The sequence below is a fragment of the Miniopterus schreibersii genome (assembly GCF_964146895.1).
Source record: "Miniopterus schreibersii genome assembly, chromosome: 6".
Classification (NCBI taxonomy): Eukaryota; Metazoa; Chordata; class Mammalia; order Chiroptera; family Miniopteridae; genus Miniopterus; species Miniopterus schreibersii.
In genome coordinates this window covers 46,459,226-46,531,314 of record NC_138107.1, presented here as the reverse complement: position 1 = coordinate 46,531,314, position 72,089 = coordinate 46,459,226, and the positions used below count along the sequence as shown (strand labels likewise).

At 37.5% G+C, this 72,089-nt stretch overlaps 1 protein-coding gene across 4 annotated transcripts; it reads right to left on the bottom strand.

Moving 5' to 3' along the window:
- Positions 1-32,724: 32,724 nt before the first annotated feature.
- On the bottom strand, positions 32,725-60,012 carry MANEA (mannosidase endo-alpha). 4 transcript variants are annotated; one of them, XM_081141087.1, is made up of 5 exons: positions 59,869-60,012; positions 54,312-54,896; positions 47,296-47,405; positions 34,545-34,621; positions 32,725-33,818 (listed from the first exon to the last, which is right to left on the bottom strand). In XM_081141087.1, exons 2-5 carry the CDS (start codon positions 54,856-54,858, stop codon positions 33,176-33,178), a joined length of 1,377 nt encoding a protein of 458 aa, XP_080997213.1. In that variant the 5' UTR covers positions 54,859-54,896; positions 59,869-60,012; the 3' UTR covers positions 32,725-33,175. The 4 variants fall into 4 exon arrangements, with proteins under 4 accessions (XP_080997213.1, XP_080997214.1, XP_080997215.1 ...); XM_081141088.1 differs by lacking the exon at positions 54,312-54,896 and having other exon boundaries at positions 32,752-33,818; positions 59,869-60,003; XM_081141089.1 differs by lacking the exons at positions 47,296-47,405; positions 59,869-60,012 and having other exon boundaries at positions 32,752-33,818; positions 54,312-54,400.
- Positions 60,013-72,089: the final 12,077 nt, after the last annotated feature.

The window sequence follows — 72,089 nt, the reverse complement described above, 5'->3', positions numbered from 1 at the left end:
TGGAATAAAAATTATGTCTATGCAATTCTATTTCTGGTTTTGATAGAGTAACTGGTACCAGACTTTTCTACCTATGTAAAGAACTAGATAAAAATATACCCTTTGGGACAGCATGGATGGACCTGGAGAATATTATGCTAAGGAAAATAAGCCAGTCAGAGAAAGACAAATATCACATGATCTCACGTACATGTGGAATCTAAAGAACAAAATAAACTGATGAACAAAATAGATCCAGTGACATAGAAGCATGGAACAGACTGACGAATCTCAGAGGAAAGGCAGGGGTGGGTAGGTGGGAGGGGAAGATTAACCAAATAATTTATATGCATAAATGCATAACCCATGGACACAGACAATAGTGAGGTGAAGGCCTGGGGCAGGGTGTGGGTGCGGGGTAGAAGGGGTCAGTGGGGGAAAAAAGGGGACATCTGTAATTCTTTCAACAATAATGATAAATTAAACACACATGTGTGTGTATATATATATATACTATTTCATAGTGCAACCTATATGAAACAGCTTTCAGGTATTATGCAACAGCCAAGCAGGACTGTTTGCTTTTAGGGAAAACATATGCTGAGATCTACAATTGTTTCAACTTTCTGCCTCAATGCTTCTTCTAGACTGTGGAACAGGGAAAGGGATCCATGTAAGGGTGGCATTTTTGCTCAGTTGAGGGGTCAGCAAGCATAGGTCAGGGAAGCTAAGGTAGCTGGGATTTTCAGGGTGGAACAATGGGAGAGGGAGCTACACAAGGAAAGGGAACCAGCATTTACATAGGGGTTCCAAGGAGTTTCTAATTATGAAACTGTCTCATGTGATAAGACTCCATGAAGCCGTGCAAAGGGCAATTACTAGGATAGGACAACTTCTGGAAGCTATTCCGTGGAAAATAAGCAGATGAAATTTTACAGGAATGGAATATATTGAGTTCTGACCAGGCAAAGTAGAGATATCTTATTGAACATCCATGTTATTTAGCAGACAATCTATTTAGTAGATAGACTTCACGCATTCTAGTGCATATTCCTTCTCCCCAAGGAGGAGCCCTTCTTGTTCCTGTATTGTTTTCTAAAGTTTGATCTGGGGATAAAGGTAAACTTTACCAAAAGAAATGTGGGAATGTTACCCTCTTTTTATGGAAAGTAAACAAAAATATAACACACACACACACACACACACACACAAATTCAAAGGAAAAAGAACCCAAGAACCTGAGCTCTGAATATGTACATATGCACTACAAAAGCTCTTACCCCTCAGCACCGTGGCCTAATAATGTTCTTCACTGTACCCTACCCCTATCAGTGCTTCTTTTCTTTGGGGTTAGACTATAGAGGGCTTGAATTCAGCTAGAGATATCAAAGTTATCCATTAATAACCATGACCTGAACTCAAGTGCTGGCAACATGGATAATGAAGAAAACAGACTGAGAGATGCTGCAAAAAAATAAATTAAAGACTGGAATTTCAAGGATTAAAAAGAAAGAAGGTGCACCTTTAATAGGACATAGGAGAGGTATACAGAAAGTATGTGTTGACTTGAATGTGTGGAGATAAGTATGCTTTTGGATATGCTGAATTGGAAGTGCTGGTGTAGCGGAGAGGTGGAGTCATGCAGCTGATAACAGAAAAAAAAGAGGCATGTTATGTGAGCTGTTGGAATTGAGTATACAGACTTTAAAGTGATCTGCTTCAAGGGGACTATAGACCCTATAGAAAGTAATTAATGAAGCGGTCAACATTAAGGAACAGAAAAGAAAGGTTAGGATGAAGTTTAGAGGTAAATCTGACATTCAGATGAGTGAAATAGATGAGGCAACATACAGGGTGTCCCAAAAACATGTACACACACTTTAACAGCTGATAGCTAAGTTTTCAAAGTGAAATGTATTTTAATAAACACTGCCTTTATAATTATTCAAAGTGTGTACATACATTTTTGGGGACAGCCTATAGATGAAGGGTGGCAAGGAAGAAGTGAGATTGTGTGTTCAGTGGGTATGCTAGCTTGCTGGGGCTATATGATTTTGTGACTTACAGTAAGAAATATATATTTGGTCTTTGACCTGTTCTTGGCATAGAGCTCCATTCACCCTTGAAATTTTCTAAGTGGTGATAGAGATAAATGTGCCTTTTTAAATGTTAATTAGGTGACTATTGGAACCACCTAAGAACCAACTACGTGATTAGAGGGTTGGAAATTTTGGAGGGGTGAGGGCTGAAAATTAGGTCCAATCACCAGTGGCCAATGATTTAATCAATCATGTCTATGTAATGAATTCTACAAAAAACCCCCAAAAGGATAGATTGTGGAAAACTCCTGGGTTGAAAAACCCTTGGAGATTCTAGGAGAGTGGTGCCCTCAGAGAGCATGGAAGCTCTGTGCCCTTTCCCCACACCCTTCCTATGAATCTCCTCCATCTGGCTGTTCCTGAGTTATATAGCCTTTTGTAATAAACAAATGATCTGTGAGTAAAATCTTTCTCTGAGTCTTGTGAGCTATTCTAGCAAATTAATTGAACAGCAGGAGGAGGTCCTGGGAATCGGCAATCTAGGAGGGGCAGAAGCACTGGTGACAACGTGGGCTTGCAATTGGTGTCTGAAGTGAGGATAAGGCAACAGTCTTACAGGACTGAGCCCTTAACCTGTGATGCTGTCTCTGAGTGGATAGTGTCACAGTTGAGTTAAGTATGAAAGCTGGCTGTTGTTGGAAAATTGTTGATGGTGTGGGAACCCCCCCCCATTGTAATTGGGTACAGAACAGTCAGGCTGCCAAAACAAAATATCATAGGCTGTGTGGCTTAAACAACAGAATATATTGTCTAACCATTCTGGAGGCTGGAAGTCCAAGTTCAAAGTGTCAGCAGGTTTGGATTCTTTTGAGGCCTGCCTCCGTGGTTTGCAGGTAGCTGCCTTCTCATTATATCATTCAGCCCTTTCTTTGTGCACCAGGATTCCTGGGGTCTTTCTGTGTATCCTAATATTCTCTTCTTATAGGGAATCAGTCTGATTGGATCACTGCCACCCCATAGCCTCATTTTAAGTTAGTTACCTCTTTAAAGGCACCTATCTCCAAATATCTACACATTCTAAGGAACTGAGGTTCTGGGTATTAGGACTCAGCATATGAATTTTTGAGGGGACATATTTTGGTCCTTTAACCATGGGAGAGGAAGAAAAGAATTTCAAGAAAGTCATAATGAAGGTTATCTGTAATTAATTATAGCCAGGCCAAGGAAAAAGGCATTAAAAAACATAAGCTAGGGAATTTATAAGCAAAATGGTTTATTAGTGTGACAAGGATAGAAGACAGACTGTGAAGGGCTTAGGATTGAGAGTTTGAATGGGAGATGAAGACACATATGTAGTAATATGAGAGTGTAGTTGGATTGAAAGGACTGTTTTATTCTTTTTGAGTGAAAAGAGCTGATTGTTTTCAGATGAGTAGGAGAAGTTAATAATGCAAGACAAAATAGATATGGCTGAGGGAATAATCTGTAAAGGATATTGGAAGGAAATGAATTAGGAAGAAAAGGGGATAGAAGGACTTAGTTTGTAGGATTTTTTTAAGTAATGGAAGGGAGAAATTGAATAAGCTCATGCCAGTTGGTCTCAATCTTCATTAAAGTAGGCTGCTAGGCCATGGGGAGTTGTTGCTGTTCAATTGGGTATAAAATTTCTGTTCTATGAGATGATTAAGTTCTAGAGATCTGCTGTACAAAATTTTGCCTATAGGTTCAGTACTGTATTGTACACTTCAAATATTCATTAAGGGGCGTAGATCTTGTGTTAAGTGTTCTTACCACAAGCAAAAAAAGAAGGTGTTGCAGCTCCAGCTTAGTGGTCAAACAAATGAATGAGGAGTGATAGGAAGGGCAGAATAGAAGTAAAAGTAACTATGGTGTTGAGTAGATTTAATAGGAGTAACTAAATGGGAGTTTGAAACTAGGAAAATTGTATTCAGAGCAGTGTTCAATGGAATGCTGGAGAAAGGGCAGGAATGGGATGTACTTTTGCTGCAGAAGGAAGGATGGGCTTCCTGTGGGCTTCCAGGGTTTGGTAAATAAAGAAAAGCAGTTCAATGTCACTGAAGGATGGGTGGGAGAGGCACTGAAATCAGGCAACTGGAATTAACAAAAATAATCATCTGTGTTTTTTTCTGTCTCTCTTAGTGCCCCTTGGTGTTACTTTAATTATGTGACAATGACTCATCTTTGAATTATCTGAGTGGTGTTCATTATAAACTTTGGATGCAAATTTAATAGGTTGATTATACACAGTCTTAGGAAAGTTAATTTGTTTCTAAGGAATTCTTTAATAACTATTACAAAAAAATTTTTTTAAAAAGACCTAAAAAAAGGATTAAAGTTGGTTTATCTATGTCTCTGAAAATGAAGCTAACTGAAAATACAAAATGCCTCAGTGCAAGGAAATTGTTGTCATAGAAATAAATTATCTCCTTGGATATAATTTAGAAAATGGTAAAGAATGCTGTTCACCCATGAGAACACATTTTAAAATGGAAAATTTACAGACATCGCCTCTTAAGAAATCCTCTTATGTTCCTGTAATATAGATACACTAAGTGGTATAAAATCACAACTCAGCACGAAAGTCTGAAAACTCACAAAGTCACATCTTCATAGGGAAAGTAGTAGGATCCAAGTTCAAAAATTATATTGTGCCCATGTTGCCTATTCTTATTCTTTCACAAAATAATGTAACTAAAACAGATAAACAGATTTTACCTGTGTCTTCCTAGAATCAGAAAAATGTGGAACCTAATCACTCACAAGGAGATAAACTCAGCAGGGTCACATACTCAGTTCCACTGCCAGTCAAAGGAACAAAGAGTGCAGGGACCCTTCATTCTCTCCATCTGATCTGTTCAGCATCCTTTCTGTACTTGTTATCAATATTTGTGTAACAAATTACCCCAAGTTTAGTGCTTAAAAAGTATTTATTGTCACACTACTTCTTTGTGTCAAGAATTGGGGAGTGGGTCACTGAATGATTCTGGCTCAGAGTTCCTCATAAAATTGCAATCAAGATTTCAGCCCAGGCTGCAGTCAGCTGAAGGCTTTGATGGGGCTGACGGGTCAGCTTCCAAGCTCACTCACATGGCTGTTGGCAAGAAGCCTCAGTTCCTTTCTGGCTGTTGACCAGAGGTCTCAATTCCTCACCATAAGGGCCTCTCCATATGAGCCATAGGAAAGCTTTAGTGTTTTCTGACATGGAAGAGAGAGAGAGAGGAGAGAGAGAGAGAAGGGGCAAGGGAGGGAGGGAGGGAGGGAGAGAGGGAAGGAGGAAGAGAGAGAGAGAGAGAGAGAGAGAGAGAGGACAAGAACATGGAGAGAGCCGCACACCTTTTATAACCTCGTCTCAGAGCTGAGAATAGCTGTGACTGTCACTTCCACCATATTCTATTTGGCAGAAGCAAGTTATTAAATCTAACCCATCCTTAAGGGAAAGGGATTTAAGCTCCACTTTTCAAAGGGAGGAATATCAATGAATTTGTGGATATATATACTGTGGTGCATATAAAAGATAATACAAGAATAAACTCTGTTTCGCATACTCACAACTGTAAACCTACCTTTGCCCCATCCCGTATTTTAAGCACAAGACTTTCCTATGGGGAATGACGCTTCAGCCATAATAATGCATCTGACTTTCATAGTGCTATCCTGGACCCAGGGGTTAGCATGTGAGCAGACCTGACCAATGACTTCCATCCACTACTGAAAGATGTTCACTCTTTAACCCTAGAGATATACCCACTCTTATCTGTCATAATATCCTTACATTCTGTGCTCTCCCAAATCCATAGATTTGTTTACCAGATTTTCTCTGCCTGGAATACATTTCTAAAAAAATTTCTCCACCTTATTATATATTCTTATTCTTTATGTATAAAATCCTGGTACATCTCTGAGCTCTGGCTCAAATGCTACCTCATGTTAGAGTTTTCTGTATTAAGAATATCTTGTCTCCACCCCTTCTGCCTCTTACATCTCTCAGCCTACCCTTCCCTTCAGCTGTCGCTATAGCACCAGCTTCTCACAGATGCAACCCGACGGCACCTCCTCTTAGCTGCACCAGCTATCTTCCACTTTCTGTTCCAAGCTTCTCTGACACAGGACACCTATCAGAATGAATGTGGCTGCTTATGTGCAATGTGGAAGTATAAGGGAGTTAATGCCCCAATGGACTACTGTTGGTCAATGGAAAGAGAATCACTGTTGATAGGTTCTGATGTCTTTCGTCCCTCAGACAGGCAGATCTGGGACACAGCCTTTATGGCTTCACAGAAGGTTCAGGCAGAGCCAAGCGAAGTTGTCCCCACTGGTGACCAATCCTAGAATGTACTCTGGAGTTGGCTTTCCCTCCTTACCTGTTTCACTCTGCCTGGTCTGCTGCTCCCTTTCCCTGGGATCATTTCTGAAAGTAAACAACCTGCCTGTTAGCAACAGTCTCAGCCTCTGCTTCCAGGTGGGTGCCTTCTGTTTGACATTCTCTTAATGATTAATGGAAAGCAATCACTTCTTCTCTCTCAGGGTAGGTCTTTTATGTTGCTCTAATTGTGCCTCCTTGTACTTGGCTGTAAAATTATTTAAAGTAGAAACTCAGTGCAATTCATCTTTATAGCCATGATGCCTACCCTAGTGTTTTCCACATCATAGGTTTTCAAACACTTCTTGAAGACATAACTCTTAAATTCCATAAAATTAGATGGCATTGCAAATACATATGCATGTTGCCTGCAAAACCAGATAAGTGCCTTCCTTGTGAAATGTGAACCATAAACATTTGGTCGATGATACAAATCAAATTCAGGCTGTTTAAAACGAAATTCTCAAAAGAGGTGCAAACACTGCCAACCTGAGTTTTTAAAGGAATCTCTTCTGGGAAATTATAGCCATAGCTTTATGGGGAAAGTTCAGGCATTTTATGGTTTTATGAAGCCCAGGCATCTTGGGGGAATCATCTGAGGCTGTGTCTATATGACATCAGGAAAAAGAAAATAACAGATTAATAGAAAAACAAAAAGCATTACATTAACAAAGATACCAGCACCCTCATTTCCCTTTGCCTTTAGTTCATAATGTTCTGCAGTAATGAGGAAGACTTCCTAGCAAAAAATCCTACTTATCTCTTGATCAGTTTTGCAAATCTCCACACCATCAACAGCTCTCATGTTAAAGAATTATAAGGCATAACCGTTGTTCCTATTCCCATTTGATTTTTTTAGTTAATTTCCCACACAGCAGCCAAAATATTTTTTAATGCATGTCAGGTCATGTCATCACCCTGCTTAAAACAGGAGATGTTAGAACAGACCCACCTCCTTGTCCTGAATGACACAGCCCTGCATGACCTGGCTCTGACTTGCTTATGCCCCTTTCATACACCCACACTGATTACTGTCCCAGCCACACAGACCTGTGCTCTCTCACATCCCAACCCTTGCTCACTTCGGGTCTTCACCCTACTGCCCTCTGTCTGGAGTGCTGTTCTCTCATTTGCTTGTCTGATTCTTATTATCTTTCAGTATGAGCTCGATGTTGCCTCCTTAAGATATTCCTTCCGTGACAGCCACATCTAATGATACCATTCTCAATCATTTCTTTCACAGTGCTTTTGCATTCTGACATTAAATGTCATGTTTATTTGTCTAGCAGCTTCCCTTGTCTTGCTCTGCCCCACCAGATCCATGGGAGCAGGGACCCTGTCTTCTGCGTGCATTGCTGTATCCCTCGTGATATGCCCATAGCAAGTGGTATTCAAGGAATCTCTGGATTAAATGAATGAGAAACAGTACAGCATGGTAGGAAGTGCATGGGGTTTTAGAGTCAGGCTGACTGGTTCTGAATATTAGCCCCACTGCTCATTAGTTATATTACCATGGGCAACTTGCTTGACCTCACTGTGCCTCAGTCAAATGGAAGTGATAAAAGGATCAATCTCATAACATTGTTGTGACGATTAAATGCCTGTGTGTAGAAAGGAAAATGTTAAAACTTCTCCTTCAGTATGGTTTCTGATAAAACTAGCTATGGTCATGTGGTGACTGAGAAATGGGTAAGGAGCATGTCCGGGAGGCAGTGATTAAGCTTCACAGAGTACCACACATAATGACATGGCAAATTCTCAGAAAGGAAGGGCAGGGTGGATAGATGCCAGAATTTCCTAAGGTTAACTTATGAAACGATTGGCTAAGTCTCCAAAGGAGGCTTCATGTAAGTGAAAAACACAATTTTAAACAAGAAGCAATGGATAAACTAAATTTAATTTTGAGGCATTTTTTTTCCAGTCTTTCAAAATTGGGGATGAGTAGCAAAATTAAACTCATTAACAGAAAATAAGTATAGATTTTATGAGTCTGAATGATAGTGTATACATTTTTAAATTACCCCCCCACACACATACTCATACACACTCATTTAAAATGGTTTTCAATGGTATTTTATGAAGCCAGTATCAAGAAAATTCACCAATGATCCATGTCTACCATCAAGGAACAGGCCCTGGAACTTGGGTGGGTAAACGAATACCATGTTACTTTATACAATTGCAAATGTGTGGTCCTGGTCATCAAAGAATCTGACTCAGTGGGGTTGGGTAGGCCTGGAAATCTGCATTTTAAACCCACGTTAGCTGACCAGTTATATGGCAGGCTGTGAGGACTAAACTAGAATAAAACTCCATGTCCCAAAGATTTGTCAGATGTGGTTAGGACAAATCAAGAAGGAACTTTCACAGGGCCATTACACAGGAGCGTGAAATGCCTAGGTTTTAGACCATGTGAAAAGAGGGAAGTCAACTGTTGAAAATACAAATGCCATTTGCTTATGATCTGAAAACCTAACAAGCAATAGTTGTATTAACTGTTAACCAGAAAAAGTTGAAATACAATAGAGAATGCAAACTGTATAATTAAAAAATTTAGGGAAAAGGAATCTTACAAAAAAAAGGAGACAAAATTCCATATATATAATTCTTCTACTCTCCCTAATTGTTTCATTTCCAAATATTATACCTGGAGTCAAATATAAGGCTTTGCAACTGTTAACAAGCACCTTAACTGTATACCTTTGCACATCAGCAAGGGCAAATGTATTCCCACAGGAACCTCAAGTGACTCGCACCAATTTGTCACTTAAAAAAGAATTTCTTCCCACTGCATGATTCTATCTATATATTAACTTCAGTGACAAGCAGAACGAATCTATGTTGTTAGAGGTTTAGGACTGTGTCTTCCCTTGGGGAAGTGGCAGTCATGCCTGAGGACTTGGGTCTGGGGAGTGAGGCGGTGATGCTGGTACTGGGCCCTAGATGTACAAGTTTGTTTTTTTTTTAATGCTTTTATTGGTTTCAGAGAGAGGAAGGGAGAGGGAGACAGAGAAACATCTCTGATGAGAGTCATTGATCAGCTCCTCCTGTACGCCCCCTACTGGGAATGGAGCTGCAGCCTGGGCATGTGCCCTGACTGGGAATCGAAACACAACCTCCTGGATCATAGGTCAATGCTCAACCGCTGAGCCACACCAGCAGGGCTAGATGTACAGTTTTAAATACATTGAGTTAACTATATACTTACACCATGTACTTTCTTAAATAATGTTTTAAATTTTAGCATACTTTTAGATTTATAGAATGATTGTGAAGATAGTACAGAGAATTCCCACAAACCTCACAACCAGTTTCCCTTGTTATTAACATTTCACCTTTGCCATAATTAATTTATTCAGATTTTGTTAGTTTTTACCTATTATATTTTTTTCTGTTCCCGTATTCCATCCAGGATTCCACACTGTATTTAGACATGCCTCCTTAGCTGGACAGTATCTCAGAGTTTTCTTAGTTTTGGTCACCTTGACAGTTTGTAAAAATACTGGTCAGGTATTTTGCAGAACGTTGCCTCTCGGTATCCATGGAGTGTTGGTTCCAGGGCCACCCAGCCCCTGCCATACACAAATCCTCAAATGCTTGAGTCCCTGTATAAAACGGTATAGTATTTGCATTTAATCTGTATTTGCACAGAGGCTACAGCAGGGCATGCCTGCACTTTATCGCATGGAGTCAGCACAGTGCAAATTCAAGTTTTGCTTTTGAACATTTCTGGGATTTTTTCCAAGATACAGAGGGCCCACTGTACATGTAAAAATATTATCAGAATTGTTAACCAGCTCTGCATTGTGAAACGATCTTATCAACTCGGGTCGAGTGCTTATATGCAGTTCCTTTTGCCCTTAGAGATTCCACGTGCTCCCCAAATTCCTTCAGTCAGCAACTGTCTCATCCCTTCAGTGCGGCTGTTTCATACATTTAGGTCATTGTCCCATACTCTGCATTCTACCTTGTGGTGGCCTTTAAAATCTTTTAAATGATTTCTTAAAATTTGCATATATAAAGCTTCACTCTTTGTGCTGTAAGTTCTATAGGTTCTGAGAAAGGGTTCGTTCCATTTATCCATCACCACAATATCCTACTGAACAGCTTTGTCTCCTCCAGATCTCCATCCCCTGTATTTTATTTTATTTTATTTTATTTTATTTTATTTTATTATTTTATTTTATTTTATATTTTATTTTATTATTTTATTTTATTTTCAAGAATTTTTTTTTTAATATATATTTATTGATTTCAGAGAGAGGAAAGGAGAAGGAGAGAGAGAGATAGAAACATCAATGATGAGAGAGTCACTGATCGAACCCTCAACCCAGGCATGTGCCCTGACTGGAAATTGAACCCCGATCGCCTGGATCCCAGGTCGACACTCAACCGCTGAGCCATGACCGGCTGGCCCATCCCCTATATTTTAGTGATTCGTGTCTCCCTCTCCACCACCAAACCCCTGGGAGCCACTGATCTGCTTATTGTTTCCATAGTTTTGCCATTTACAGACTGTCATATAACCGGAAGAATATGTGTGTAGCCTTTTCAGACTGGCTTCTTTCCTTTAGGAACATGTATTTAAGAGCCATCTGTGTGTTTGTGTGACTTGACTCTTCATTCCTTTTTATTGCTAAGTAGTATTTCAAGGCCTTGATACAAAACAGCTTGTTTATCCATTCGGACATCTCGGTTGTTTCCAGTTTTAGGTGATTAGGAATGAAGCTGGTATAAAAATGTGTGCGTGGGTTTTTGTGTAGACATATGTTTTTAAATAATTAGGGTAAATATCTAATAGCATGATTTCTGAATTCCGTGTTAAGATTATATTCAGCGTTGTAGGAAACTGACAAACTGTCTCTCAAAGTGGCTGTGACATTCTGCATTCCTTCTGTAATGAATGGGGGTTTCTGCTGCTTCAGATCCTCAGCAGCATTTGGAAATATCAGCTGTTTGGATTTTAGCCATTCTAATATGTATATAATGGTATCTCATTACAGATTTAATTTGTGTTTCCCTGGTGACATACAATGGTGAGCATATTTTTATATGCTCATTTGCTGTTACTATATATTATTTGATGAGGTATTTGTTCAGCTCTGTGCCCATTATTTAGTAATTTAACTTACTCTGTGATTTTAACTTACTTTGTGATTTAAGGGTTCTTTGTATATTTTTGGTGTCCTTTATCATATATGTTTGCAAATTTTTTCTCTCAGTTGCTTTTCTTTCATTTTCTTAATAGTATCTTTTGCAGAAAAGTTTTTACTTTTATTAAAGACAAACATTGATGTTTTTCTGTTATAGATTGTGTTTAGTGTTGCATCAAAAATAATCACCAAGCCCACCTGGCGTGGCTCAGCGGTTGAGCATCGACCTATGATCCAGGAGATCATGGTTCGATTCCCAGTCAGGGCACATGCCTGGGTTGCAGGTTCAATCCCCAGTTGGGGGCGTGCAGGAGGCACCCAATCAATGACTCTCATCATTGACGTTTCTCTCTCTCTTCCTTCCTCTCTCTCTGAAATCAATAAAGACATTAAAAAAAAAATCACTAAACTCAAAGTTACTTGAGTTTTATGCTAAACAAAAAGACAAAGTAAGTCGATTATATAAACTAAAGTTACATTGTTGTGCAAATGTCACTTCAGCAGTTGACACCAGGAGGCCAGATTAATAGACAGCTCCTTGGAAACTGCAGCACAGTTATCAGAAATGCAGGTGGGTGGGCAAGGCTGACATTTTAAAAACTAGATAAATTATACAGCTAACTCTAAGGTTGACGTACTCTCCCTTGGGTTGGAACTCAGTTTTTGTTAATTAAAAACCCATTTATCTAAATTGTATTCAGTTCTCCACAAATCTGAAATGTGAACACCTGCAAGTGATACTGACATTCTGAAGCCCAGGCTGGTTAGGAATTGGCGAGGTTTATTTTTTTCTGTTTTTCTCTTCTTTTTGTTAAAAATAGCCTTGATCCAGGTCTCTCTATGAGGAAAATAAGAATGCAATAGAGAAAAATAAAAGTCCGACGTTATCTTCTGGAAGATGGGTACTTTTTAGAGGGGATTTCGCTGTATTAGAAAATCCTTACCCTGATTATTTTGCACTGGACATTCAGGAGTAAGAAAACCAAGCACACACGTGAAAGCCCTGATGCCAGACGACATGGGCTTGTATCCCAGCTCCAAAAGTGGCCGGATAGTTGGCCTTTCACAAGTTACCTAATCTCAGGGTCCTGACATATATGTAATCATAGGGGGTTTATGTTGCCTGCTGTCACAGGGAAATACCCCACTGGTTTAATTTAGTGCTGTTTTGGTCAGGGGAGAGGTTCTTTCATTAGCCCCATTATCATCAGGATGCTCAAATTTCCTGCTCTCTTCAACGGGGAGCTTACAAGCTTCAAGCTATGGAAGATCAGGTTGTTCACCACTGATAGGTTAATGGGATGGAGGGATTTCATGACTCACCACAGTTTCATCTTGGAGGTCTCTCCAAAAAATCCAGTTATTCCCTGTTCCCCTCTCATTTCCACAGTCTTGTTTTATCTAAGGAAAAGTCTGTCTCTGAAAAGAGAAGTATTTTCCCCCTTAGGTTGGCAGGTGTTTTTTGGTTTGTTTTTTAATCTTTCTTTTCCCTTTAATGTAAGACAGAGGGAAAATGCCGCTTGGGTTACAAGCGTGAGAGAAGAGGGATATGGAATTAGAGAAAATAATTATATTAATAGTTCAAGATATAATCCCACCATACATATAATACCCAAAGCCCAGTGACTGGCACTATTCAGAGCCTCTAGTAACAAACTTATATGTTACTATCTAATCATAACCACCTCAATTATGATGACTGTCTTAGTTCAGGCTAGTATAACAAAAGAGCAGAGATTGGGTAGCTGATATACAACAGAAATTTTTTCCCAGAGTTCTGGAGACCGGAAGTATGAGATCAGAGGGCCAGCATGGTTAGGTGAGGGCCCTCTTCCAGGTCACAGGCATATTGTGTCCTCACATGGTGCAAGGGGCAAGGGAGCTCTCTGAGGACTCTCATAAGAACACCATCCCATTCACAAGGCCTCCACCTGCACGACCTAAGAATCTCCTAAATGTCTCACCTCCTAATACCATCATCTTTGGGTATTAGGTTTTGAACATACAAATTTGGGGTGGAGGGATAGGATACAAACATTCAGACCATAGGAATGACCCAGACAGTTTCACTAATTTAGAGTTTGGAAAAGATTATAAATAATAATTCCTGCCCTGGCCGGTGTGGCTCAGTAGGTTGGAGGATTTCCTGCTCAAGAAAGGTTGCTGGTTCGATTCCCAGTCAGGGTACATGCCCAGGTTTCAGGCTCAGTCCCCCAGTAGGGGGCATGCAGGGGGCAGCCAGTTGATGTTTCATTCTCACATCCATGTTTCTCTCCCTCTCTTTCCCTTCTCTCTGAAAATCAATTTAAAAAAGAGGGAACTCATGAACATGGACAGCAGTGTGGTGATTGTGGGGATGGAGGGGGTGGGTAGAGTGGTATAGGGCATACGGGGATAGAAGGTGATAGAAAATAAATCAATAAAAAAATCTTTAAAAAAATAAGAAGAATCCTGACTGGAGAGATAAAATAGAAAGAGAGAGGGAGAGACATGGAGAGAGAGGGAGAGGAAATCATCCTGACCACTTGAAATAGCAACCAATAATATAGACCCCCAAAAAAGAGTAAACCAGGGCTGAAGGAAAGGAATCAGTATTTTCCTGAATGTTTTCTTTGACTAGCTTGTATTTCACTTTAAATAGTGAACTTGACCTCAGATCCAGGAAAGACAACACCAGCCCTGCTCAAGAACCCACATATTTTAGCAAGTGCCAACAGAAAGCGTTTTAATGAACAGCCAGATAAGTAAAACACATCTCCCTCATGTCAGTCTTGACTGTGGGTGTTGGTTTTAATGCTCCAGATGGTGCCAAGACAAGGGCTTGCTGCAGAAACCAGGCTGGGTGGCCTCTCATGGGTTTGCTTTTCTCTTCAGCACCAAAGATTTACAAGTCACTTGGGGTAAAGCAAATTTAATTAAGAGGTGGGAAACACTCTCACACTATTAGCTGATGTTTATTAACCAGAAAAATGATTTAGGTAAAAGATTGATCTCAACTTAAGGATTTAATCCATTTGAGAAGTCATTTCCTATTTTTTAAGCCATACTTTCATTAGCTTTGCATGTTATATGCAGAAACTAGACATTCCTTTTCCTAAAGCAGGTCATCAGGCCCACTCCCTCGCCTTTCATGTCCTGACCCTCTAGGATATTCTTGGAAGCTGCTCTGAGGCAGTGGGGTGAATTAGTCATAATTTTTTATTTGTTTTCACTAAACATGCAGATTGTTAGCACTGAACCTCAGCTTGAATTTTCACATAAAAGTCTATTTGCATAGACTTTACATTTTAATTATTATACTGCTATTCTCTTTGCTGTAATTAAAGCTAGAACTTTATTATAAAATCCTATTTTCTAAGTTTTATAGCAAGGCAATAAATAGTCCCTGAAACTAACATTAACCTACCCAATTATTTGCATTTTATTTTTATAAATTGAGATGTATATATGCGTGTGTATTATGTGTTTTCCCCAAGTGTAGGGATGGTTCAAAGATAGAAACTTTTGCATTTTTGCTTTGTTTTTATTTCTTAGCCTTGAGTTGATGTATTCTAGTATTATAGTGATTGGACATTTTCATCAACAGTTATTTTATCATTGCTACAAGTAGTTGGAGTTGCATATACCTGAATCAACACTTACTATATGAAAACCTTTCATGTTAAGTCATCCCTGGCATCTTATGATTTGTTGGGTTCTGAATAGTCCAACTATCTCTGAGTGGTCTTCTCGCAATGGAACTAAATGGGACCAGAACCTTGCTAAGGGCAGTATTGGCTCAGTATTGACACCAGAATCGCCTCAGCCAGTCTTACTAAGTATAGAGGCTCAAGGAGAACTGCCAAACACAGATGCCTCTTACTTTTCATTTACTTTCCAAATCATAGACCATGTGGACTCTCTTCTAAATCCACCTTTGCTAACTTAGAAGAAAATATTCTAAAAAGCATTTGTGACAATATGGATTGGTTATCAAAAGACCTAATTTCCACCTGGCAGTCTGACCAGGCAGAACTATTTTAATTCCCTGGTATTTGGTTTATAGTATGAGGGTTTTGATGAGATCATTTCTAAGGCCTAGTATTGCTTTAAAATTCTGAGATGGTGAGAGCTGAAATTTCAATGTCAAGAGGTCTGTGTTCAAACCCCAAATCTACTCTGATACATTATCGATTTGCCAGTTAACCTCCTTGAGGTTAGGTTTCTCATCTGTGAAACGAGAGAGTATATGATCTCTACAGGCTTTTCCAGGCATAACATTAAGGATTTCAGATTACTAGGTTCAGTCAACCAAGTTTCAATCAACCGATGCCCAGAAAGAAAACTGTGTAAGTTATTGATGAGCTCATTTCTGTTTAATATGAATAAATCTAGAAACAAAATAACCAGGCAGGTAAACTTCAGACTTTAGGAATATTCAAAGAAACTCCTAGAGTAACAATTTATGATGAACTTGTATTTTTAAAAGCCTCTTTGGTCATGTTTGTTTGGATTCATGGCCTCAAATTTCTTTTCTACTTTCTAGCAGAATTCTGGCTGCAGTGACACGAAGGTGCTGAATTCTTTCTTCTTTCCCTGTTTTGGGACTGACCCAGAGGAAAGCCCCAAACAACCCTTTTGTATCTTTAGAGGTCCTCGTAGGGACCTGCAGGAGCAATCTGGAGACTAGAGACGCAAGAGCATTGGGGGACCCGCTCACTCCCTGCCATTTCCAGGACACTGGTGAGGGTGTGGTAAAGGTGTGAACTAGCAAGGACTGCAGCAGATTTGTTTAGACGACAGTCCCATCAGCAGATGGAGAAGAGAGACTCACTTCATGGTCCCGACCCCAGTGGGGAGCATCTGCTGTGTTCATGAAAGGAAATCCACGTGTCCATGGGTCCATGTGTTTGATCTTCCCTGTGGCATTGTCTGGGGGAAAGCAGGAGCCCAGGCCCAGCCCATCACTTACCATCCTTCCTGCTACACAGGGGCCTGCTCAGTGTCTGCAACCTGCAGGCCTAGCTGTCCATTTTTCTTTCTACTTTGTCAATGCCAAATGTCCACATTTTAACCCAGTGCTGGTGCAGGCCCAGGAGCCCCCACCTGGGGAGGAGGCTTCTCTGTGTGAAGTAGCTCCTCTGCCTTGTGAAGTAGATTTGAGAGCAGTGGAAGAGGTGGGACACAGCTACTAGTCTAATATATTTTGTGGAAAAGAAAATCAGTGTTTCCTGGGTTTGTTTCTCTGCCACTGCTTTTTGATTCGTATGCAGGAGGGGAACTATTCTTTCTTAACAAACCGATTTTTAATTGATGGGTCTTTAGCTCATATTTTTAGGTGTGGAAATGATATCTAACTGGATAGTGTGTCCCTGATGATTCCTTCTTGCTCCAGTACTCCCTACTTACCTCAGAGGTGGAAGAGATTTTCATACTTCTATAGAGGATCCTCCCTAAACTGCAAGTGCTGGTTTGAGAAGCTGACGCTTGAGAAGCCATGCTGTGTTTCCATGGAAACTACTTGCAGTTTTAAGGAAAACTCTTAGAGCCAGATTTTAATCTCGAATGCAAGAAGCATAGAGCTAGCATTCTAAATGGAGGCTGGGAATGAAGTAATGGGAGAAATGCTAATTTTAAGGCACAGAGGATTGTTTTCTGCACATTTAAAGCCCCATCCTAAAGTTGTTCTTGAATGTATAGAGTTTACCAATAGTACCATCAAGTTTGATTTTTGTCAGAGGTGCAAGCACATTGAAAATGAAGCAATTTTAGGAGGAGACTCTCATTTTCATTTTTAGCGAGAATGTGAGGAAGCTGTTTAAAAGGAAAAGCACTGAGAAGAAATGTTGTTGTTGTGATTATACTCAGTGGGTTTGTGGAAGTTTGTCATTGACTCATCTCTACAGAAGCTTAGCACCATTGTTAGGCACTAAATGCAAACTGGCTGCAAGTTAGAAACCGAGGGTGAGCAGGGGTGTGAGAGTACGTGAAAGGAAATAAGACTCAGAATGAGTGAGCAGGGTTCTTTTGAAATATTTATAAAGAAAAAGAAAAGAGAGCACAAGGAAAGTTTTGTGATAGGGTCAAAAACGTTCCTGTACCCTGCACATTTAAAGAGTAAGTTGGAAGGAGGGAAAACGTATCGCTAGTTAGGATAAAGAAAAAGTTTTAAAGGCTCTTTTTAATGTTTTCACCATCTGGAAAAGATCAAAGCTAACTACAGGATTACTGATTAGATAATGAATCTTACAAAATGTCCTATTTCATTATTTTTCTCAGTGAAAATGTTGGAGCAGAAAATGATCCGTGGATGAAAATTTCTTAAAAGCCTAGATAACTACCACTATGACAGTTGACTGAGCTAAAACTTAGGGTTATTTAAATGTGAATCATGGCAGTCAGGGATGAGGGTAACGGAGACAAGGTTCCCTGTTCCCCAGAAGAAAAAAATGAGACTATCAGACATGGAACAAGATCATCCAAAGTACATAAACAGCTACAAATAAATTCTAGTCCAGAGGCCATGGATCAATAGTCTAACAGCAAATTCTTCATTAATATATAAAAGATTTAGTGGAAAACTGCCTTTCCTATAACTCAACAAGCGGTGCTGTTTTGCTATTTCTCTTTTCGTGATTTGCTGCCCTGACCCGTGAACTCGTCTGCATTCTGACATAGCAGTGATTGGACCAAGGGCCCACCAGGACCTGGAGCTTACGTTCCAGAAGGGACGACAGACTGTAAAAACAGCTATAATATTGTCTTCTGGTCAAAGAGCCTTGAAGAAACGTGAAGAAGCCAAAGCAATAGAGAGTCATATGGTTGCTATTTAAATGCTGGGGAAGGAGCTCTGAGACTTTTGGCCGGAGTCCTGCATGAACTGAGGGTAGCAGCGAGCTTGCCAGTGGCTTGGGGAAGATCATTCTGGGGAAGGAGCAGGGAAGGGAAGGAGGGGCCCGAGAAATGCGCCTGCAGAGAGCTGCAGACAGCAGAGGCCTGGGGGGGGGGGGGGTGAGCGAGGAAACACGAAGGAAGCCCAGGCGGGGCGGGAGCCAGGGCTGCCTCATGCATCATGCGGGCTTCCACGGGCACTGCAAGCGCTTTGAATTTTATTCTTCGTGTTGAGGGGACTCGGATGGTTTTAGAAAATGAAACTTATGTAGCTTATGTAAAGTCACCATGATGTAACTTATCTCACTCAGCCACTAACAAGGGGATAGACCGTAAGTTCCCAAAAATAGAAACCAGGTGAGAAGCGCAGCCTGGGAAGGAGCAGAGCCGCCCGGCGATGGGCTGAGAGGCTGATACTGAGAACACAGTGTGAAGGTAGAACTGGTGGTTTCTCGACGAAGGAATGGATGTGGGATCTGAAACAAAGACAGGAGTCAAAACCGAGTCCGAGGATGTGGGCATGAGGAACAGAAAGGGTGCGGACGCCACTTTATCGGAAAGCAAATGTTTGTGAAATGAAAGAAATGAAGAGCTCGGTTTTGAAAAAGTTAAATTTTAGTTCCCTATTAGAAATCTGAGTGCCAGTTAGGTCCGAGCCTGGAGCTCAGATGCAGTCAGGGCTGTAGACACAGTTTGGAAGTGACCTGCTGCAGATGTGGTTCGGGAACCGACGTGCACCCCTGTGGAGTGGAGGCCCTGTCTGCAGGGCTGCCTGGGGAGGGGAGGGGAGGGAAGGGGAGGGGAGGGGAGGGGAGGGGAGGGGAGGGGAGGGGAGGGGAGGGGAGGGGAGGGGAGGGGAGGGGAGGGATGGGAGAGGAGGGATGGGAGAGGAGGGAGGGGGTACAGCGGAGCCCAGGGCACTGGACCCTCCGGCGCTTAAAGCTCGAGGGAGATAAGCCAGGGGGGCTGAAGAGGAGCTGTCGGTGCTCCAAAGGGAACCAGGAGTTTGGGCCAAGTCACTGAAACTAAGGGACAGAAAAGAGTCCTTCACAGAGGAGAAAGTGGTAAACTTGTCACTGCTGAGAGTTTGGATAAGATGGAGACTGAGGATTACCCTTTAAACTGTCACCTTGGAGGTCATTGGGGACCCTAATAAGAGCCCTTTTAGTGGAGTGGAAGGAGAGACTAACTGGACACAGAATAGCCGGGGGAAGTAAGAGAGTAAAAAGAACTGCTCTGCGATGTTGGCTGTACAAGGGCCAGAGGGCGGTACTGGGGGAGATGGGGTCAGGGAAGGTTCTGGTGATGTTTGATGATGGGATATTATACGTGCCTCCATGCTGATGAGAGCTATCCAATAGACAGGGGAAATTTCATGGTGGTGAAGGAATAAGTAATTCTAGGAGTGAAGACTCTGAGATGGAGAGAGGAAGTTGGTTGGGTTCAAATGCACAGCTCAGAAGATGGCCTTAGGAGTGTGTAAAGTTCACACCGTGCAACAGGAGAGAGTTGGATAACCAAGAAAAACCATGCAGGCAGGTTGGAGCACTTGCCGACGAATGTAGAAATTCTCTTCTGACAGCCCCTGTTTCCTCAGTAAATTCCAGAGGGCGGAGAGTTTTGGGAGTTCAGGGGTAGACTAGCTGCATATTGCTGGGTAACAACAATGTCACAAATTTAGCAGCGTAAAACAATGAAGTTGTCATCTCCAGACTTTTTGGGTCAGGAGTCTCAGCATTGTTTATTTGGTTCTCAAGACTTGACTGGGGAAGGATTTCCTTCCAACTCGCAGTCCTTGGCAGGATTCAGGTCCTTGCAGACTGATGGACTGAGGGCCCTAGTTTCTTGCTGGCTGCTGGCTGGTCGCCTTCAGTTCTCTGCCAGGCAAACCTTTCAAATAAGGTGTTTGCTTCATCAAAACCAGCAAGGAATAGAGCCTTCCAGCCAGACATTGCCATCAGAGAGGTGACAGTGGGTCACCGTTGCAGTATACTATTGCTTAGAAGCAAATCACATTAAAGAAAATCCGTATTTTCTCAGCTATCTTAATAATACTTGATGCCATAATGCTGACTAACAAAATGAAGTTGTCAATTAGTGAAAGATACTAATTTAAAGAAATGTTTGGGTTGTTTCATTTATGATAAAGAGATGACAGATAGATCTACAAGGTATTAAAGTCATATCTGCAAAAATATCATATATTATTCGAATAAAATGAATGGTTGTTTTCATAAGAGAAATATTTATGAGAGGAAAAGTTTAAGAAGGGGCAGCACACAGGAAAAATCTATGCTAATTGGTGTTAGATGTTACTAGATTTTGTGAGCAAATAAATCTAGAGTTCTCGTAAAACTGTCAGTTGATAGATCCTCAAAAATAGTTGCCTCTTTTTCTCATAGAAGTTAACATTATTTTCCAAAAATATCCTGTTACTACCCAGAAATAAAGTGCTTGAAAAGCATCACACTAAAGCATCTCCAACATTTTTTTTCTTTGTGTGACAAGTTGCACTCCTGGAAAGAAGTCCCCCTAACCCATCCAAGCAGCTGTCGCCAGCTCTGCCTGACTCAGTGTTTAACCCACCCTAGGGCACGTGCTTGACTCCTATAAGAAATTGTTCGTAATTGTATGTACTCAGCAATAACTGCTCCATTCAGGGGCCAGTAGCCCATGGGTGGTAGGCCACTGGTTGGTATTTTTCTCTTTTTAACTTAAGCCACATTACTGTTTTATCCATTGGTCTTTAGTATATTGTGCACCTCAGCTAAATAAAACTGAGATGGTTTCAGGCCTCAGATTATAACCCTTTATAGGAAACCCAGTCCACAATAAAGTTCTTGTGTATTTAATGAGTTCCCAGAACACGGTGAGCATTTGAAAAATTATATATAATAAAACCTGTTTTTTAAAAAGAGAATATTGTGGAATTCAGCTGATGAAGATTCAATGGTCAGATATAAACATGGGCAAGTTATTAATTGCTGTTTCCTTCAATTAGGAAACTAATGGAATCTATTTCAAAATGCATGTAATGTATTTAAGACAGGGCTTGGCACATACTAAGAATTCAGAAATACAGTAAAATATTCCCCTTGTTTGCCCATAGGTTGGGTACTTAGACTTTAAGAACGAGTCCTCTGTGAATGTCTCTTTAGCCCTTCAGAGAGGACTGTCCCCTCCTAATGCCTTCTCCATACCTGCCTCTATTTTGAGACTTATAACTCTGTACACACTTGTATTAATCAAGACCTTTTCAGTTCCATAACAAGAACCTAACTAAATTAGCTTAATGAAAAAAAAAAGGCTTACTGGCTAGTGGAATGGAACGACAGGCATAGTTCAGGGTAGAATCTTTGCTTTTCCTTCCCTCTGTGTGTGGGCTTTTCCCCTCAGACAGCAGCTTTCCACGTGGGACAAAATGTATCTATGGAGTGCTCCAAGCTTATGTTTTTAGAGCTCAGCTGAGCTTGGTTCACATGCTTAGCCCCGGAGCAGGGAGTCTATACAATACGTCCAATCCCAAAATACAGGGGTTAATGGTACCACCAGGGCCATGTAGAGCAGGGAAGGGTGGTTCCCCAAATACAAAGGACAGAATTTTTATCAGAAAGAGATAAGGGACACTGGGCAGGCAGAAAAAAAATGATGTCATGTACAGAAATGATTCTTGTGTTTCTAAATTGTGAACTCTGTGGGCATGGAGATAGTGCATTCATTCTCTCTCATAATCTGTAAGCACACGGTATCTGCTTATTAATGGAAGTTGGAGTCGTAATCTGAAACAAAACAGGTGGTCAAAGGAGGCCTCACTGGGAAGATGGTATCTGAGCAAAGAGCTGAAGAAGGTGAGGGACCGGCATGCTGTATTTGTCGAAACTACGAAACGAACATAAATTACATCAGGCTTTATTCAGATTTCAGCAGTTCTCCCCTTAATGTCCTTTAACTGTCCTGGGATCCAGTCCCAGACACCTTTTGCTCTTGGCTGTCATGTGTCCGTAGTCTCCTCTGGCCCCAGTTTCTCTGTCCTTCCGTGTTCCGTGACCTTGACAGTTCTGTGGAGTACTGGCTAGGTATTTTGAAGAATGCCCCTCAATTTGAGTGTATCTGATGTTTGCATCTCATGTCTAGACAGGGGTTATTCTTTCATTGTGTGCTTTTTGTATGGTTGTTTTTAGAAAGAATACCACAGGGGGAGCATGTTTTTTGAGGTCAGAAGAAAACATTCTGTTTGCTAATGGGAATGATTCACTAGAAAAGAGAGATGTAATGATGTGGGAATGAGAGAGAACCGTTGTCAGAGGAATGCCTCTGAGCAGACAAGAGGAAATTGGATTTAGAACCCAGGGGGAGAGACTGGCCTTAGATGAAAACAAGGACAGTTTATTCGTAGTTCAAAGCGGGGCTGGCAGAGCTTACAAGCACAGATGATGCATTCGGGAGAGTGAGTGTGTGGTAGAAGCCTATGCACATTTTCTTTTGATTGTGCATCAGTCTTCTATTGCTGTGTAACACACTGTCACAAATGTAGCAGCTTAAAATCATCTGTTTTGTTATTTCGGTTTCCATGAGTCAGGATACCTGTCATGGCTTAACTGGACTCTGCCCAGGCTCTCCCAGGTGTCTGCTGCTGCTGAGGACACAGCTAAAGCTCAGAGGCCTGTTCCCAGCTCACACGGTTGTTAGGGGAACTGATTTCCTTCAAGCTCTGGACTCATGGTGGTTTGTTTTTTCAGGCCAGCAAGAGTGTCTCTAATGTCTGAACTTCTTTTAAAGGGCTCACCTGATTAAGTCAGCCCAGGGAGCATGAGGATTTATCTGCCTTTGGATTAATTTAGTTTCAACCGATTAGGAATCTCAATTACCACCTCCTAGTCCCCTCGCCTTTGTTAGATTCTGTTAGAAGTTATAGATCCTGTCCACACTTTAGGGGCAGAGTTCACACCAAGGGTATAGCTCATTGGGCATCATCTTTAATTGCCTCTACTGTTTTAGTTAAGTAGGAAGCAAGATCACGAATTGTTTAGACAGAGAAAGAAGGGGCAAAAAGAATGAAATATACCTGAGAATGAGTGTACCTTTTGGAGCTAAACAATCTCTTCAAGATTTGTAGGGCTTCTCCAGCATTAATTCTACTGTCTTAAAATTTATTGATTGATGGTTTCTGACCCATTCAAAGTACCTGAGAGACTTTTAAAATAGGTTTTCTCTTATATTTGGTATTGAAAAAGTCTGTAAGAAATTTGAAAACATCTCATAGAAAAGCTATCAGGTGGACGTAGGCCACTTAATCAGTTGAGTGCATTAGCCTTTGATAATCTGTCTGTTTAATGGCCCCTGTTTGAATTCTCATGCTTTGGAGAACTAACTGTTCTTCCAGAGGACAGCACTGAAATGCCACGTTACCCCTGCGTGATCCTGCTAATGGCACTTCAGAATTGTTTTAGTTAAGTCATTTTAGACATAACATTTGTCATCACTGTGGATCCAGTTGTCAAGTATTAAGTTATCAGTTCTTTGAAGGAATACATTTTGCACGGGTGTGGGAGGAAGGAATACATTTAATAAAGTCTTACAGTGAAGCTCACGACTCACCTTTGAAGAGCAGGAGTTTTAAGTATGCTATTAAATATCTGTGACGGGCAGTTAAGGGAATTACCAGACAGTGAACGAAATGTGAGCTTGCCAAGCAAGGATGTTCCTGTAGATTCTGTCTTTCTTCAGTAATCTTAACGGAACAAGTTACAGCTGAAGACTGAATGGAAGAACCTGCTGTTGTTGCTACACAACTGGTTTTTGCTGTTTTCATTCCTTTGTTGAGACTCTATCTTCATAAGCTTTTTAGCGGGTATATGTCCAATACTTCTGTCTCATGGTCAAGACAGGATCAGAGGTCATGGATGCTGACAACTGATTTGTCTGTTTTATTGTCTTTTCCCAATGACTGTATCTACTGCCTTGTCTTGATTTATAAGCAAAGCCTGGAAAGCCTAAAAAATGTGTTTTGTGGTTATCTAGGAATAATACAGAAAATGTCGATGTTAGTTTTGGTGAAGAAAATCAATTTCGTATAGTTTATTTCAACACACAGAATTTGAACTTTGAAAAAATGATTTATTGGTCTATGAGGAATTATGAATAATGGAGAAATGAGGCTGATATTCAACACGTGGTTTTCTAAATCTTAATATTGTTTGAAAAGCAAGTCGATATTTAGTTTTTAAAAATTTCTGGTGCATGTTCTGTTTTAATAGCAGTGTTAAATTTAGCAAAACATTTAATGGAAAGAGGATAGGGATTATGCAAATAGCTCAGAAGCTATGACTGTCTCAAACATTCTACTTGCTAGAGTAAATGACTGATTAAAAGTCTGTTTAACTGGGACACTTCTAGAATTTCTGCCATTACTATGTTAAATCAACAGCAATAACCTTACTTTTAGGCAACAACAAAGCCTTTTTTTGTTTTGTTTTACAGAACTTCCCTGAAATTGATTTTGTGTGAAAGGCTCATTAACCAACTTATGAAATAGAATTGTAATTTTATTTTAAATGTTTTAGTTAATAAATATAAAAGGAAATTGCATATATATGCTAAGATTATTTGGCTACAACCATCAAGTCATGGAACACATCTGCAATCTTCTTGCAAGTAGCCCAAGAGGAATAGAATAACAGTAAGAAATATTTATAAACACAACCCCCTGAGTAGCATTGTTTTGTATATGCAGCGCTTCATATGAATCTATGCTCAGTTCAAAGGGCATTTAATTTGCACCGATTGTGCAGGCACTGAGGCTACAAAGGTAGAAAAGACACACTCACTAATTGGGGCCAGGCTTCAAAGCTACAGGAAATGCTACATTTCGTTCAACTTAGTGTTGGAACCCTGACCCTGGTTTTTTGTTTGTTTGTTAAAACTTGTGTATCTATTACGTTGTTGGTTTTTTGCTGTGTGATATATTTGATATTCTTAAAGAAGTGTAAAGAAAGATATTCCCTACCCTCAAGGTGCTTATAACAGAGAAAAAGATACTCCTGGTATAAAAGCTTCTCTCAACAAAAAGTAGTAAGTGGTAGAAATGTACACTGAGTGCCTAACCTGTGTGAGTGTAGGAAAGCGTTGGGCGTAGGGAACTATTTCCAGATAAGTTGACCCTCTAGTAAAACGACAGTTTGTTTGTTCAGGTCTGTCTCTACTCAGCTGTGGGACACTGGCAACTTCCTAACGTGTAGTTTCTTTATAAAATGAACAAATAAAGGCTAGCTCAGAATGTTGGGTGAATATTACATAAAGTAACATACAACACTTAATATGGTGTTTGAAACACAATAGATACTTATTAGAAATATTATTTCCTTTCTTCCTTCGCTTTTTCATCTTCCTCCCCTCTTTCTAGTAGGAGCAAACAGCAGGAACCATGCCAAAGGTATCACACAGGGACAGCAAACTATCTTCAGGTGGTTATAAAATAACTAATTGTATCTGGTGATCCCTCTGAAGGAAAATTGTAGAAGAGTGTTTTAAGAAATAACCAGGAAATGAGACAATCACTGTAGGCACAGAACAGTAATGTGGCATTTCTATACCTTATGAAGAAGTTTGTGCTTTATTCTGTAGGCCACTGGGAGAATGACCTTGACTCTGACTCTAGAGACTAATTTGAAATCGTCAACACTGAGGTATGTAAACTAGTTGAGAAGATAAAATGGGCCAAGTGAAAAATGATGTCCTGGATATAGTCAGATAGTACCGATAGAGAATAGCATAAATATTTAGGAGATATCTAGGGGGGAAAGGAACCAGTACTTAAATGTTTAGTGGGATTTAGGGCATGAGAGTGTGATAAGGAAAAAGAATGACCCCAGGTTTCTGGTTGTGTGGTTGAATAATGTCATGAGTTGACGTAGGGAAGAGAGAATCAGGAAGATGAGCTATTCTGCTACTACTGGAGGTGGAATTGTTAGTCATCTAGTAAAGATATGCTTCAATCTATAAGAAATTGCCAAATTGTTTTTGAAAGGAAATATTTTACACCACCACCAGAAAAATACAAGTTTTAGCATTATTAGTTTTTTAAATTTTAGCCATTTGTATGAGTGTGTAGTTAGTACCACATTGTAGGTTTTAAAAAATATTAATATACAGAAAACGTAACCTCTTTTGTGTGCATGCGTATTGGGTGAGGGGGGACTGTAGAGCTCTGTGAATTTGACAAATGTAGTCAGGTAATCATTGCCTCAATCAGGATACAGAATAGTTGCCTCACCCCCCAAATTATCTTGTGCTCCTCCTTTGTAATCAATCCCATTCCCATCTCCTAAACCTTGGTGGCCACTAATCTATTGTGTGTAGAGTTTTGCCTTTTCCAGAGAGTCATAAAAATAGAAATAAAGTATATAATCCTTGGAGGCTTACTTCACTTAACATAATGCATTTGAGACTTATCCATGTGGTTGCATGTATCAGTGTTGTTACTTTTCCCCACTGAGCAATAATCTATCATATGAATGTACCAGAGTTCATTTATTCCTTTGCCCACTGAAGATTTGGATTGTTCCTATTTTGAGCATAAAATTGACAGAAATGGCCTTTATTGAACATTACCATGTTTCAGGACTGGTTTAGGTGCTTTATTTGTATGAACATATTTAATATCCACAACAATGATATCTGAAAGGCAAAGATTAATTAAAGCCAGAGTGGATGACAGATGTTAATTTTTTTTTTATCCATTGGCCAGCAACATTCGGACACGGAAACACGTGTATACTCGTGACCGGTCAGCAAGGTGTAAGGAACATTAGGAAATTTGTTCTCGATGCATTAGAGGCAAGATGCTGATAAATATAATGTTCATTATATTATAGTTTCCTCTTTATAAGAACCTTCAGAAGGAATTCCTCTTAATACCAAGGCAGCTATATTTTTCTTGAGAAATTTGTCTCTTGAACTATGGACGTTACACAATGTGTAGATGATTAGATGTCTTTTCACATTGTCTACTCACAAGCTCAAGAGTTAAATTTGTGAAGACCAGTATTGCAGGTTTCATTTACCATAATAATTTAGTTTGCATTTAATGCTGGGCTCAGTAAGAGTATCCCTGTCCATGCTCAACTTTTCACTGAGACAACACTGTCACACTCTGTATTCTAACAAATCTCTAACGTCTTCTTTGAAACAAAATAGGTAAGAAAGGCAGGTAAGTTAAGAGTAAGAAAGATAGAAAGGTTCACTGGCAGGCAGGCAGGAAAGGGCAGGAAAGTGGGCTGCAGTAGAGGGGGCTAGAATTAAACCCAGTTACCTTAGTTTTTTCTTTTCTGCTTACTTGCCAGGCTTCACAACTGGATTCAAACCTAATAAGCAACAGAATAAAAGCATCCCAGGTTCTTCTCAGTGAATATAAATTAATTCAAATCACTATTCAAAGGCCAAATTGGGAGGAATAATAGCGAAGACTGGCTAAGAGATATGAACCTCACTTTTGGGGGTGCTTCAATTTCTGATCTTGCATTGGGTCAGACGTGAGGAAAGCTATCACATAATCAGAACCCTCATAAATTCACTTCACTCACTTGCCTTTTATTGTTATGCATGTGGAATTTATCCAATCATCACCACAATGGCTAGTCATACAAAATCCTCTTCAGTGTTATAATGTTGAGAATATTTTCATTAAGTTGTACATTCTTTGTACCAGAGGTCACAAATTAGTGATCCATGAAATGAATCCAACCAGAAAATGTTTTTTAAAACTTTGCAATATTTGCCAACATGTTATAGTTAGAAAAACTTATGTACACACACAACTTATATACATCATTTGAGTGACTCATCGTTCCAAAGGGCAATACGAACAGGAGCTGTTAGCAGCTACTCCTTTTAGGTGAGAGTTGTCTACTGTCCCTAGGACTCTAGAAGAGTCTAAAACCAGAAGCATTTATCTACATTACCTGACAGGCTCCTGTAGGTTTTTGCATTCTGACCCTAGGTATAAGTAGGGTCATTTTAAAATGTATCAACAAAGTGGAGTTTGCCTCATATAGGAAAGGGGGTGCTTCTTTTCTGGCAATAAGACAATATAATATCTTGCATAACCACAATACCGAATGTGTGGTCAAGCATATGTGCTAGGACTGTATGTGCATTTTTAAAATCCCATCACTCATTATTTACATATTAATTTCATAATTATTTGTTGTGGAAAAATGCTTCAAGTCCTTTTTCAAACGCATCAGAGGAATACACACATTCTAATAAGAGGGAACATTACCTAAATTCTATTTAAGAATGATTTGAGTTAAAAAAATGAAATGAGAAAATAATGTATATTAACACAATATTTTATTTGGGGATTAACTACAAACACATAATATTCATATGAGGAAAAATAAAATAGAATTTGAGCTCAGCTCCTCTTCATATCATTGTCATTAAATATTTTTCTTACAAAATACCTAAAAAGTCAAGAGCATAATTTTCAGGAATGCACTTTAATTAAACAAATATAGTAAAAGAGCAATTTTTCAAGAATATAGCAATTGGATTTGCAATTAACTTTTTACATGTAGTCAAAGATTAGACTGCACAATTTTAATATTTATAGTTTAATAGTCTGCAACGTGCCTAATATAAGTCTGGGTAACTTAAAAACGATCTACAGTACAGTAGTATTCAGTAAGTATGTATTTAGTATGTACAAACAAAAAGTGGTGGCTCCTAGGTGACTGTGTTCAAACATAAATTTCTTAAGTTTACTACATGCATTACAATTGAATTTCTTCTAAATATATATTTTTATTTTTCATTTGTTATTTTCAAGATCAGCGTCAAGATCACATTACATTAGATAAACTGGTGATACAGTGGTTTGATAATGGCTTTTGTAAAACTGACTCAAAATACTTTTATGCATAGGCAAATTATAATGTATTTATTTTAAATGTTATTGAGTGGCTGGAGCTTGTCACTTTGTGTTGTTTACAACGATCTTTGCTCAGATTTCTATGCTATTCTTTCAAAAAGTCAAAAACAAACACACAAAAGAATGATGATACAATCATATACCGTAAGTAGAATCATATGTAGAATTCTTACCATGGTACATCATTGCTTTGTGTCATGAAATAGTTATTCTAGTGGAAGTTTCTAAAAGGCCTTTTATCTTTGTTTAAATGTATTGTTTATTTTGTATATAAATTGAGAAACTTGAAATTCAATATATATAATTCTTTTAAATGAAGTCTAGAACACTCAATAGAAAAAGTGCCACTGTTTTGAGTTTGGTAAATTTTAGATCTATGACTATTTGCTTATTAGATCTCAAATTATTTTGTCTTTTGATGTCATAAATTAAACAGCAATAGTATAACAACAAAAGCTAATCACATGACCCTTCACTGATACCTGGAATAGAACAGCACAACTACTAAGTTTTTTGATTTGACTAAGAATAAATGAGTCTCTGTAATTAAGCCAAAGTAGTAATGGAATTTTCAAAACTAATAGCCTTACGTTAGGCATACAGTAACATTTAGCCTTTAAGTGGATGGATACATAACAAAGTGAGTATAAAATTTAATTTGAAGTGCATTTTTTAAAAGAGGACTATGTGAGCCAAAAAAAACCCATTTTGCTTGTGGCTAAGTCAATTTTTATTGTGAAATTTTAAATATTTATAAAAATAACTAAAATTTTGCTGGTCGTAAATAAAGTGTATAGCTCTGTACTGTGGGACATGAGGGTGTTGACCTTAATTCAAAATTTGGAGATAGATTTTCAAGCACTCTTTCTGCAGGCACTACAGAGTTTAAGAGTGGTCACAGGAATTAAATCGAATAACTGATCAGTTTGAAAAAGCACAGTTATGAACTTAGTAGATTGTTCAGGTGGCTTGTTACTTTTGCTGTTTTGGGGGAAGATCAATTTCTTAAAGGATTTCAGATCTAATACAGGATTTTGCCCAAAGGAAAAAATAACAAAACACCTCCCAAATTAAAAAAGAAACTTTTATGTATCACTCAGATCTACAGTTTTAAAAGGTATGTAACAACTAAAGATATCTACTTTGTAAGTGCTGCATGTCTCAAATAGAGAAATTATACAGAATGTGACTGAATACTACTTTTTCATCTACTGATCAGAAATTAAATAACATTTCATAAATAGAAAGGAACAGATTTTTAAACCTAAGATACAATATATTTCATGTATGCTTTTATTAAATGAAAGTTAACTAATCCATATAACAAAATAGTCGATTACACACTCTTAAACAAAAAAATGTTAACATGAAACCAATACAAACAATAATAGCAGTTCTTGACAGTGCTAGTCCTTACAGGGAGCAATGAAGGAAAAATCTGGCTTCTACACAGTCAAAACAATTGGACTGATTAAACCATAAAATAATTCATTATGACTCATGCATTGCTATATTACACTGCTTTTTCTTTTAAGTTATTTTAGTTTACTGAATTAAACCTTTAGTTTTAAAATTAGGAAATCATTCTTTGCTCTTATTACTTGTGATCATAATGATCTAAACTGGTACTAGTCAAATGAAAAAGGCAGCTATAATGAATACCTGAGAAAGACTGAAAGCATCCCTCCCTAAGACTAACAAAACTATTAGCTAGAATTCCTCCTAATAACTGTTTTTTTTTAAAAAGGAACATGATATTCATATAATTATAAATTAGTAAACCAATATGTGATAAGGCTCTGAACATTCTTCCCTCCATAGTAACTTTCTGCAGCGAAGACAGAATCTGTTTTATATTACTGCCATCTGACGGACCGTCCCTGGCTAGTTAGGGTGATGTGCTGGGAACCACAACAAAGGTCAGAGGTAAACTGTGCTGTAGGAGATTACCTATTTCTGCAAGAGGAGCAGGACAGGAAGTGGTGGTATCCAAGTTGAGGACTTGCTGACTGCGTTTTTATACATTCTCCATCTTAGAACTATTTCATAAAATTAATTTTCTACCATAGTGGGTTCAAATATACAACATAAACAATGACAAAAATTCCTTGGTAGTAGATATTTCTCTAAGTAAACTTTAACAAAACATGGTATGCTATAAAGTATTATTAGGTCTGACATATTTAGAGTTTATCTCTATGATAATACATAGTGGCAAACTAAATATAAGAAAAAAAGTCCACAGGTTATATCTATGAGTGTTCCTATGAAGATACTTGGTTATATCAATCAGTATCGTGTGTTTTTTTTCCTTGTAACTTCTTATAGAAAGTAGATTATTACTATTATTACTAATTTCCTGTGGCCTGATCATTCTCTGAGAAATGGCAAATTCTAAGTTATAAACATATTATTTTACTTCAAAACCACTTCTTAAAAATAAAATTTCAACCTCTGATGGGCTGTCTTATGATTAATTCCACTGCTAATTTGTTTGAGACTGTTTTTAAAGATTTATATGCATTATTGTTTAATATTATCCTATTACTTCTCTTGTGAAATAATATTCATATAATAATATATATATTAGACTTTTTACTACAGTTCTAGTTACAAATATTAACTATAATAAGTAATAGAATATATTTTATTCTCTAGTTTTTAAAGTAAAGAGATTTATTTTTAGCATACAGGTGATTAATTTGTCACAATATGACAAACAACTGACCACAAATATTTAACCTGACAGGGACAAGAAAAGTACAATGTTTTTAAATTAGAATATTATTACTCACAATAACTTAAAATATTGTCTTTTAAATAAAACATTAAGTTTAAGACTTTATGATGGAAATAAACTTCAGGAATGAATTTAAGGTATAAAAGAATTTTCATTTCTATGTCCCTAAAAAACTAAAAAAAAACAAACTCTAAGTAAATGTTCTCTATTACTTTTGGTAAAAATAGCTTAAAATTGTAAAAGAAGGCAATCCAAAATTAGTATCAACTTTTTTTTATCTAACAATTGGTCTCTGATTAAACTGAAAAACATGGATAGAATAAGAAGTTAAAGACTGACAAGGTCCTCTAAAAATGATAACATTTTGGACATTATATCTTCATAATAATTGTGAAACAACTATGTTTTCTTACTTGAGAAGCAATCGTTAACTTTTATAAGAGAACTTTCTATAGCTTCTGAAATCTGGGATTCAGTATTATAAAGCAGAAACATTAGACATGCAAACACCTAGCATGCTACAGGTAACCAAACATCTGCAAATGATGACACATGCTGTGCTGCAGAAGGCAGGCCTTCCCAACACAATACGGTTCACAGTAAGGTTTAAGGTATAGGATTTCATTTTTGTTAATTATTATTAAAGAGTTATAAAGAATCCAAACACTAATACCACAAAGTTTATTGAATCACCGAAAAAATTTAGAAGTGACGTTAACAAACACACAATCCTATTTCAAGTAGAATTTAACTGTGAACTAACAACTTTATGTAATAAGCATTTATCTATTGTGAAATGAAAATTAAATTGCTAAGAAAGCAGGATTTCAATTTTAGTCAGAAATTTAGCAGATGATGGCACGAGGAATGTTTTTTGCACAATTTTCTCTCAGTGCAGCATTGTGAAGGGTGTCAATGACAACATTACTCCCTTTAAAAAAGTACAAATTATTTTTATAAAATAGTAACAATGCATACTGATTTTGACAGTTTTCTTTCCATAACTCAAAATAAAAGGCATATACTGAAATTAGGTGATTTATGTAATTATTAAACTTAATCAGTGCATTTAGAAGCAGGCAGCTAGTGAGCTAATGCATAAGTTTCTCTTTCCTTACTGTATTTTTCAGACCACTTGCGAGTTAGTTCTAGATAAAGACTTGGTTTATGAGGCCGGTAATCCAGGTACACTGTATTACCGGTTCTTTTGGGCACAGCCTTTTCAATCTGAGTTCCTTCATGCCACTCATTGAAAGAGGTGATAGAAATTATACTGGGGTGGGCTTGGAGTGCGGCATTCAGAGCAGTTTCATAATACTTCCCATTGATTCGGTTCCGAGTGTTTTGAGTGTTCCACGGACGGATGCTGGTATCTATGTATCCTGGGCCCACACTTGGGATAAACATTAGTTGGAACTGATCACAAAATAACTTTAGCTTAGCCCAATTCTCATATGATGAGCCATAAGTAAAGCCATTTGTGGCAAAATATGTGTAAATGCCATTAAACCCACTTTTAATGATATCATATTTATGCCTGTCCTCTACTACAAGTGCAATAAACAATGCATCATAAGGAGAATTGCGAATGCTCCAAGACCCTGAGATGGTTAACAGGTTGGCCCACTGTTCAGGCTTTGTAATATAGGAATCATAGACATAAAACATAGGAAGAGAAATGCCGCTCTCAGTCTTGTGCCTGTAAAAGGCCGGATGATTTCCATATCTAGAATACGAACACAGGCAAAAGTGAAATAAAATTCACAGTTCATTTTCCATAGATAATAATTATGTACTAAAAAATGAAGGTAATCAGTCACTTATACAACTGACTCCCCCCTCCCCACCTTCTTTGGGGAGTCAGTTATATAATTATTAAAAATGCATTTTAATTCAATACATTAAAGAAATACTAGATACATTAAGAAACTACCAAACAAGAAATTTTCTTATATTGAGGTCTACAAATGATGACTAACACCATGAAAAGCCCATTTTCTACATGAATATATAAACTTCACTGTTGTATCAGTGGTAAATGGCCCACTGTTGCTGCCAAGTTTCTTTGTAAGAGGTATGGCATCTGTCACAGACTATTATCAGTAATACCCTTGAACAAAATGAAACTGTGTTAATAAATTCTTTACTTGTACTCAGACTAAATATAAATGAAAATATTAGATGTGGGTCCACTGCTATAAAAGCAGTTCACATTTCATAATCTGAACCTTCTTTTAAAGAGACAAAATTCTGTATTCATATGATTTGAAGAATAATATTTATAAATGTCAGTATAAAGATTTCATAAGTAGCCTAAAATACACATAAGTTACTAAAGAACAATCTTTAATTATTCATACAGAAAGTGAACTGTAAGGAACTTCAGAAATGTTCTTCAAAATGACTTCAATATTCACTACAAAATTAATTGATGAACAGAGAAGGAACTCACTTGTCTATAATATATATGACATTTCTGTACATGTTTTGATCATCTCGATTCCTATATGGCTCGATGTGAAAAGTGACCTAAAACAAAAATATTAGAGAAAAAATTATCTATGATATAAAAGTATATCCCGTATTTTAAATTAATCCCAGGACTTAATAACCTTAATTTAAAATGAATACTTACTGAACACAGAAGTTACCAGAGAATTTTAATAGTAATAACATTTACTAAGAACTTTCTCTGTTAAATAATATGCTTAATTTTTTATACATTTTACCTCAGTTAATTCTGATGATGCTATAAGGTAGTTTCTATTACTATCTTTATTTTCTAAATGAGGCAATAAGAGTAAAGATAGGTGCTGTAACCTGTCACATCCAGTCAGCTGGAGACAATAAAGGCAATCTGAATTCAGAGCCCAAATGTTTAACCACTGTGAAATACTTCTTCCTGTATGTTTACTTCTTATAAACAATAAATGAGGAGGCCTGGCCCCCATAGCTCAGTTAGTTAGAGCATCATCCCAAAACACCAAGGTTGTGGGTCTGATCCCCGGTCAGGGCATATACAAGAATGAACCAATAAATGCATAAGTAAGTGGAAAAACAAATCCACGTTTCTCTCTCTCAAATCAATAAATAAAAATTGAAAGAGAGAATAAATCAGGATATATTCTATATTCAGACATTATCTGTTTTTTAAGAAAAGCACAACAACAGTAACAACGAAACTCCAAAACAAACCATACTCAAGAAAAATCTGGATTCTTTTTTCAGATGTGATCATTAAGTGTACATTTAAATGGAGTCAACAGCAAATGCCTTTAAATGACAAATTCTTCTATTTAACTAAAACAGCATTTTACAAAATAATGTGTGTTTAATTTGTACTATTAATATCCACTAGTACTATAAACGGCAATAATTTTCAGAACGCTCATTATTATTGACATGATTTATGTATCTCTACTGTAACAGTAGAAAGTAACAAAAGTATTTTTTAAATACTGTGCACAGAAGACTCCTTTTTTTCAAATCAGTAACATCAGTAACAAAAATTTCAGGTGTTCATTATAATTCAACATCTGTATGTGCTCCCCACAAAAAGTCATTTCCAATTTTACCATACATTTTACTCCCTTTGACCCATGTTGCCCTACCTGTACCCCCTTCCCCTCTGGTAACCATCAGTCTGTTGTCTGTATCTGAGTTTCTGTTTTATTTCCACACGACTGACAGTACTATGTTGGATAAAAGTGGGCATTCCTGTCTTATTTGTGATCTTAGAGAAAAAACTTTCAGGTTTTCATCACCAAGTATGCTGCTAGCTGTAGGTCTGTCATATACGGCCTTTATTATGCAGAGGTACTTTCCATACATACTAACTATATTCACAGTTTTCATCATAAATGAATGATGTACCTTATCAAATGACTTGTCCATCCACTGAGGATCATATAATTTTTACCCTTCATTATGTTAATGTGGTGTATCATGTTGAACCATCCCTGGAATGAATCCCACTTGATGAGGGTGTATGATCCTTTTAATGTACTGTATTTGATTTGCAAGTATTTTGTTGAGAATTTTGCATTTGTATTCATCATAGATACTGGTATATAGTTTTCTTTTTTTGTTATTTTTGCCAGGTTTTGGGATCAAAGTGATGTTGGCCTCATAAGATGTGTTAGGAAGCATTCGATCCTGTTCAACTTTTTGAAAGTGTTTGAGTACATATTAAGTCTACTTTGAATGTTTGGTAGAACTCACCATTGTGAAGCCATCTGATTCTGGACTTCTGTTTTTCTTGAGGTTTTTAATTACTGTTGCAATTTCTTTGCTAGTGATTGGTCTGTTTCAATTTTCTATTTCTTCATGATCGGTCTTCCTAGGAAGGTTGTGTAAGTCTAAGAACGTATCCCTTTCCTTTCAGGTTGTCCAATCTGGTGGTGAGCCTTTCACAGCATTCTTTTATGATTCTTTATGTTTCTGTGGTATCTATTTTAACTTCTCTTTCATTTCCGATTTTGAGTCTTCTCGTTTTTTCTTAGTGTGTGCAGCTAAAGCGTTGTCAATTCTGTTTCTTTTCAAAGAACTATTTGATCACTTCATTGATCTTTTCTATTGTCTTTTTAGTATCTATTTCCAATGCTTTTAAAGGAATTTTTCATCTCCTGGAATTCTTCAGCTCCAGATTTCTGCTTGGTTCTTATTGAGTTATAATCTCGTTAGTAAAGTACTCCTGCTCATTCATTTTATTCCTGAGCTCACTGAATTGCCTTCTGAGTTTCTTGTACCTCACTGAGTTTTGTCATGATGGCTGTTTTGAATTCTTTATCATTTAGATTACAATCTTCCATGACTTTGAGTTTGGTTACTAGAGAATTATCCTTTTATTTTTGTGATACCACGCTACCTTGTTCATGTGCTTATGGACTGTTCCTCTGCCAGTGCATCTGAAGTAGTGAACACCTTTCTTATTTAGGTATCATTTTGATTTTAGCAATTAAGCAGGTTAGTAATTAGAGATCTTTCTTTTGTTTTCTAGTAGATGGTGCTCTACATAGCACAAAATGTTTCCTCTTCCCTGTACTACTGGTGCCTTTAGGGTTGCTGGTGCCAGGCTGCGACCTGTGTCTCTGCAGCTGGGCAGTACTACTGTGGTCATGGAATTTGAGGCCAGAGTGCTGGCTGCCTCCACTGGGTCTGGGACACCGGGTCTTGAAGCACCACCACTGTGGTGGAGGGATGTAATGGGTGGGGGTGGAGCAGGGCTCACGAGCCCATGTGGTGTTGCTGGGAGGCCATAAACATGTCTCCACTGCTGCTACAGGGCTCTCCAGAGGTGCAAGTTCCAGCCAGGGCTGGAGCCAGGTTCTCAAGTGCCAACACTTCTGCTGCCTCTAACCTTCCACAGGGTTGTGGTGTGGGAGCCACTCCTCTACCACATCTGTGTTCCCTGGGGATGTCGTTAGGCCACAGTGGCTGGGGAACTGGGGTAGAACCATTCCTGTCCTTCCCCTCATTCTACCTCTCCTACAAATTCCACCACCCTCAGGCATACCACCTGGATCTCCCAGGTGTCCTAGTGTGCTAAGCATAGGAACCTATTTTTTTTTTTAAACATATCTTTACTGATTTCAGAGAGAGGAAGGGAGAGGGAGAGAGAGATAGAAACATCAATGATGACTCATTGATCGGCTGCAGCCCGCAACCTGGGCATGTGCCCTGATCGGGAATTGAACCCCGATCTCCGGGATCCTAGGTCGATGTTCAACCGCTGAGCCACGCCCGGCTGGGCAGGTACCTATTTTGGATTATAGATGATTGACTACTTGTAGATCGAAGGGGAGATACAAAAAGGTTGTCTCATTCTGCCATGATGCTTAAAGATTCCATCTTTCTCACTAAAAAATTAGTTTTTGTTGATTCATATATAACTAATTATGGCAAATAAAACTATTTTGTATGTCCCTTCTAACTAATAGATTGTCATTTAAAGACAGTGGCATCTTTATTATTTGTTTAAGATCTGTAAGACAAATAACATAAGAATTTTAATGCTTATTACTAATTTTACTTGATTTATCAGTAGCCATTAAAAATCTTTATGGCAATCTAATAAACTTATTGATATCATTTTAAATTTAGGGTTCAGTCTCCAGAAAGCATGTATGGACTTCTATGCTACTACAATATGAGATGCCTTTGTTTCCATTACCTATTAAAGCAAAATGTATTTTTCTTTTTAACTTCAATTGAAAGAAGATTGGCAAGGGTATAGGTATTTTTATACTCTTAAATAATAAGGTTACCTTGAGTAATTCTTTTTTTAGATGCAGCATTATATTTTTAAATTATGTTTCCATTTTATATACAAATGATACCATATCTAAGCAAATATCCTGTCAAAATGAATTTGTTTTTAATGCTGCAAAGCATAAATGGCATCCTTCTTTTGTAAAATGCAGCTCAATATATGTATAGTAGTTCAAACAGCCAAAATTAATAAGCATACAAAGTAAAAAATTTCCCTCATATATTTCAAAATTCTTAATTGTAATAAAATTACTCACAGATTTAATTAATGATGTGATCTGGTCACTATTTCTCTCTTTCACTTGGCAAAATGAAATAGACCAATACTAAAATAAGTTTTAACATGACAGACTACTAGTTTACCACTGAACAATACAGGGGTTAAGGGTGCTGAGCCCCTGTGCTTTCCAAAATCCACATATCTTTCGACCCCAAAACTTAGTTGTTCATTGTTATCCACTGGTGACTGGTTCCAGAACACCTCATGGATACCAAAATTTGTGGATGCTCAAGTCCCCTACATAAAATGACATAGATCAAAGCATACAGTTGGCCCTCTGCATCTGTGGATTCAGTCATGGATCAAAACCAGTACAGGTATTTATTGAAAAATATCTGTGTATAAGTGGATCCTTGAAGTTTAAAGGTTCTTCAAAGGTCAACTGTAAATATAAAATCAGATGTCTGCCATGTCTCTAAAGAAGGGAACAAGAGTCATATAAATGTTCCCTTATTTCATGCTTCTAGTTTTAACCTTGCCAGTCTCTATCCTACAGCAAAAGTGAACTTTCTAATGTGAAAGTGATCCTGAAGAGTGATTTCAGCAACATGCTGGTATAAAACATTCCTGATATTTATCCCCCTTTAACTAGTACTTAACTCCAAGAGATCAGAGGAGTCTCGTCCACCAGTAAAGCCTGTAAGACAGACAAGCCTCTACATGGGCTAGGAAACCAGAGGAGCAACCAAAATGCCTAGATGCCTCTTGTCACTGCTGGACAAAAACTGGGTGAGTACAGATCAGACAGGAACTCACACATTAGAGAAAGAACTTGCAGAAGTCTCACCTTCCCAAAGGGAGACAGCAGAACACCACTGGAGAGGGTGGGGGAGAAAAATATGATTTGGGGCACAGTAGAGGCTGTCAGGGAAACTCTCCCAGCACCACACCTCTGCCCAAAGAAATGCTAAAAAGTGCTGATTTATCTGGTGGAAGTGACCTCTCCCACAAGAAAAAAGGAAAGAAGTGAATGCCTGGATATCCCAGCTAGAAAAATCTTTTCTCTCTAGTAGCACTTGCTCTGTAACTGTGGGTGGGGGGAGGGGGAGGGTATTAGGAAAAAGGCAGATAAGAATTTCAAATGGTGTTAAAGGGATTGTGGTCAGCAGGAAATCCTAACTGGAGCTGCAGGCACCCCCAATGCGCCCATATCTCCTCCCACCCTAAGTCAGCTCCTTGTATGGGCTGCCAAGTGGCACTATAAGAGCAAGGTCCACTAGAGAGAAAGCATGCCAACTCAGGAACCAGAGTTGAGCCTTAGTGCCACCTTACTGAAAAGTGGTTTCCAGCAGCCAGTCTGGTGAATTTTAAGAACCAGAGAAAACATAAAAGCTTAAACAAAAGAGGGAACAAGAAGAGTGGAGCAGGTACAGCTTCACAGATACAGAAAATGATAGCAGCACCTTCACAGATATGTCAGATGATAGCAGCACCTCATCTGCTGAAGGAAGTCAGAAAAGAGTTGAAAAGGGATCTACTGCAGCAAAGCATATTTACAAGGAATATGAAATTTCAAGAAAATATGGCATCACACACACAAAAAAGATTCTCCAGCAACCAAGCTCAAAGGTACAGAAATTCAAATTCAAAATAGCTAGTCTGAAGAAACTCAACAAGACAATTACATGAAATCAGGAATAAAAATTACAAGCAAAATGAATTCTTTACCAAAGCAAATAAAATTATAAAAAAGAACCAAAGTGAAACTCTGGAGGTGAAAAGTCAATGACTGAGATTAAGAATGCATTACAGAGCACATGTAGCAGGGCAGATCATATGGAAAAAAATAATTAATTTGGAGAATAAGAACTTTGTAATAACACAGAAGAGGGAACACTGATTTAAACAGAGCAAAGAATGCCTATATGAGCTATTGTTATTCATAAAAAAGACATGGAATAATCGGGGTTCCAGGAAAAAAAAAAAAGAGAAGGGGGCAGACTGTTTATTTAAAGAAACAGTAGTTGAGAACTTCCCAAACGTGAGAGACCTGGACATACAGGTCTACAAAGCTAATTCTGTTATCTTAATGCAAAAAGGCCTTCTCGGAGACATAACTATGCATACAAATCAGTGATAAAGATCTTAAAGGCAGCCTGGTTAAAAAAGAATTCAAGTTACAAAGGAATCCCCGTTACACTATCAGGAGAGAATGGAATGACATATTCAAAGTGTTGAAAGATTAAAATGGCCAGCCAAGAATACTTTATCCAGCAAACTTATGCCTGAGAAGTAGAAGCTTTCCCAGACAAAGAAGATCTAAAGGAGTTTACTACCACTACACCGGCTTTGCAAGAAATGCTGAAAGGAGTTCTTTCTGCTAAAATAAAAACATACAAAAGTATACAACACACTGGTAAAGGTGAAAAATGTTCAACCAGACCTAGGAAACTTTAACTCTACATTAGTGTGGTGTATTAACTATTCAACTAGGGTATAAAAAATAACTATAGTTACTATAAAGTAATGATACATAACAAAAAATTGTGATATCAATAATATAAAAGGTAAGAATAAAAGGGTACAGCTTTTAGATCAAAGACGTTATTAGCCTAAAATGCACTGTATACCTAAAACATATTTTATGTAAGCCCCATGGTAAACACATAGCAAAAAACTAGAGCAGATCCACAGAGACAAAGAAGGGTGGAATAGAGCATACTGCAGTGAAAAACCACCGATTTACAAAGCAGGAGGAAGCAGAGACAATGATAGCATTAAAGTCCTTACATATTAATAAAAACTCTAAATAGAAATGGAATGAATTCGCCAAAAGGCAAAGAGTAGCTGGATAGATCAAAAGAATACCCTATATATGCTACTAACAAGAGACCCAGTTCAGATTTAAGGACACACATGCAGTGAAGGGATAGAAAAAATATTTCATAAAAGTGAAAACTGCAGTAGAACATCAAATTTCAGCATGTAAATTCAAAAGGGCAGAAAAATGAATTGTCCAAGTGGAAATTGTTAACTTTTTAACAAAACAGAGTATTTTTTTAAAGTATTTTTGTGTTTCTCTTGTTTTTTTACCATTAAAATATCAACAGATCTATATTGACTATACTTATGCTGATTACATTTACATTTTTTACAAAATTGTTTCTCAGTGAGTGTCAAATATTACTTTTTTTATTTTTACTTATCATTTTGTTGAAATAAATATATCTTAACTCTATTGGGGGGAAAAAGAAGGTTCCAGTTCAAGATAGGAAGATTCTGAACTTGCCTCTTCCAATAGACACACCAAGTCTATAACTACATATCAAACAATTTCCTCTGACAAAAACACACACACCTAAAAACTGACTGAGCCACTCCTTCACATCTGGCAAACAAGAGGAAATGTGCGTTGGAGCTGGTAGGAAAGGCTGGGGCATAATCTCATCTTAAACTCCTCCCATGGCACAATGACCCACAATTGGGGGGAACTGGAAACCTGGAGCTCCTTCCTGAGGAACAAAAGGTTCATACCCACATTGGGAATCCTAACTTTCAAAACCAGCATCTGAAAGACAAGCCTCCAAAACATCTATTTTTAATGACCAATGGGGCTTGTCCCAGGACACCCAAGGAACTATGGTGAACTGAGAAATAGCTCTTAAAAGGGCTTATGCACAGACTCACCTGCCCTGATGCCCAGCGCAGAAGCAATCCTTGGAAAAGTACCCAGACCTTATGTGAAAGAGACTCATTCACTAATTTTAAAGCACTGCTTTGTGAAAGAGTCCTGCTGGGATACTCTTAGGGAAAGGAGGTTGGTGGGTGCTATCTTTTCTATTCTTCTTTTTCTCATTTTTAGGTGGTTACTGTCTCTGCACTCGATCCAGTCAGTAGGTGCCATCTTTGTGCTCTCCCACAGTAGTGCTCCAAAGTGACAGTATTTCCCAGACAAGATCTTCTACACACACCTGGTGCCCCACACAAGCTAAAGGAGTTCATCACTACAAAACCAATCTTACAAGAAATGTTAGAGAGACTTCTTTAAGCTGAATAGAAAGGGCACTAAATAGTAACAAGAAAACATTTGAAAGTATAAACCTCACCGGGAAGGGTAAATACATAGTAAAGGAAGTTGATTAATTACTTATAATGTTGGTAAGAAAAACAAAAGACAAGAGTAGTAAAAAAAACTAAAATAACTAGTTGGGTATACAAGATAAATAGATATAGAATATTACAACCAATACATAAAATGTGACAGGGGAGAGTAAAAACATACAATTTTAGAATGCATTCAAACTTATATTATAAACCCAAAATATAAAGTTATAAATACAAGTTGTTATATGTAAGCCACATGTAAATACAAAGCAAAAACCTAGAGTAGACACATACACAATAGATGATGGGAAAGAATCTAATGAAACCACATAGGAAGAGAGCAGAAGAAGACAGGAATGAAGGCATTACAAAACAGCCAGAAACAAAAAAAATGGAGATAAGTACAAATCTAGGAACAATTACTTCTAATGTTGACGGAGTAGGTCCTCTCATCAAAAGACAGAGAGGTTAAAGAAGGCAAGACTGGGGTGGGTGGGGAGGGATTAACCAAAGAATTTACATAATATGCAGAATATGCAGAATACGCGAATATGCATAATACGAGGACACAGACAGTAGTGTAGTGAAGGCCTGGGGGGTGGTGCCTGGTGGAAAGGGGGGAAAAGGGAACATCTGTAATACTTTCAACAATAAAAACAGATTTAAAAAAAAAGGCCAATCTATATGCAGCCAACAAGTCTCACTTCAGATGTAAAGAATGACAAAATATATTTCACACAAATGAAACCAACAGAAAGCTGGGGTAGCTATAATTATATCAGACGAAATAAACTTTTTAAAACAAAGACTATAGCAAGAGGCAAAAAAGTTGCATAATGAAAAAGGAGTCAATCCAATAGGGGATAAAGCATTTGTAAATATTTATGCACCTAACATAGGAGCACCTACATATAAAGTAAATGTTAAAAGACCACAGGGATTAAATAGACAAGAATACAAAAACAGTATAGGACTGTAATACCCTACTTACATCACTGGATAAATTAATCCAGACAGAAAATCAGCAAGGAAGCATCAGCCTGAAACGCCAGATCAGATAGACATAACAGATAGATGCAGAATGTTCCATCCAAAAGCAACAGAATACACATTCCTCTCAAGTGAAAATAGAACATTCTCTGGGACACATCATGTTAGGCCATAAAAACAGTCTTAAGGAATTTAAGAAGATTGAAATCACAGCAAGCATCTTTTTAATCACATGGTATGAAAGTAGAAGATGAAAACTGAAAAATTCACAAGTATGTTAAGATTAAACAACAAGCAAATGAACAAATGCTCCAAAAAATAAAAGGGAAATAAAAAATACCTTGAAAGAAATGAAAATATAAAATGTACAACTTTAGAATGCATTCAAATATAATTTGTATCAACAAAAAAACACTATTACAAATATAAGTTCTTTTATGAAAGCCTCACAATAACCAAAAAGTAAAAACCTATAGCAAATACACAAAAAATAAAGAGAAAGGAATATAAGCCCACCACTGTGGCAAATCATCAAATCATAAAGGAACAGAACAAGAAAAGAAGCAAGGAACAAAGGAACTGCAAAAATGCTATAAAACAATTAAATCAGCAAAACCCTGTACCTATCAATAACTACTTTAACCATAAATAGACTCAAGTCTGCAACCCTCTCCCACCCCCCCAAAAAAAACACTCAGAATCGCTGAATGGATAAAAAAATAAAAAAAGATCCATCTATATGCTAACTACAAAAGTCTCACTTCAGATGTAAGTACGCTCACAGTCTGAAAATGAGGGTATGAAAAAAAAAAAAGATATTCCATGGAAATGGAAACCAAAAGAAAGCATGGGTTCTTATATTTATGTCAGACAAAATGGGCATTAAGAAAAGTATGTAATGAGAGACAAAGAAGATCAACATATAAAGGTGTTAATCCAACAAGAAACTATATAACATTTTTAAATATTTATCCAACCAACATAGGGACACCTAAATATAAAAGGCAAATATTAACAATCTTAAAGGGTGAAATAAGCAGAACTAAAATAATAGTAGGAGACTTTTAATAGCCCACTTTCATCAGTGGATATATCATCCAGACAGAAGATAAAGAAACACTGACCTTAAATAACATGTTATACCAGATGCAGTTAAGACATACAAAGAACATTCCACCCAAAAGAATCAAAATACACTTTCTTCTCAAGTGCACATGGAACATTCTCCAGGATACATCAAATGTTAGGCCACAAAACAAGTTTTAAAACTTTAAGAAGTTAGAAATCATGCCAAGCGTTTTTTTGAACCACAATGGTATGAAACCAGAAATCAATTATAAGAAGAAAAACAGAAAACTCACAAGTTTGCATAAATTAAACAACAATCTACTGTACAACCAAGTGGTTAGAAAAATAACCAGAAGAAAAATTAAAAAGTATCTTGAGAAAAATAAAATAAAATGGGACTACATTAACCTAAAAAGCTTCTGCACAGCAAAGGAAACCATCAGCAAGATAAAAGGCAACCTACCAAATAGGAGAAAATATTTGCAAATCATATATCTCTGTAAGGGGTTAATATCCAAAACATAAAAAACTTACACAACTCAGTAGCAAAAAACAAATAAAAAAGCACAAAACCAAAACACTGATCTGATTTTAAAATGGATAGAAGTTCTGAATAAACTTTTTTTTTTCAAAGAAGGTATCCTTATGGACAATAAGTAAATGAAAAGGTGCCTAACATCACTAATCATCAGGGAAATGCAAACTGAAGCCACAGAGATATCACCTCAAAACTGTTAGAATGACTATTATCAAAAAGGGAAGAAATAAGTGCAAGGATGTGGAGAAAAGGGAACCCATGTAAACCATTAATGGAGATATAAATTTATGCAAACGCTATGGTAAACAAGTAAGTAGCTTCTTCAGAAAATTAACAAATAGAACTACTACTGTCCATGTCCCTCCATGCTGTCTCAAAGGGTAAGAGATCCTTCTTTTTTACAGCTGCATAGTATTTCACTGTGTAAATGTATCACAGTTTTTTAATCCATTCATCTACTGATAGGCACTTGGGCTGTTTCCAGATCTTAGCTATTGTAAATAACACTGCTATGAACACTGGGGAAAACGAAATAAGCCAGTCAGAGAAAGACAAGCATCATATGATCTCACTTATATGTGGAATCTAATGAACAAAATAGATCCAGAGACACTGAAGCATGCAACAGACTGAAATATTTCAGAGGGAACGGGTGGGGGAGGGATTAACCAAAGAACTTATATGTATATATAGTCCATGGACAGACAATGGTGCAGGGAAGGCCTAGGAAGGGGGTGCGAGTGGGGTAGAGGGGGTCAATGGGGGGAAAAAGGGGGCTATCTGTAATACTTTCAACAATAAAGAAATTTTAAAAAATAATAATAAAGTAAAATGTAAATAGAATAAATGCTCCAATCAAAAGACATAGGGTAGCTGAATGGATAAAATACTCATAAATATGCTTTCTACAATAGACCCATTTAAGATCAAAAGATGGATACAGAGTGAAAGTAAAAAAAATAGAAAAATATATTTTATGCAAATAGAAATTAAGAAGTGCTTGGGTATCAATACTTAAGTAAAAAAAACAGGCTTTAAAACAAAGGCTATAATAAGAGATAAAGAAGGATATTCATTCTCAAAACGGGATCACTTTAACAAGGGGACATAACCATTGTAAACATTTATGCACCCAATGTAGCAGCACCCGAATATGTAAAGAGATAATGATGGACATAAAAAGAAATACTGACCCATTAGATATTTTACTTTTTTTTATTTTAACTGAATTTATTGGGGTGACTGGTTAATAAAATTACATAGGTTTCAATTGTAAAAAATTAATTAAAAAATAAAAATACAACTACTAAATGATCTAGCAATTCCCCTTCTGGTATTTATCTGAAGGAAAGAGAAATACTAACTGGAAAAAATGATACTCATTGCATCATTATTTACAATAGCCAAGAAATGGAAACAATGTAGTGGTGTCCATTAATGAATGAATGGATAAGGAAAATGTGGTATATGTATATAATGAAATATTATTCAGCTAAAAAACAAGGAAATCTTGTGATTTGTTACAACATGAACAGACCTTGAGGGCATTATGCTTAGTAAAATTAGTCTGTCAGAGAAAGACAAATACTGTACAATCTCACTTAAATGTGGAATCTTAAAACACACACAACACACACACACACACCCAACAACTCATAGCTGCAGAAAACAGCTCATGGTTACCTGAGGTGGGGTGGAGTAAAACGTGTGAAGATGGTAAAAGGTACAAACTTCCAGTCATAAAATTAATAAATCCTGATGTGTAAAGTACAACATGGTTACTATAATAATATTGCATTGCATATGTGAAAGTTGCTAAGAGAACAGATCTTTTAAATTCTCAGCCCAAGACAAAAAAATTGTTACTATGTGTGGTGATGAAATATTAACTAGACTTAATATGATGATTGTTTCAAATATATACATATAATTATACTGAACACCTGAAACAAAACTAATGTAACATGTCAATTATATCTCAAATAAAAAATTAAAATACATAAAATAAAATACCTTTAGATTATATTTATGAGCTTTATCCAAAATAGTTGGTACCAAGTCATCAGTAGGTACTCCATTCTCATCATGTGTATCGGGTGGGTACCAAGATAAGGCTAATACACCTAACAGAAAAGACCAAAAAAAAAATTTTTTTTGAACACAGAAACAGGAATGACTGCAGGTATTCTTTAAAAAAAAAAAAAAAAAAAAAAAAAAGGTGGGGGAGGGGCAGAATGAGAATTAAGTTTTAACAAAAAAGAAACATCTTCACTTAAGGTTTTGTTGCATTAGTTCGATACTACCTATGATTATTAGATTACTTCGTATAGTCAATTTTATGAACTCTTTATCAGGCATCAGTAACTTTTAATTAATAGGTTTTTATTTTCTAGAACAAGTTTTATGTTTACAGAAAAATTGTACAGAAAGTACAGAGTTCCCACATAGGTACTCCCCATTTACCCAACCCACCTCCATCCCATATATAGTTACTATTACTATTAACATCTTGTATTAGTGTGGTACATTTGTTACATCATTATTAAAGTCCAGAGGTTACATTAGGGTTCACTCTTGTACAGTTTTTTGACAGATACAATTACAGTATCATATAGATTAGTTTATTGCTCTCAAAACTCTTGGGTGCTTCACCTATTTATCCCCCCTCCATCTCCCCCTCAATTACCTCGACAATAATTGATCTTTTTACTACCTCTATAGTTTTGCTTTTCCCAGAATGTAATAGAGGTGGAATCTCACACTTAATATGCACTTAAGGTTCACTTATGTGTTTTTATGGCTTTATGGCTCATTCTTTTTATTGCTGCATAGTGTCCCATTGTATGAATGCACCACACTTTGTTCATCCATTCACCTACTGAAGAACATCTTGGTTGCTTCCAGTTTGGGGCTATTATGAATAAAGGCGCTATAAACATTCATGTGCAGACTTTTGTGAGGATCAACATCTTTTAACAAAAGATTCAAAACAATTTAAAAATTTAGCTTTTCCCTAATAACTTTTAAATGGATAAATTACAAAAAAAAAAAGAGAAAAGAAAAAAGTTTAGAAACATAACCCTTCAAAGAAATCACTAACTGAAGGAGGTGTATTTGAAATCAACTAATTCAAATCCTCATTACACATATAAAGAAATAAGAGGCCAACAGAAAGACGGTATTAATTTCTAAATCAATCAACAGACTCTTTAAGGCAGGGAGAAAAATACAATGGTACCAAAGAGAAGCATATGGAAATACAAGGAATGCAAGGTTGGAAACTGGCAGAGAATTAAATTATAAGACAGACTTTGTAGTAGGCATATCATGTACAGAGCAGTCCCATGTCTAGGAACAAAACAGAACTGTCATTAAAGTTAACATTAAAAAAAAGTCTATGTCCCCTATCTAATCTGAAAAAAATAGTAACAAGACCACAAGGGGTAGAGAAAGAAATCTACAATATATAAGGCTTTAAAGAAGCTTTTGGCTGGCCAAGAAGGCAGTCATATCTAGGGAAAATTGTTGGTGAGAAAAGTAGACAACTGATCAAATATTCAAGCTGCCTACTAGCCTACAGAAGAACACCACCAATGAAAAAAAAGTGACAATGGAAACTTTCTCGAGTGCACATGGGTCATTCTCAAATACGAACCAAATGTTAGGACACAAAATAAGTCTCTACAAGTTCACGAAGACTGAAATCATATCAAACATCTTCTCAGACATTTACACCATGGAACACTATGCAGCTGTAAAAAAGAAGGATCCCTTACCCTTTGAGTCAGCATGGAGGGACCTGGAGAGTATTATGCCAAGTGAAATACGCCAGTCAGAGAAAGGCAAGTATCACATGATCTTATTCATACGTGGAACCTAATCAACAAAATAAACTGATGAACAAAACAGATCCAGAGACAAAAAGCATGGAACAGACTGATGAATCTCAGGGAAGGTGGGGGGGGGGGGGAGGGCAAGATAACCTAAGTACTTATATGCACACACACACACACACACCCTCCAGGCCTTCACCACACTGTTGTCTGTGTCCATGGGTTATGCATATATGCATATAAGTACAGTAGATAGGTAGGTAGTTATTAACAAAGAACAAAGGAAGGGGGCAAATGGAATCAGACACTGAGCCTGATTAAGTCTGGAAGGTACCGCTTCCAGACACTCCAGGAGATAGCTGCATTGCTCCATCAAGGGGATACTTAACATACCTCCCTCCCCCAAGTAGGAGGAACCAACTTTCCAATCTCCCCAGGAACAATAAGCACCTTCCTATTGATTACAGGTGGTGGGGGGTGGAGAACTAGTAAAAGGAAAATTTTCCTCTGCTGAGGCATGTGTAGTAGAAGCCAGTTGACTAGGCAAAACTGTGAGACATGTGCAGTAGGAACCAAAATGGGACACAACAGCCCGGGAAAGGACAGGATGGGATAAGGGCATGGACCTGGGAAGATACAGGAGAGGGACTGAACAGAGCGAGGACCCAGCACGAGCCTGTGAAGAATGAGGAAGAAGGCTGGTTAGTGTGAAAGAAAGCTTACCCCTTCCCAAACCCAAGGTACTACAATCAAAGCTTAACAAATGCCCAGGGCTGGTTAGTTCACACATTCTCCTCCGTAGCAGCCGCAAAGCCATAGCCGTAGCCATGGCCACGGCCACGGCCACGGCCACAGCCACAGCCACAGCCACAGCCTGGTGATCAGACCACAGAGCAGCCAGGAGCAGAGACTACACTGTACTATGACTGCATTACAGTTCTGGATCCTGATCCTCTTGGTGGGCACCTGTGCTCACCAGGCCCAGGACTTCCATAGCGAGATGGAGTTGAGCCTCCTGGTATTGGATGATACATCAGGGATCTGTGGGCAGTCCTTTGTTTCTTCTCCAATAAATCTTGCCACTATTACTCACATCCTCCTATGCCTGAGTCCCCAAAATGCTTTTCTCGCCACTCTTTGGAAGATCCCATTTCCACTGGCAACACTATGGCATCTGATCAATGTTGCAATGAAAAAATGTTGAACAAAACAACTATTTGAGGACGTGCTGTATAGTGCAAAAGACTGGGTCACTCATGAGCTCTACATAAGTAATATTCTGGAACCAAGCCAATGATGGTTCTAACCTGAGGAGGGTTGGACCATTTACGATGATAATGAATCCTTCACAGTAACCAGAAAGATTCCTCTGAAATACATCAACCAAGTATCATTTATAAGTTAAACCTATTACTATGTATTTCTACCATTCCAATTGCTTACTGAAAAGTGATATTCTTTGACATCCATTCTTAGAACATTAGTATATTAAACGCAGATCATGCCACATTGATGGTGTCATCCCTCCAAACAACTTATTACAGAACCTTCAATTTAACTGATACCCATTTTTTCCCCATTAAGTTAAATAATGCATTGAAACAGGGTAACAGTTAAGAACACCAGATATGAAATTAGATAGACCTGGAGAATCAAGTCTCAGTTACATCATTTGACAGGTGTTTTATCTTTATGTAAGTAATTTTACTTAAGTTTTGACATGTATAAAATGGAAATCAGTTCATAATCTAAAAGCCTGTTTTTAAAAATATAAATGAGCCCTGGCCAGTGTGGTTCAGTTGGTTATAGTGTCATCCTGTACACAGAAAGGTTGTGGGTTCGATTCCCATTCACGGCACATACCCAGGTTGCAGGTTTGATGCCCCGTCAGGGTGCATACAGGAGGCAACCAATCGATGTTTCTCTCTCTCTCCCCCTTCCTCTCCCTCTCCAAAATCAATTTTTAAAAAAGAACATATTCTGAGGTGAGGATTAAGGGGGGAAAATATATGTACACACATATATATATGAAAGAATGGATTACACAGAGTAAGAGGACCCAAAAGTAATTACAAAAAACAGTAACAAGAAGACAGTAAAACAGTAAATAAATCTGGATACCTTTAACTCAACAGAGCTTGTGACAGCTTCTCTTACATATAGTGCCTCTTTAAAATATCTTAAACATTCTTTCAAACTAAAGGTTTATCAAAAAGAAAGGCAAGCCCATTCCCAGACATAAACACTATTATCACCATACAGAATGACATGAAAAATTACAAAGCACATAACAATTAAAAAGCACATAAAAAAGGAAAACAACTCACTGCCAAGAGAAAGCAATCAATAGAACCAGATTCAGACATGAAACAAATGCTGAAGTCATTAAACAGGGAGTGTAAAATCACTATCATTACAATGATAAAGGATCTAATAGGAAAGATAGCCAATAGGGAAAATAGTAGAGATAAAAACTGTAAGAAACAAATAGAAATGCTGGAAATGAAAAACACATTAAGAGAGGAAGATTACCTTCAAAAGACTCATGAACAGACTCAACAGAAGCGAGGAAAGAGGTAACTTCTGGCAAGTCAAAAAAAATTACCAAAATGAAATATGAAGAGAAAAAAGGTTGGGTAAAAGAACACAAAACAATGCACCCAATAACTCTGGGATAAGATAGACACAGAAGGACAAATACTGTAAGATATCACTTATATATGAAATCTAAAAAAAACCCCTCACAGAAACAGAGTGGAATGGTGGTTACTAGCAGATGGGGAATGGGGAAATGGGAGATATGTTGTTAAAGGGGAAAAAATACTCTTGCAACTAGTATATAAATAAGACAACCTAGAGATTTAATACACAGTGAGTACAAACAAAACTATTATAAACATTAAACTTGTTAAGACTCTAGATCTTAATTGTTCCCACCACTAGAATAAATAATAATTATGTGATGTGATAGAGGGGTTAACTAATGAGACAATGGCAATCATATTAAAATATAAATGTATCAAATCAATATGCTATATTCCTTAAATTTACACAATGTTAAATGTAATTATATCTCAATAAAAAATGATTAGTATAATTCAATTTTAACTAATAAGGAAATAAATTATTTATTTACCAATGGATTGTAATGTCACTTTTTTTTTACTATCAAGTTGTTTTTAAATTTCTCCTGAAGAAAATCTACCAAAGAAATATTTGCATAAATACTGAAATTGTCAACATTTAAAGTTAATATAACTGTATTGTTGACAATGTTTTGAAATAATTCATGTTCATACATATTATGTAGTAGTAAAGAATTTACAGGGGGAAAGGTCTTCATAAACATTAGATAGGCTTGAAACAATATGAATGGAAACTTTTCTTCCTAATTGTAATTAAGAAGAACATATGCAATATGCCATTTATATATTGCTTACATATAATATATATGATCAATTATACATCTGATCTAAGGGGAAGAAACCCTTACGGTACATAGTTTCGTTTGCATTAAGAAAATGAAAACTACCATGAATATCCTTTTTTTCCTGTCAATCAAGCATAGCTTTCCTACCCACAAACAAGTGAACCTTGAAATAAAAAAGAACTGAATGTAATACAAATTCTTTGTAGAAAATAGGAAAAAGTCATTTGAAAGGTCTTCCCCCAAAAGTAAATTGTAAATGGACAGATACATACAAATGCAACAGTTAATGCTATCTGAATTTACCAATCCTATTTTATGTCATAATTTGTCACAGAACATAGAAACTAGAGCTGTAAGTATATACTAGAAACTTAATTTGTTTTAAATTGTTGAAAAAACCCCACAGAAGAAAAACAAGGTATCTTGCACATAGTTGATGTAGATTCACAAAATTCTGTGGTTTTGTTCATGAAAAAGCCTTGCATATCTCTACATACATAGCAGCTTGAGAGTGAAATTGTGCCTTTTGTAAAACTAGAAAAATGTGAAAACACCCAATTTCTTCTTATGGCCTTAGTGTTAGGGACACTAACAAGACAGAGGGAACCAAAACAGGGAGGTTTTTATAAAACATATATTAATGACCTGAAGAATTTTCAGGCACTCAATAATATTTTTCTCATACTATTTACTAGTGGGATAATATGTCTCTATTTAAATATGTGTAACTGGAGTGCCAGCAGTTAGAGGGAAGAGAAAGTTGAAGAAAACGGGGAACAAGAATAAAAATGACTGGTGATTTCTCACCCATTAAATTAAAGGAGCTTATTGTAAATGTTACAGGAATCGTAAAATAAATAAAATGAAGGATTATATGTAATAAACCAGAAGAGAATATCAAACAGCATAAACATATTCAATATAAGAGAAGGCAGAGAGGGGGGAAAGGAACAGAACAGATGGGATAAATAGGAAACAAATAGTAAAATAAAACTTTTAAAATCAACAGTACCTAAAAAGAAATGAAATAAACATAGAAATTAAAAGAAAAATGGTTGTCAGATTAGTTTAAAAAAAAGAGAAATAAGGCCAAATTATATGCTATATGCCTAAAATTCAAAACAGCTCAAATGTTTATCAAGATGAATGCAGAAACAAATTGCTATAATCACTACAATGGAATACTGTTCAGCAACAATAATAACCAAACTATTGATAACATGGGTAAATTTCAAAATAGCAAGCTGAGCAAAAGACCCCCCCCACACACACACCCTTGCTAAATAATTCTATTTTTATGTAATAAGAACACTCACAACTTTTCTACCATTATAGAAATCACATTCACAGTTTTCTGGGGTGGAAGGGTAGGGCAAGGGAATCATGACAAAACTTTTTGGGCTATAGAGTACTTTACTTCATGACTGGGGTGGTATTTAAACAGGTATACATCATTGAAAAACATCACTGAGCTGTATATTTAAAGTGGGAGAATTCACTGTCTCTTATGTAAATCAAAATTTAATAAAATTCTAAAAGAGTAATAAATTAGAAATCAATAAAAATAATATAGCCAGAAATACTACAAAATTTGAAAATTAAACATACTTTAAAATAGTGTTAAAAGGTGGTTTCCTGTATGTTTAAGAACATATATAATTTGACGTTTATAAGTTTACATTTATAATAATGTGAAGACTAGTTAGTAATTTAATGCTCTACAAAATTATATATTTTGTACACATACAATAAAATAAAATAATTACCAATTGAAGCTGAGTATATTTGTTTCATGTGAGTTTCAATGACAGAAGGATCCCGAGAGCTGTAAGTTCCCAACTCAGGGTAAAAGCTGGAGCCAATATCATCTGGAGGGTAGTGTTTCCCTTGTGGATAATTCTTGTTTATTTTAGGGTCCCAGTGCTTCAGAATTGAATGGTTCCAATGTATGTATTTACCATCAAATTGTGGATTTCCATACCAACTATAATAAAATACATGTAAATAATAATTCAGTGCTGGCAGTTCTTCTGGGTAAGGCTCAGAGGCTTTGGAAGGTTTCACAGTGAATTCAACAGTTTTTAAATTCTTGGTATTTGTTTCACTGTTGATTCTGTCACTCATTTGGGAATCAAAATTTTCCTCCAAGCGAGGGATCTGTGGATGAATTTCTGGAAGAAGAAGGTCAAGTCCAAAAGGAACTCCAAAAGTATCTTTATTTGGTCTCAGCATTTTTAAACCCATCATCACAGAAAAAATAAACAGAATAAAAAGTGACAAAATGATGCAAGTCCTTCTTCGAAACTTTGCCATGATGACATACTTTAAACTCCAAAATGATAAATGTTCAGCTGTAATTTATTGAAAAACAGTATTAGTAGGTGGTATTAATGATATTTTCCAATGTATTAAAAAAATGAAAACACATATGCAAAAAGTTCATTACACTGAAAAAATTTTAACAGTGCATTAGGCTAATTATACCAAATATTGATGTCTACAACAGAATCTACATATGGCTAGCCTAATGCAGTATTTATTCGGATATACCACAGTTACATTTTGTCAGATAAACATTTTGGAAATATTATTTAACAAAACACATACATATTTTTCATCATTTGGAGAGATTTTACGTACACTGAATATAAAGAAAACATTCTATGTACGGGGACAAAAATTTTCTAAATATAAAGTTAAGGTTCATAGTTTAAAAAAGGAAATACTTGTGAGATTTTCAACAAACTCATTTTTTAAATAAAAATAATTATTTCACAAGAAGGGATTAATCACACATTTTAAATGACATTTTTAGATGGCATAGAATGAGATAAAAAAACTTAAATGATCACAAGTTAGAGATTCCTAATTTAAAAAAATATTACTTTATAACTTTGAAAATCATATTGAACAGAGGTTATAAAATTAACTTACAACTTCTAAAATGTTTTGTGTGTTCTTTGTTTCATTAAGTGCGTATATACACACACACACATATATACATATATAGGTAGGCGTGTATATGTACATAGGTATATATACATAGACATGAATAAAATATTTGTCTTTTTATGTACAAATTTTTTATTAGAAAGGTATGTGGTGAAGAGTTTACATTGGCTGTATTTATAAAATATGATTTTCTACTATATATCATGCTGTTATTCTAAAGCATTAAGTTAAAAATAAATTAATTGTGATAGAAAAAACAGACAAGTAAAATTTAATCTAATGAGCAAGTATTTCTGTCACACACACAGGCTGTCTATAAACTGATGCTTCTATTATGCATATATGCAAGAAATACTAAGATGAGCAAGCATTACTTCTTTAAGGGCTAAAATTCATACTCTCCTGAAAGTCAACCTTGTATAACTGTGAACTATATCACACCTAAAGATTAATATAAAAAAATATGTGTTTAGTTTGAAACATAAACATTCGAAAATAAAAGTGTCAGCTTTCAAAAGCCTATCTCCACCTTTGGTGCCTTCTGTCAGTCACCAGCCGTACCCTTCTCCTTGCTTAAGGGAAACCACTTGACTTTTGTGTTTATCATTCCCTCACCTTTTTTTTAGTTTTTCCCAAAACATAAGCATACCTAAGCAATCTTAATTTTGTTTTGCCTGGTTTCAAATTTTTATTTAAGTAGCTATGGTACATCCATATACCATAATAAATCATGCATACATACACACAAATATATAATATGCATGTTAATCTTATATGCATACCTTACATATATTTACATACAATATAAATGCATATAATTATGTATATAATTCAACATATATGAGATACACAAAACTTCTGGAAAACAATATTGATTACTAAACCTTTGACACTTTACCTGGGGTCCTACCTCTTCCCCATCCACCCACTCCATCACATCAGTTCCTTCTTTCTTATAATAAGCCAGGATCTTGGAATGAAAGACCTATGTTCAAATCAGTTATGTTGATTTAGTTGTGTGACCCTAAGTCACTTAATCTCTTCGTTAAAAAGAGCATATTGCCTGTTTTGTTTTCTGACAAAGTTGTCCTGTAATCATGCAAGGTAATTTATGTGAAAGTGTAAAAGGGTAATGCTTCAATCAACTGGTAAGTATTGATTGAATTTAAAAATAAAAAGAAATATAGAAACCATAGTTTTGAAATTTTTTATATTTGTTATACATACTTCTCAGATCTAACATATGAACACAAATTACAAAAAAATCCATTTATGAACGGCTGACACCTTTTTATCCCTCTTGGCAGTCAATGATTTCTTAAAATGTTCCCTTTACATTACTTACTTAATTCACTCTCTTAACAAAAATTATCACATCATTATAGATGATCCACTGGTTCTATCCCAACCTCCATATCATGTCAACCATAAGTAAGACAGCAGATCATTGTGATTAAAAGTATGGGCTCTGCAGTTCAAATGCCTCAGTTCAAATTCCAGCTGTATCCTTTTTGAGCTATTTCACCTATGCAAGGGACCTGACCTTTCCCTGATTTTTGTATATGTGTGAGGATAAAATAAGTTAATATTATAAAACTCTTAAGAATCTTTCTGGCTTAGTGTTACACTGGATAAATATGAGAAAGCATTTATGATGATGATGATGACCATCAAAGATGGGTATCTGGCAAACAATAACTAAAAAAAGGTTTATTTTCTCTAAATGCCTGTTCTCTATATGGCTAACTTTTAAAATACTACTCATCCTGCAAGACAAAGCAGAAGTACTGCCTCTTCTTCTTGATACCTCTAATGGTTCCAGAGTGAAAAGCACTTTCTCATATATTCTATTGTTACAGCATTACCTCCTTATTGTTACAGCATTACCTCCTTACAGCATTACCATCCTGCAAGACAAAGCAGAAGTATTGCCTCTTCTTCTTGATACCTCTAATGGTTCCAGAGTGAAAAGCACTTTCTCATATATTCTATTGTTACAGCATTACCTCCTTTTTAAATTGGCATTTCTTTGTTTATGTACTGCAACATGCTATTTATTTACATGTATTATATCCCCTACTACCTTGCTCCTTAAGGTCCAAAAATGGAATCCTTATCTTTATAGTCTAGTAGAGCCCAATATATCTTATACATAGTCAGTGACTACTGTGTTCAGCTTAAACAATTTAATTTCTGACTCTTTTGTTTTGACAACGGTATATATTTGGGCAATATGTGTATAGACAGATTCTACTGACTATACATATACTTAACATGTTTATAGTCTATAATGAACTTATTATACAGGAAGAATCATAAATAGATAGATCCATTAATTTTAAAAATCCATTTTAATAAAAATTATCATGTCCAACATAGCAAAACCACAATGATCTTTGGAGTGCCTAACAGGTGTAATGATCTCACAGGAAATGAATAGAGGAACTACTTATTTGGCTTCAACAGAAGAAATTTCAGAAGTCACTTGAGAGAAAAAACCTCGAGTTAATTGCAGATGTATAGGTTCTCAAAGCAGGAACCTACTCCAGGTATTGACTACTGAAAATCTGTTATCTTCAAAGGACAGTTTACATTACATAATAGGTTCTTCCAAAACTTTATTGTTTCTGTTTTTGTGTTTTGTGCTTTTAATCTTCGAAGTGCTAGTTTTTGACTTGAAGGTCTAGTGAGGTCCAAGGGATCCAGAAGCCATATGATACCAACTATTATTTCAAAAAGTATTTGCTGTTATCTTGTTACTCAGAAAAGCCAAAAGCATTTCACCTTTTAATTATCTATTATTAAATTATAGACTTCTGGTGCTTTTTTTTTAGTATTGTTTTCTTCTAACTTTATTTTCTAAGAACCAACTGGAGATAAACTAATACTAGAAGACACATCAGGAACTTTCAAGACCAGTTTCAAAAGGTTTCCTGCCCAGGTCGGTTTTAAGTAAACGCTTATACCCTCTAGTTGACAAATACTCAGTTAAGCATAATCTCATCCTTCCATTTTAATCTTCACAACAACCTATGAAGTAGAAATTCTTCTTAACGCCACTTTACAGATGATGGGACTATGGTGCAGAGTAGTTGATAACTTTATCAGCTAGCAAACCGTAAATAACCTGCCTGAGGTGAAACAACTAGCAAGGAGCAGGGCAAGTCTAGCTCTAGAACTCAAGCTTTTGCTCTCATGCCATTCCACCTCCTTACAACTTACTGGGCAAATCAAGTTTACAGAATATAACACTGCAATTGCTGTGACATTGATGAAAAGTGTTGACACGTGGGCATATTTTCATGTAAACATTATGGACTAGTAAGCAATGATTATCTGTTACCTACTCATAAAATTGTAGCCCAAATTTAATCTCAAGACAGCTTATTTTCTGATTGTACACTTACTATTCATTATATGACTAATGTTTTAATGCGTGGAACCAGCCAATCCCAAGATTCACTGCACTCCACCATTTTCAGGGTTTCCAATAGCTTAATAGGAATGGAGTAGCATATTATCATGAAAATGACTTGCAATGCGACTTAATATTACTAATCTCTAAATTTTATTTTGTATTACACTTTCACACTACTGTCTAAATACGTTAACATACCCCATTTCAGTTCCAGTTGTCTTTTAAGTTCGTGTAACATTATCCTCCCTTGTTTCTGTTGTTAAGCGCTTCTACATTTCCCCTAACAGTTATCTGTAGGGTCTTGCAATAATAAAAACAAAACGAACTATCCTAACTGCCCGAACTGCAATTTCCTCTTTTTGGAAAATAAAATAAAAAAAGACACTAGTCCACACTATTTACACCCTGAGACCTAGCAAAAGATAAGTCTACGATGACAGTGCCCAGCACGTTGCAGGGGGCCTGGAAAAGCTGCTCTGCGGGGCCTCGCCGTCCTCGCTCCCCTCTCCCGACCCCTAAAGGCGCCGGGGACAGGCGGCCGCGACCGCGACCCCTCCGCGGGCGCCCGAGCCGGTGGCCGAGCCCCTCCCCTCTCCCCGAGGGCCCCGGGCCCGCCGCGGCCGGGACAAACGGGCGGTGCTGACAGGCTTCGGTCACCACCAGAGTCCCCAACCTGCTGGGGACAGGAAGGAAAGACCGAGCGAGCGCAGGGTCCACCCAAGTGGCGGAGACGAAACGGGCGGGGTGGGGACAAAGCGAGGCAGAAGGCAAGGACACCAACCCGGGCAAAAGCGACGCGGCCCGGGGTCCGAGCCCGCAGCTCGCCGCCTCCCGCCGCCGGCCCCAGCGGGCAGGGGAGCAGCGGGCGGAGCGGCGGCGAACCAGTGCGCAGGCGCTGGGCCCCGTGCCCGCCCCAACGGCGTCTGCGGGGCCCGACCCCCCAGGTTACTCACCAGGCTCCGGGAATCCCGCCACCAGCAGAAGCCGCGGTCAGAGCCGCTGAGGCCCGGAGGGGAGCGAGAGGGTGCCCGCGGGCTCCCTGCGGCGAGCCCAGCCGCCGCTCCTCCAAACAAGCTCGCAGAGCCTCCCGGGAGCCCGGGGGCGGGGCTTGCCGAGTGGGCGGGGCTACCGAGTAGGCGGGGCTCTGGCTCCCTGGGCGAAGGCCCCTTTGGTAGGGGAGGGTGGGGAGGCTGGGGAGGGAGGCGGGTGAAAGGCTGGAGAGCTTCCCCGCGCGTCCTGAACTAGGGGGAAAGGGTCGGGACACGTCCAGAGCGACCCTGGGTGCCCGTCCCCCTCCAGGGACAGGTGGCTCGCCCCTCTCAGAAGCTGCGCGTTAGAGGTTCCAGTGGGAAGCTTAATAACGAACAACTGATTTTGATAACAGGCGTTCAAAATTTGCTTTTAACTCCAGGACACTGGCTGTTTTCAAACTTTTAAAATTAAGGAAGAGCAATGCCTTTTTTTTTTTTTTTAATGGAACTTTACTTGCAAGACCAAAGTAGACAGATAAAGGTGGCATTTTTAATTTGCAAAGTATTATATAAAATCACCTCTGTACTGAAATTCTTAGAGAAGTAATTGAGAGCAGTGCTGCCGGTGTGAAGAACAGGAGCATTCGAGGTGGTTACAGCTGAAGGTCTCGGCTTACATCAGCCTCGGAAGCCAAGAGGATTCTCTCTTTTGTTTGGTTACATAGTAACAAGGAAATCCTGACTCTTACTCTAGAAACTTGCTGATGTACTCAATTTGCTCTCCTTAAGATCTCACTGAATTTTTAAAACAAATTTTAATCGTGAAATATTCATATATAAATGTATCTCATATTTGCACATTTTAAGGAACAATAATAAAAAGAATATCCAAGTACCACTACAGAGCTGAAGATACGGAAAAATACCAGTATTTTTGAAACCTTCTAGGAAGGCTGCTCCTAAAGTATCTCTTTCTCTCCCACCCAGAAGTAACCATTATGCCGAATTTTGTATTACTCATTTCCTTGGCTTTTTTGGAAAATAGTTATATATGTATGATTCCATAAAAATATAGTTATCCTGGTGTTATATTTTATATAATGAATCATACACTTAACTTCTTTTTCACTACACACTAAGGTTTTGAGATTCATCTATACATAAGTCCATTTCACATGGACTAAGTTGGCACATCATTATCCGTAACACCTGCTGTGGTTAGATTCAAATATTTTGCCTGGAAATAGCCTCTTTTAATTTGCATTTCTCCCCTTGCTAGTGGGGCTGTGCATGTTTATGTATGCTCAGTGGCTATTTATGCTTCCGTGAAATACCTGTTTTCAATTTTTGACTCATTTTTAATTGGCTTCTTGGCTTCTGAAAATTAATTTATACATAATTATGTATTTTAAAAGTTTACATATGGGTGGTGGGTACACAATGTGATATACAGATCATGTATCATAGTAATATACACTTGAAACCTATATGGCCCCATTAACCAATGTCAACCCCAATAAATTTAATTAATAAAAAATAATTTAAAATTTTTTTGAAAAAATTTTCTCTCTTGCTTATTAAATTCTACCCTAATGTATTAACCTAATTGTAGACTTTGGTTGCTCCCAATTACCATTTATGATTATAATAGTCTCCACCCCATAAAACCCTTGGGGTTAATCTTGTCTTGCTACCAGAACAACAGAACACGTTCCCCTTTGGCATTAGCCATAAAGATCCTTCGCTTTATTTCCCAGGCTTATGCAAACTTTTATACCTACAACCATTCCTTTCTCTGTCTCCATTTTTTAATGAGCCTCAGACACATACAAAATATATAGTATGCGAGGAGGTATGCCAGTTAGGATTCGCTTTAATTACATAAAACAGAATACTCAACAGTTGTGTAAATAAGACAGCTTTGCTCCTCTCTTGTGTAAAAGAAGTCCAGGAATCATATGGTAACACCACGGTTGCAATGATCCAGACTCTAGACATCTTGTCTGAATCCCAGTCAGCAAGTAGAAGGAAGTGGGGGCAGGAAATGTTGAAAAGGGCAAGGATGGCTCCTCCAGCTACTTGTTAAGGGAGCTCTCTGGGAAGTACCATCCAACAATTTTTGCTTTCATGTGATTGAATGTAATTAAGTCATTTAGGCATATCCAGATGCAAGGGACTCTTAGAAGTGTGGTCTTTCACCTGGGTTCACCAACCCCTATCCCCAATTAAATCAGAGCTATGTTACTAAGAAAGAAGGAAAGAATGGATATTGGGTAGGAAATGAACAGAACTTACCTCAGCAGAGAACACAGTAGAGAAATGGGAGATAGACCTTATCAAGATACTTGGGTCCAATCCAAGATCTTGGAATACGTACATTGCATCTTAGTTTCCCTATGGGGTGTCCTGTTTTTAGAAAGGTAATAAAAGGGTATAAAGCCTTTGCCATAGAATTGACTCTATCTTACAATATTACCACACATCAGTCTTCCAGTTTCCAATATAAATGGTGGTGAATATAGGTCTAACATAGGTCTTAAGGTGTTCAGAAGAGTGAAATAAGCACTCAGTGGATGTCTTCTCCCAGTGCCAGTTATAAGTCACCAAATTCCTTAATACCATTTTAGGGGAAAGGATATCAAAGTGTACTCCTGGTCCTAACATTAGAGGTGATAGGTATTCTTTTGGTTAAACTGTATTTGACCTTGATAAGTACAAGGATCAGTGTAGTTTCAATTAAAAGGATATCATTCAAGGTACTCTTATAATGTCCCACTGATATGCTCTATGTGCCTGCTCATCTTTAAGAGTAATAGGGTAAAGAAATAAAGAGCCTCAAATGGTTTCCTTTAAACCTAGCGTACAACAGACACCCCTAGTCTGAGACTAGCTGCCATGGTACCTCTGCCCCTCCACTATGTCTGGAGTCTGGAATTTAGACAGATTAACTTCCTTATTGGAAGCCTGAGCCATTCTCTGGCTTCAATGATGGTCCGTGTGCTGGCATTTGCAAACCTGGTCATAGTACATGTATTGATTCTCTGCCCAAGAACACCTCTGTTCTGTAGCTGCCATCAGGGAGCCCATGACCCAGTTAGCTCTTCCTGAGTATATACCAGCATCTTGACAGCAAAGACTCCAGTCTAACTTCATCCTACATAACTCCACAAACTGTGATTCAGCTCAGATTAGCTGGCCATGGCAGGTAATATCTCACACTCAGAATGGTGTAAATTCCCTGGTCCTGTGGTGGCCACAGGGGCTAGGATGCCTTCTTTACCAGTGGGTAGAAGCTCTTCTAGGATTGACTCATACATCTAGGATTAAATTTAGTGTAGGTAATTCCCAACTGTTAAGGTCCAATGTTTGTGTCCCTCCAAAATCCATATATTGAATCCAAACGCCCAAGGATATGGTATTAGGAGATAGGGACTTTGGGAAGTGATAATATCTTGAGAGGGAAGCACTCATGGATGGGATCAGTGCCCTTATAAAAGAGACCACAGAGAGTTCCCTCACCCCTTTCTCCCATGTGAGAGATCAAAGACGCACAGAGGGCCCTCACTTGACCACATTGGCATCTTAATCTTGGGCTTCCAGACTCAAGAACTGTAAGAAATAAAGGTTCATAATTTACAAGCCATCTGATCTATGGTATTTTGTTATAGCAGCTCTGAATGGGCTATAACACCAACTAAAGAGGCCAGTTTTTTTTTACTAAAGCTCTTTTCATTCTCTGATTCAAGCACTTGCCCAAGTCATGGCACTCCTGTGTGATGGAGATGGGAGAGGGTTCCAGTGTCATTACTTTTATGTACACAGGTGGCGGAATGTTCACCTCTGGCGGACTGGTGCTGCTAGCTGAGTGCATCACTAACAGTATGTACATTCTCTCCAGAGGGAAGCGGTTCCACTCACAGTCGGGGTGCCAGCTGAGGGGGATGCATGCCTGCAGGTGAAAGCTGGCAAGCAGGGAGATGCAGCACTCCCTGAGAGGGGAAAACACTACACAGGGTGATACAGAGCCTCTTGGTGTTTTGTAGGAAGAAAGTTTCATGTGCTGTGATCTTCAAGTATGTTGATTAATTGAATGTATCTAGTGGCCAGAAAGTAATTCTTTATTGACTGAATAAGGGACAAAGCACTGTGTATGTGTGTTTATTTATGTGAATGATAACTTGGTGGTAAGATTTTTCTGTTCCTGCTACTTTCAAACTAAATTGAGTATGGTGTTTAATCATCTTTTAAAATGAAAAAAATAAAATAAATAAAGGATAAAAAGAGAACTTCTCAAATTACCGTTAATGACTTCACAGTGTGTGTGTGTGTATGTATATATATGTATATGTATATATATATAATGTACTATCAATACTATTTTATGATTCATTAGAAAAATATAATATGCCCTCAAAAATTTATTAAAAATAGAATTTTATATAATATACATTTTAACTGCTTTTGTAGGTTTAGCATTTGTTGCAAGATATAAAAAATATCTTTATTCTGCAGCACTAATTAAAAAAATTTTTTTTATTGACTTTAGAGAGGAAAGGAGAGGGAGAGATAGAAACATCAATGATGAGAGAGAATCATTGATCAGATGCCTCCCGAATGCCCCCCACTGGGGATGGACCCCGAAACCTGGGCATGTGCCCTGAGGGGAATTGAACCGTGACCTCCTGGTTCATAGGTCAATTCTCAACCACTGAGCTACACCAGCCGGGATGCAGCACTAATTTTTATATTTTGTACATCTTGTTCAGCAATAGTATAGATGGAAATATCAAAGAAAGAGAGAATAAGAAATCAACCGACTATCAATGCTATTTTTCCATTAAAAAATAAGATGAGGAAATTTTAGGTTGGGTTGACCAAGGATCAGAATATTTTGCCAAACTTTCTCTTTCAATTTTGATTCCCTCCTAAATATAGTCAAGCTCCCTAGACAATTTTTGTCTCCCTAGTTCTCACTGTGGCATCTTTGCCTCCAGACCTGGAATTTCTTTTCCCTCAAGCTCCTACTGTAGGCGGTTTCGTGACACCTTCTACCAATGCTAACCTATAGGTCTGAAAATTCTTACTGACTAGAAGTACCTGGTTTAGGGTCATTAACTCCCCCTTTGAATCAATCAGGCTTGTATTTACTGGGGTTTTGCTGGAGTTGTGGCAACTCATAGGATTTTACAGTGTAAAAAGATAGTAAAGTTCAGCTGGGCAGTGTTTCTCTTAGTAGAACAATCTCTTCAACACTCCAAACAGGTGGTTGCAATACTTTGTTCTGAAACAACCAAGAATAGGCAATGGACACAAAGTCAGAACAAACCGCTGCAAATTTTCCACAAACTAAGCTAAAATGAGTTCCCCTATCCTTTCCATACATTGGTCCTAGCTCTCTGCAAAGCAACAGAAAATACCATCATCCCTCTTCTAAAAGAAAGTCCTACAAACAGTTGAATATGTCCCTGCTTTTCTTTCCAGGTTTTTAGAGAGGAGTATTTTAACTTCTTTAAAAATTCTCCATGTGACTTTGCAGTCAGAATAAAGGACTGAGTTGTCAATGCAGAATACACTCTATTTTGGCAAATATTCTTCTGTTAGTGCAGCTTGAGATACCAGTACCAGGAAGAAAGCAAAAGCACTAGTTCCTCACATCAACCGTATTTTAAATTGCAAAATAAAACTTCTGGTAAAACCAACTGAGTGAACTAACCAAACCAATGTGGATAGATAGCCCCTCTTTCCCTAACATAGAAATTGCAAACTGGTTTCAGTATGTAACAAATCTGAGAGAAAGAGAGAGAGAGAAAATATACTTTAAGTGTCAAAAATAGAGAATTTAGAGCCAAACAACAAAAGCAACAATACAAATAAAATAGGAACAACCCATTGGGCTCAGACAGTTTTAGAAGAGGTACTAAAAAAGATTCAAGGAAACAAGAAAAAAAGATTTAAGTCTCAGGCAAATATGACTAAATTTAAATGGTTCTAGGTACCATGAATTTCTTATTTTTTAAAATATATTCAATATATCTCATAATTTTTAAAAAACCTAAAGATAATCTAGGAGGAATTTGAGAACATGGTAAGCAAGTGTAATTTTATGTAAATTCCTCATAAAAGGCTTCTCTGAGTCAGACATGATTGGAGATTTTTAGCTTAATTCACTGCATAGTAGTTGTTATGTGTTCACAAAACATCCCAAGGCACCCCATATGTTTTTCTTAAAGTTACTTAGGAACTAAAAGTTTCTGAACTTGAGATGGGAAGTGGTTGTGAGGGTAGTGTGAACAAAAAACGGGCTATGTAGCAAGCCTGACAAGCTCCGGGGGCGGGGGGCACATGGCGGGCCTGACAAGCTCAGTGGCCAAAAGGAACCACACAGCATGGTTTGATCACAAACTTCACTGGGCAGGTCATAGCAGGTAGTCACGTTCCACACCAATAGCTTCCTTAGCAAAGGCCAATCTGTACCTTAAGTGACCTCTGTTCATTGTTCTTATGCATCTAGGGAAACGTGCCTTTGAAATATCAGAGTAATATTTTTCCTAGTCCTTGAAGGCACAACTGCCAGCACCAGAGCACATGACCACAAAACCCTCATTGTTACCTGGCTGCCACATATCATCTCTGTGCTGTAGACGTTAATCCTTCAAGTGTCCTGTAACCCACCAACGTAAAAGAAGTATGTCTCTCACCGTTTTGCTTTTTATCCAACCCTAGAGTTTTCTCTACTTTGCCTTCTCCCACCCCCTTAATCTACCACCAAAAGATTGCATGTAACCCTCCTTGCATGTCCTCCTTTGTTTCTGATATATGAAATGAACTGCAGAACTGTCATTCTCTGGAGCATTTTCTCAATCCATTGAGATTTTGCTTCCAGGCAACTGTTGTCAGTTTGGCTCAAATAAACTCATAAAAATTCTCTACAGGTTTGGAGGTTTCTCATGTCAACAGTAGGAAGAGACTGGAGGGAGGCAGTGGAGTGAGGGTAAGTGTAGGTGTTAATGTCATCAACTGTGGCACACGAAGTATCCAATTGAACATGGACAGTTTGCTGCCCTGTCAGCTGAGTCCAAGCACAAAGCTTTGGAACTCAGGAATATGGACTTTTTATTCAAAATTGTCTTTAAATATCACCTGAGTTAATAATTAATTTTGTACTGACAATTCATCATAGACACTAAGAAAATCTACTAGGTGAAGAGGAGATTCTTATACAATCATGCATGGGTCTCTAAAGTGTCACATGAGAATACATGTGAGATTCAGAAAAAGAATAAATAATGGTACTAAATAGTTATTAAGGCAATTTTGATTCCTGGAAAAGGCAAAAGCCATGGCATTAAAGTGAATGACAATATTGGCAAGGATGTGGAATATAGACACTCCCATATATTGGTGGAAATATTAATTGATAGAACCTTTTAAAGGGCAATTGTCTGCATCTGATAAAACATATCTACTTTTTGTCTGAGCTGTTCTATTTTTAACAATTTCTCCTACAAAATTACACCTGTAATGGGCAAAGCTGTGCACATAATGAGTTTTCTTTGTAATGACATAAAAAGGTGCTCATATGTATTTTCTTATTAAATTTATTGGGATAACATTAATTAATAACAAAAATTTCAGGTATAAACATGTATGTATTTTTAATAAAATTATAAAACTATGTACATAACTGTAAAATATATTTATGTCTGTATTAGTTTTCTATCACTGTCTTATCAAGTTACCACAACTTTAGTGGCTTAAGTAACACAAATAGCTTATCTCATAGTTTGGTAGTTTAGAAGTCAGGTTTGGGTATCCTTAGGCTAAAATTAGGGTGTCAGCAGGGCTGCCTTCCTTCCTGGAGGCTCTAGAAGAGATTATGTTTCCTTGCTTACTCAATTTGCTGATAGGATTCATTGCCTTACAGTTGCACGACTGAGGTTTGCATTTTCTTGCTGGCTGTAAACTGAGGCCAGTCTCTAGCTTCTAGAGGCCATGGCATTACTTGGCTTAGGGCTCTCCTTCTTCATTGTCAAAGCCAGTGAGAGCAGGTCACCGATGTCACATCCATCTCATGTCACATCCATCTGACCTACTCTACCTGCTTTCCTCTTTTACTTTTTGGAACTCATGAGATTATATTGGGCCCAAGTGAATAATTCATGATAATATCCCCATCTCAGAATCTCCAACCTTAATTGCAGCTGCAAAGTTCCTTTTTTTCAGGTAAAGCACCATAGTCACAGGTTCTGGGGAATGGGATGTGGACGTCTTTAGGGGCCCATTATTCTGTCTACCACAATATCTACATGTACATGTAATATGTATACATATATTCTTTTGTGTATATATACATGAATACACACATGCATACATACATACAATCAAAAGGGTGAGAAAAGATACAGAGGCAGATATAGAGAACATCAGCAACAACAAAAAGTAAATATGTGCGCCTATAGAACAAATTTCTAGAAATAAACATAACAAACACTTTAAACAGTGACTATCTCTGGGAACTAGGGTTTCAGTTTTTATATATACACTGAAAAATATTTTGCATTTGCACAAAGGCCTACATTAATTTTACACTTAAAACAGTAAAGGAATAATAAGTCGATCAATTAGGCTCAAGACACTTGATCTAATTCACTTGCTAGGCCTCCTAGCATAAACACCTAGGGGAAGAAACAGTCTCTGAGTAAAATATATGTTCCTTGAGTGATTCATCAGAATAAATTGGGTGACTCTTTGCCACAGGTGTTATATGCTCTGAATTGAAGAAATTAACCTTAAACTAATGATTAGTTGAGCTGCTGCATATTTAAATAGAGTGACAATTCTTAGTACAGAATAATCATATGACTAGTGCTACTAATAACACTAACTGTTAACAGCAAATGGCACCAGATGTCACTGGCGAAGTTAAACCTCAGTCCTTGAGTTTGGCTAAGGAAGAATTCAGAGCCAAGAACTCAAATATAAGTGAAAGTTTATTTCGAAAGTCACAGAGGTGCAAGAAGTGACCCAGCTGGGCAGCATGGACTCAGGAAACAAGTTACAGAGGCAAAAGTAGGGCCCTCGGAGCTTAGGAGAAAGAGAGCAAGGGTAGGCACCTTAAGGGGAGAAAGGGAAAGGAAAGGCATGAGAGTGCTTTAGAGAGAGAATAGATGAAATTAGATATAGAAAATATGGAGAAAAAGAGAGAACTAAGGATAAAACATTCGTTTTTATAAAGGGAATATCTTTATTTTTTAGGTGAAAGCAGAGAGCACTTGAAATCAATGCATAAAAATTCCACTCAGGACTCCAGACAAATAAAAATCAATGAAGGTTTATGTTTGTGAATAATAAGCTATTGGTGATGACTTCCAGATAAGTAAATGACTTGAGCAATGGTATGCCTAGTCCCTTTCTTTGCCAACCTAACATTCTCAATTACCTGGTAATTGATGAGTAATATATCCAAAGGAACATAAAAATGGTGAAAAGCATGCATAGTGTTAAGAACCATGACTAATCAGTATACTTTGAACTGAATTAATTTAGCTGGAAACAAATTCAGAAAAAGCTCCTTGCTTCTTTGTCCTGAGGTTGTAGTGTGACATTAGAGAAAATAAATCAAGAAGATTCTGACACTTCACAATTTCCAGCAGGGAGGGATAAAGGCAATGGTGCAGACTACAATAAGCAGGAGGCTTATTCTTGGATCCCTTGACTTGCTCTGATCAACAGCATTCCAAATTATCTGCTGAGAGACTGAGTGCAACCTATTTAAGGAGGAAATCAACAATTGGTGGGTGGTTCTCTCTCTGATCAACTATGATTCTCCCCATTGGTTTGGTAATAACACAGGAGAGGCAACAAGGTACATGGAATCTGCAGACTGAAGACTGGGCCAAATGGAAGGTGAGACACAGAAAGCTAGTTCTTGGAATAACAGCCTCATAAATTATAGAGAGGAAATTATGCACAGATTCATTATTTCACTAGGCCTGCCCATGCCTTAGCCTCTTTCCAATTCTTCTCAGAATGCTGGATGAATAAATTTATGCTAACTGCCTTTCTAATGTAAAACATTAGACAAATATCCTAAAAAATATATTCAGCTCTACAGTGAAGACATACAAATGTATCTGATGATGTGCTGCTTGGGCAAGTATCAGGCCATCAGTGACCTCCCCACAGCCAAGAATAAAAGAGAAAATGGGATGAAGAACAGAAAATCAAAAAGAACAGTTTGTTGGAGTAGAACGCAGCTCTCTAAAAGTTCTTTAAAAAAAAAACAAAAACAAAACAACCTTCCCTGAGAAACAAAAAATGTTTTAAGACTGTCCGTCTCATACTGTAAAAAAAAATTCAGTCCCCAGTCAGTGTGGCTCAGTGGCTGGAGCGCTGTCGAATACACTGAAAGTTTGCAGGCTTCATTTCCGGTCAGGGCACACACCTAGGTTGCAGGTTCAATCCCCGGTCAGGGCACGTGCGGGAAGCAATGGATCCACGTTTCTCTCTCTCTCTCAAAAAAAAAAAAAAAATTCACATGGACTCTTGAAGCAAAACAATAAGATAAAATGATAATCAAAATACTAAGTTCAAATCTTATAACAGTCCCTTTAATATCAATCTCAGAGGGAAGGAGGGGCCTGGGGAGGGGAGAGATTAACCAAACAATTGATATGCACATACGCATAACCCAAGGACACAGACAACGGTGTGGTGAGGGACTGGGAAGGAGGGTGGGAGGGGTGGAAGGGGTGAATGGGGAGAAAAAGGGACATTTGTAGTGTTTTCAACAATAAATATATATATAATCTCAGTTTTTCAAGGGATTTGGGCTGAAGATGTATGCTTAGGCCTCACTTCCTGCTGCACATCAAAAATTAAATGTAGCTAGAGAGGAAAGTACCCAGGGGACCCTCTCTTTCATGCTTCTCTTATCCTGCAGTTGGCTAAGAACAAAGAGCGCTGTTAGATGAAGGGGTATGTAAAGCCTAAACGCAAGGGTACACTCACATTGCTTAGACCAGATTCCATAAATGGAGACCTACCCATAAAAATGTACAAGCCCAGAGAAAATATGCATTCATGCAGCAAAGAGACAGCCAGCAGTGTGTGTGTGTGTGTTTAATCTCTTCAAAACTCTTACCATTGTGGCTATTTCACAACAAAATCAGAAACAATCCATATTACACATTCTTGCAATAGGTGCTGGATATACTTGATGATGTAATTTTAAAAATAAAATCCCTTGGTTTTGGTGGTCTGCAATTGTAACTTTTGCTCTCTTCTTTACAGGCAGCTAGACAATGGAATAAGTAATAAAATCTTACACCCTGACAGCCCCTTAAACTTACATTCTAAATGAATGATCAAATGGGGTCCAGTAAGTTGAATGATTAAAGAAAATTCAACCAATTTTTAAAAAATATTTTTATTGATTTTAGAGAGAGGAAGGAAGAAGGAGAGAGAGAGATAGAAACATCAATGATGAGAGAGTCATTGATCGGCTGCCTCCTGCATGCCCCTGACTGGGGATCGAGCCTGCAACCCCCTGACCGAGATCTGGATCCTAAGCTGATGCTCAACTGCTGAGCCACACCCGGCTAGGATCAAACAAATTCTTGTAGCACATAAATTACTTATCTGCAGCTTATAAGTGACATTCTCTCTGGGCTTATAAAATCCTCACCCCAAAGCCAGCATACAAGGGAACCTGATTGATTCTGTCCACAGTGGACTTTCCCCTGTGGCCCAGCACAGAGTGGAGAAAGGTGAAAAGCAAATCTTGGGAAGCAAACAGCGTGGTGAGCTTTTTAAAATTGTCTTTGAAAAGATCTAATCTGAAAACAAAATGACCTTAAGAATGTATAGGACCTATATAAAGAAAGCTATAGTCTATTGAGGTATATGAATAAAGAATTAGACAAATGGAAATAAATACCTGTTTTCACATAAGTGTGAAAAGTTAATGCTTAAAGACACTGATTTCTCCAGCTAGATCAATATAGTCATTGTTTTTGCAATCAAAGTCCCAAGGGTTCCATTTCACAATTTGATAAAAATTCAAAAATACAGGTTAGAAAATTAACCAGTAAAAAAATAACCAGAAAAAATTTAAAGAAAGAGAATGAATTGAATTATAGAGCTAAAGTAATTAAAATAGTGTGGTTTGCGGGAAAGATCAATCAGTAAGATCAATGTAAATG

Bases quoted from the DNA above. Each gene is read 5' to 3' on its own strand.
- MANEA (XM_081141087.1), bottom strand. From the start codon at position 54,858: ATGGCAAAGTTTCGAAGAAGGACTTGCATCATTTTGTCACTTTTTATT. The intron at 47,406-54,311 runs GTAATTATTTTA...CTTTTCTGTTAG, and splicing joins AATATACTCAGCTTCAATTG to GTGTATTAGCCTTATCTTGG. The intron at 33,819-34,544 runs GTGAGTTCCTTC...TTCGTATTCTAG, and splicing joins GTCATATATATTATAGACAA to ATATGGAAATCATCCGGCCT.